This window comes from Lactuca sativa, chromosome 9 (assembly GCF_002870075.4).
Source record: "Lactuca sativa cultivar Salinas chromosome 9, Lsat_Salinas_v11, whole genome shotgun sequence".
NCBI classification, from domain to species: Eukaryota; Viridiplantae; Streptophyta; class Magnoliopsida; order Asterales; family Asteraceae; genus Lactuca; species Lactuca sativa.
Window position 1 is genome coordinate 220,802,894 of NC_056631.2, and position 72,089 is coordinate 220,874,982.

A 72,089-nucleotide genomic window follows, 5' to 3' on the forward strand; every position below is an offset into this window, starting at 1 on the left:
TTTTAGAATAATCAAATTATTCAAATGTTCCACAGTCATTCATACTTTAGGAATAGCTATGAAAGAAGATTGTCGTGAATTGGCGTGAAGCTTGTTTAAAGTGTATTAAACATGGCAAAGGTTTGCTGCAACGTTCATGAGTGCTTAAGAATATGATTTGAGCATTGGATTAAACCCAAACTCATTTGGATCACTTCATGGATTTCATCACAAGCGATTGGTGAGACGATAATATCTTATATTCTTGAAACCGAGATGTGTGAGTTGTATCTTGCAAATCGGTTGCACATTGATAATATGTAAACGCACTAGTAACTTGGTGTTATAAAACATATTGTTGTGTGTGATTTGGTAAGTGAGTGCAAGTGAGCATTGAGTCGAAGTTTATCCGTTCCTTTTACCCAAAGTGGGATAAAAGCGATATCTGTGGGCCCCTCGATGATTTAATGATGACAAATGTAAATGCTCGGTCGGGCTAGGGCTAGTTTCATTTGTTCAATTAGTCAGTCGTCGTAAATCGGAAATCGGGAAACAACACATAGACTGAGAGAATGAATTCAATCCATGTCTCACGTCTATACGATATCTAGAATGGAGGAATATATGATCCCTTATCTAAAGGATAGGTTACTGATAAGATCAGAGTTCGACAGCGTCTTTGAAAAGACCTTAGATCAATCAATTTATCAAACAATGACAGTGAACAAGAACAAATAAGGATTCACAAAGAAAAACTTTCACTAAGAAAGATAATCTCACAAAGAGATTATCGTGTGCACAAAGCGGCTATTAGGGTTTGTGAAAGGTGTTACTTTCACAAACTGATACAAAAGATTATATACCACTATTCTAGACAATCCCTATAAATCAGGGATATGCCAGCTAACTAATTTACGCTAACTATGGAAACAAGATAAATACAAAATATGTTACAATGCACTGAATGAATCTAAATACACGGAGCTGCTGAAATGCTGATGCTGATGCTGAGATATGCACTGATGCTGAAAGATTTATTTCAAACATCATCATATTTCAAGGTTTGACCTTACAATATCCCCCAATATGATGATGTTCAAAACCAACTAAATTAGAACACCTCTGGACAAGAACTCTTCATACTCAGCTTCAGCTTCTATTTTTACTGGCCAGTAAGGACTATCCAGCAACTCCTGTCTTCTATTCAGCAGCTCCATAGTAATAAGGATGTGAAACTATCCGGAGAGATCTTGATGACTCATGCACGTTTGCCTTAATCCAACAAGATGAGTGGTTGGAGCCCTTGGAATCTCAGCAGTTCGCTGAAAACACATTTTTCTGTTTTTGTCGAGATAGAACATCCCGTGTTCAGGAACTGAGATAAATTTATGTTGAACTGGATCAACACCGATAGGAAGAGAGTTTTTTATTCCACTAGCACCAAAGTTTAGAACCAACACATATTCACTGTCAACTTGAAATCTGGTTCTTCGAATACTAGGAACAGATGAACTTTGGCCTTGATGTTGTGGTCGTTCTTTAGGAACAAGATCCAAACGCTGAACTTTCTTGATCAGCAGATGAAGAGCACATGTCAGTTCAGAGGAGTGAGTTGAGGTTTGCTTGGATGCTAATTCAAGTAATTCCATCCATTCAGAATATCCATATTTGATCAGCTCATCCCTCTTGACAACTTCAGTGTATGAATGTTGTGGACCTTGACGAGTAATCAGCAACGTAAGAATTTTCTCATTGCGTGGTTTGGAAGCTTTAACTTTGATGATTTTATCACTACACACTCGTCGTCTAAGAACATCTTCAAACCTCTTTCGATCAATCCTGTCTAGAACACTATCAGTCTTAGGCTTACTGCTGCTAGGAGGAGGCTGAGAAGATTGAGATTTGGACTGAAATTCCAAGAATTTCTGCATCTGAGCTTCAAAAGATCCTTTGGCCTGAAGTTTATGCTGAATGAGTGATTCATCAGCTTGAGCAATGTTCTTTAGAAGTTGAGCTTGATTGGCTTCATCAAGAATTTGTTTAACTTGATCAGGAGACATGTTCCATTCAGCCGCCAAGTTTGATATACTGACAATGGACTTGGGTTTCTTGCAAGACAAAGTATCAGTGTGTGAAGGAGCCAAGTCAGTATCTGCTGCCTTGCGCTTGCGAGATAGCGGATGAGAATCTTCACTAGCAACGTCTGAATCTTCTCCTTGGACCGGAATAATGGAATCAACAATGGGATCAACGAATTTCATGTCTGGCCTTTGAGATTCATTATCAAAATCATCTGAATCTTCTTCTTGGACTGGAATAAAGGGATCAATGAAATTCATATCTAGTATTTGACATTCATCATCTTGTTCATCATCATGCTCACTATCTTCAACAAGCTTTTCAGTAGCTGCTGGACTATTAGGCTCCGTAGAGTCAGACTCATGCATCGGCTTTGGTGATTCAGTCTGAACAAAGGTGTTGTCAACATGTTCGGTGTCTCTCTCTTTTGGATCATCATCAACATTATCATCATCATCAGCATTATCATCAGTATCAGTATCTCCCCCTTTTTGAGCATCATCAGTTTGGGGGCTAGAGGAAGGAGTATGCAAGAGAACTTCCTTTAGCTGATGAACATCAGCCTCAATGCGTAGAAGACGCTGACTCATGTCCCGAGTCAGTGTCAGAAGTTTATTAAATACTGAGGCCGGAATTTGAAGGAATGAAGTACTTAGAGCTGCTTGTGAGTGTGGTTGCATCCCCTGAGAAGGTTGGTCCCCCTTGGGTAGATTCTCCCCCTGGGAGGGATGCTCCCCCTGAAATGGTTGCTCCCCCTGAATCAGTGGTTCCTCTTGAGCGGAGTGAACTTTCTCAGTGGCAGAGACTGTATGATTAGAAAGTTGAGGGGAGAAATTACCACCATCATGCGGTTCAGCCTCTTGACTGGCATGATCTGCATGGTTACCATTAGCTCCTTCATCAGTATCAGCGGTGAGTGAAGGAACAGTGTATGGATTTGCAATCCATTCTCTCATCCTATCAGAGATGCCGATGTCAGTATCCAATGGATCATCTTGATACATTCGAATTGACATGCGAGGGCATTGGATGGGATTTCCAGGGTGTGAGAAGTAATCTGCAGCAAAGAATTTATCGAGCACAAGAGCAATCCAGTGTGGAAAGGGAACGTGATCAGCACGTACATTTGCACGAAGAAGTTGAACAAGTTGATCAAAGAATAAACCCCCATAATCAAGTCTTTTATTGAGAAGAAGTGAGCAAACGACTTGTTGCTCATAAGTGCTCAGTTGATCACCACTTCGAGACTTATGACCCACACATTTGCACAGAGCACCAGTGAAGAATTTCCATCCTGGGGTCATACATTGACGCAGAATAAGAGCTGATCGAGCACCAGCCTTTGAGTGATCATATCCCAGTTGATCGAATAGACGTCGACATCGTTCAATAGGAGGAAGTTTAGAGAAGGGTTCAAAGATTGGTAACCTGAGTGCAGCACTGAGGAGTTCAGCGGTAATAAAGACAGAGTGTCTTCCACGGCCAATGGTCCCGGTGATGACATTGTTTTCATCATTGACAGTTGTGGTGTAGTAGAACTCACAAACTTGTTCAGGGAAGAACTCTGATGGAATATCACTGATGGCGTATCGGAGGCGGCAGGAGGCTAAGAAATTAACGAAATCATCGAGTCCAAGACCTCGATGAACATCTAGAATATCAGGGTTGAATACAACGTTGGTGGCTTTGATGTATATTGGAAGAGGAGGAGAGTTTGGGGCAGGGATTACCCTTCGTGAAGTAGAGGAGAAAGTGAATAGAGATGCCGCCATTAAGGAGTTTTAGGATTCTAGGGTTTTGAATATAAGCGAACGAACTTTAAATTGTGGAAGGAAGGTTTAAAATAGGGGTGGAAAGAGGTTTAAATATGGAACTAAACGGGCTTTTAAAAGGCAATGATTATCTTCTTCAAAAATAACTGCGTATGGTAACAACCTGTCAAATCAAAAAATAGCCGTTGGGTACAGAAAAAGAGCTGTTGGACAGAAGATGAAACAACAATCAGTGTTTGCGGAAGCGCTGAGATCAGTGTCTCAAAAGTTACATGCTGAGGATGGGTCTCCGTCAATTCAAAGTACAACTTGCTTGATTAAAGCTAGCAAGTAGGTTGGTGCGTGTGATAGATACTAGTTGTATTATCTAACCATCGGCACAGAGTGTCGTGTCTTTATCAGTGAGTGGTTTATCTTACTGAATCATTAGATACTGAATGAGAAGAAGGTAAAGAGAGGATTGTTGCGTGTGATAAACCTTGGTGTTTTGGTCTAACCATCGGCAAAGATTGTTAAATTCTCATCAGTGTGTGTTTTGTCACACTGAATCACGGAATCAGTGTAAGATTGGTAAGAAGAGATAGTTGCATGTGATAGATCTTGGTGTTTTGATCTAACCATCGGCAAAGATTGTTAGATTCTCATCAGCATGTGTTTTGTCACACTGAATCACGGAATCAGTGTAAGATTGATAAGAAGAGATAGTTACCTGTGATAGATCTTGGTGTTTTTGATCTAACCATCGGCAAAGAGTTTCAAGCTGTTATCAGTGTATGGTTTAATACAGTGAATCTTTCGACTTTAGTTTAGAAGAGTTGAAGAAGAGAGAAAGATAGGAGATCAAACCAAGTACTCAGTATGCAAATATCACCAGCATGTCATCATCAGCACAATGTACATCAGCTTATAAGACAATACCAAACATTAGCAAAAATTAATCAGCAAAATTGATTACAAAGTAATCATTCCAAGTTCTCCAATAATGTAAGCAGTTGTTTGAGAATCCAGTGTCTTGGTGAAGATATCAGCTAATTGTTCTGAAGTCTTGACATGTTCAAGAACAACCTTGCCCTTCTCAACATTATCTCTGATGAAGTGATGTCTGATTTCGATATGCTTCGTCTTTGAGTGTTGAACAGGGTTTTGTGTGATTTGAATGGCACTGGTGTTATCACAATATATGGGAGTCTTTGAGAACTTGATCCCATAGTCTAGAAGCTGATTTTGAATCCATAAGAGCTGAGCACAACATCTCCCAGCTACAACATATTCAGCTTCTGCAGTCGAGATGGCTACTGATGTTTGCTTCTTGCTAGACCAGCTGATGAGAAGATTTCCAAGGAAATGACATCCACCTGACGTACTCTTTTTGTCTAAGTTGCATCCTGCATAGTCTGAATCAGTGTATCCAAAAAGTTCAAATGTTGAGTCGCGAGGATACCACAGTGCTAAGTTCTGAGTCCCTTTCAAGTATCGAAAAATACGTTTGACGGCCATGAGATGAGATTCCTTGGGATTAGCTTGGAATCGAGCACAGAGAATGGTTCCAAACATGATATCAGGACGACTTGTCGTGAGATACAAAAGAGATCCAATCATTCCTCAATACAGAGAGTGATTGACATCAGTGCCAGTTGGATCAGCGTGCATCTTATCAGTCTTGGACACTGGAATAGAGGCTGGTTTGCAGTCACTGAGAGAATACTTAACTAGCAGGTTAGAAAAATATTTACTTTGGCAGATAGAAATACCTGATCTTTGTTGCTGAACTTCAAGACCTAAGAAAAAGGTCATCTTCCCCATCATGCTCATTTCGAACCTTTGAGACATGATCTCTGCAAATTCCTTGCTCAGTTTCTCATTTGGAGAACCAAAAATGATGTCATCGACATAGATTTGAACAAGAATCATGTCTGAGCCTTTGTTTTTTATGAAGAGAGTATTGTCGATTGCTCATCGTCTGTATCCATTTTCAAGAAGATACGTTGTCAGCGTCTCATACCAAGCCCTGGGTGCTTGCTTCAGTCCATAAACAGCTTTGTCTAATCGGTACATATAATCCGGATGATCTTTGTCAACGAAGCCAGGGGGCTGATTAAGGAATACTTCTTCTTCTAACACACCATGAAGAAATGTTGTTTTCACATCCATCTGATAAACAATGAAATTCATGTAGGATGCGTATGCGAGAAACAGTCTGATTGCTTCAATGCGAGCAACTGGAGCAAAGGTTTCCCCGTAGTCGATGGATTCAATTTGAGTAAACCCTTGAGCGACAAGCCTTGCCTTGTTGCGAGTAATGATTCCATCTTTATCAACCTTGTTGCGATAGACCCAGCGAGTTCCGGTGATGGTCTTTCCTGATAGTCTTGGAACAAGAGTCCAAACCTTGTGCCTTTCAAACTCATTCAGTTCTTCTTGCATGGCTTTAATCCAGTCAGCATCTTGAAGAGCTGAGTGTATCTTGTCAGGTAAGATCATTGAAACGAAATTAACATACATGAAAAAATTATTAGATACACGAGATCTGGTTCGGACACCATCATGAATGTTCCCAATAATTTGATCAACAGGGTGATATCGATGTTCAGAAACTGATGTTGATTCCAATGAATTTGACACTGATGAGTTATCAGTTGCAGGAGAATCTTCATCTTCAAGGGTTTCATCAACACCTAACGAATTAATTGATGATCTGGTTGCAGTATCTTGATTCAAGGAACTTGGAACTGAAACGATAGAATCAGAAATAGTAACTTCATCTTCAGCATGAGGAACTTCATCATATGGGCAAGAGAGAAGCTCTTGAAAGATAGAGGAAGAATGGGTGACTTTTTCATCAGTATATGATTCCTCATCAAACTTCACATGAATGGATTCTTCAATGCACTGCCTGTTCATATGAAAAACACGGAAAGCCTTTGAAATAGATGAGTACCCAACAAAAATACCTTTGTCAGCCTTAGGTTCAAATTTTGATCTTGGGTCACACTGATTAAGAATATAGCAAATACATCCGAACATGTGAAAAAAGGATACATCTGGCTTTCGACCTTTCAGCATTTCATATGGTGTCTTCTTGTGCATCCTGTGAATTAGAGATCGATTCTGAGTAAAGCACGCTGTATTGACAGCTTCAGCCCAAAACGACATAGGAAGACCATCATGAATCATTAAGGTCCTTCCTGCCTCAATCAGTATTCTATTTCTTTGTTCAGCAACTCCATTTTGTTGAGGAGTACGAGGAATTGAGAAGTTTTGCCCAATCCCTTTATGATCACAAAATTCTTCAAGAGTTGAATTCCGGAACTCAGTGCCATGATCACTTCTTAGCTGCTTAACTTTGAGACCTGTCAGTGTCTCATTTTTACGAATCAGTGAGATAATTTCTTGTGCAGCATGACTCTTCTTCTTTAGGAAAATCACCCATGTAAATCGAGTGAACTCATCCACAACCACTAGGGTATACTTGTTTCCACCTAGAGAACGGACAGGAATAGGTCCGAACAAGTCCATGTGGAGTAAATGAAGAGGAACAGATATACTGGAACATGACTTGGGTTTGAAAGATGACTTGGTTTGTTTTCCTTGTTCACAAGCTGAGCACATCTTGTCTTTAACAACGCTGAATTTTGGGAGACCTCTAACTAGATCTTGATTGGATACTTTGGATAGATTCTTGAAGTTCAGATGAGAAAACCTTTTGTGCCAAATCCAGCTGAGATTGGTTTGAGACTTTGTAAAGAAGCATTGCATCAGCGCCTTGTCACATGAGAACATATCAAGAACATATATATCATCTTTTCTACTTGCTGAAAGTACGATGTTCTTGTCAGTGTTGACAACTTTTCCTTCCTTTGTAAAGTGAACTTCATAGTCAGCATCACACAATTGACTGATTGAGATTAGATTGTGTTTGAGACCCTTTACATATGAAACGTTTTGAAAAACTATGTTATTGCACTTGATATTTCCATATCCTTTAGTGAACCCCTTTCCATTGTCTCCGTATGTAACTGCAGGACCAGTTTTCTTGACATAGTCTTCCAGGAGAGACTTGGATCCTGTCATATGTCTTGAGCAACCACTATCTAAGTACCAAAGATGCTCCTGACCCTGATACATTGAAGGAGAGTCAGAGTTGTGCTTCCTGGAGTTTTCAACTGCATCAGACATATCAGCATCAAATGTACTTGTGCCTTTTTCAGAAACATCAGTGTCTTCTATCTTTACCATCAGACACTTGACTTCATCATCTGATGACTCCTCATCACTCTTCCATTTTCTTCTTCAGCAACAAGAACTTTATGTTCCAAGTTCTCTGCTTTCAGTTTCTCAATCAGCTTGTTGTACTTCTGCTTCCAGTATTCATCCGAGCTTTGGGTTCTTTGTTTATATTCTTTTGCAAAATGATCAGTGCTTCCATAGTTAAAGCACTGAGCTTTCCCTTTCTTATCAGTACCATGCTTTTTATCAGCTTCTGATATTTTTGAAAACTTTCCACCCATCTTCTTCTGAAACTTTGAGAAGTTTCGGCCTGATTTCTCAAAAGTCTTTACAATCAAAGCTGCACTAGCCACAACCTTTTCAAGATCATCAGTGTCAGTTTTAGAGGAATCAGTGTCTGAATGGCTTTCAGTGTCTGAATCTGACACCAGCTTTTTGTTTGAGAACAAAGCTACAGATGATTCAAGCTGAGAATCCTTCATCAGCTCCTTTCTCTGAAGCTTGGAATCCTCATAGTATCGAAGGTTTCCATAGAGACTTTGTAAGTCCATAGTGTTGATCTTCTCACTATTTTTCAGCACATCAACATGGTTCTCCCAACCTGCACCCAGAGAATCCAAAAACTTCTGCACTAGAACAGTTCTATGCTTCAACTGATCTAATCTCCGCAGATCATTAACAAGAGTATTGAACCTGTTAAAGGTTTGAGTCAAAGTTTCACCTTTCTTTGCAAAAAAGTGTTCATACCTTCTGTTAAGATCATTTATTTGAGTAGCCTTGACTTCTTCAGTGCCTTCAAAAGATACAGTCAGAGTATCCATCATCTCTTTTGCTGAGATGCAATTTTGAACCAGCCCGAAAATATTGTATGGCAAAGCATAGCTGATTGCAGCACGAGCATGAACATCTAGACCATTTTTTCTTTTGTCATCTGCCGTCCAGTTTTCTCTAGGCGTTTTCTTCATAGCACCATCAGGAACGTTGTTTTTCAGAGGCTGATACATCGGGACGAATGGACCCTTTTCGACGATGTCCAACATGTCTTCATCTACTGACTCTAAAGCATATAGAGCCTTTATTTTCCACATGGCAAAATTTGTTTCATCAAAAGGAGGAATTTTAGCGGAAGGATGATTTGATGAGTTTGACGAAGAAGAAGATGAAGCCATTTGTTTGATAAAAGAAACCTGCTCTGATACCAATTGAAAAGACCTTAGATCAATCAATTTATCAAACAATGACAGTGAACAAGAACAAATAAGGATTCACAAAGAAAAACTTTCACTAAGAAAGATAATCTCACAAAGAGATTATCGTGTGCACAAAGCAGCTATTAGGTTTTGTGAAAGGTGTTACTTTCACAAACTGATACAAAAGATTATATACCACTATTCTAGACAATCCCTATAAATCAGGGATATGCCAGCTAACTAATTTACGCTAACTATGGAAACAAGATAAATACAAAATCTGTTACAATGCACTGAATGAATCTAAATACACTGAGCTGCTGAAATGTTGATGCTGATGCTGAGATATGCGCTGATGCTGAAAGATTTATTTCAAACATCATCATATTTCAAGGTTTGACCTTACAGTCTTTGAGAGCTATAATTGCTAATCAGACTGTACTTGCATTTATGATTACTAGATTTATCCAAGTGGGAGACTGTTGGATTAGTGTCTAAGCCTGTAACCATATTTGGTAAGTACTTGACCCGGTTGTGCATGGTCCTTTTGGGTTGCCTTCACCAAAGCAACTTAACTGGAGAAATAATGGAGAAAGAGGTTATTATGGTTTATTAATATATTATATGAATAATATATTAAAGGAGAAATCATATTTATTTAGTTAACATTGGTCAAGAATTAATGAATAATTAATTTTGTGATTAAAAGAAGTTAACTAAAGTAGGGGGCTTAACTGTAATTATGTGATAATTGCAAAATAGGGCAATGGATGCCCTATGGGATAGGGTGGACAAATTCAAGGGGATAAGGCCTTAGAATTCGTCCAAGATAAGGTTTCTAGGGTTATCCTTTGGACTGCTTGGTGGGCAAGTAATCAGATAAGGATAAGGACTGAAACCCTAATCCTTGCACCTATATAAACACCCTTTGGCATATGAAATTCGTCCATGACTTGATCCCTAGGGTTCCTAGAGCCGAATTTCATACCTCCTCTCTCTCTCTTGCCTCTCTATTTGCTCTTGGTGTTTGTGAGCCATTAGAGGTACTACACTTGTGGTACTTGCTTTCAAAGACAAGTAGATTCAAGATTCAAGTTGTTATTACAATATAACAACAAGAGGTATGTATTTCATCCTTCTTTGTGATTTTCGAAATTGCTAGAAGCATACTAGGTTTCTTTATGTGTTCATAATATTGTATAACTAATAGTGATAACATAGATCCAACTCTAGGGCTGCATGCACACATAGGATTGTTTGTATAAAACTCATCAACAATTTTGCAAGGTTATTTCTCAATCTATTTAATGTGAATCTTATGTTATCCATAAAAGTTGCACATTCTCTTTATAACTTGTTGATGGAGCTTGCGTGTTTAACCGGCACATCAATTTGAGAGTATATGTAGAGAATGATGTGGAACTCGCGAATCTCAAGCGTAACTTGAGCCGGGGACCATGCGATTTTGTATGGTCGATTCACCATCTGTTCAGTGATCCGTGGCGACCCCGTCATTGAATTTGAGATGAACATAATCCGAGATTAACATGCCATTGATAATCAATGAATCTCAAAGATCTAGGAGTTTCGTAGTGATCGAAATTGGCAAAGGGATTTGCCTACCTAAATAACTTTATGGTGTGTTTACGGCTTTCCTTTACACATCATGGAGCCAAATATGGATCCTAGCCTTCTAAAATAATTTAGGGTGATTATTTTCTAAGGATAAGTAAAACAAACTAAAATGGAATTTGTCATTGAATGATGTCGAAAACCTTATACACTAAAATCTACTGCTATAAAACCTTTGAAAGGATTAGCTATGAGGATGATCAGTCTTGTCAATTTCGTAGTTTGGGAATAGTTCTCATAAATGAAAGGAAAGATCACGCCTTTGTTAAAGCGCTTCCTAGGTTACTTCAAACATTACATTCTAAATTGTTAGAAATAGCATTTATAAAATGTACGTTGTAAATTGACATATTGAAGTAAAATGGTATTTCCTTGAGTTAGGAGTTGACTATGGTTATTCGGCTAGCTAACATGTACATATGATCAGTTCATTCTGATTTTGATATGAACAACTTGGAATGTCCATTAAGGAGTTATGTAGCATGTTGAGGTTTCCTTTTGGAACTAGCATGGCCAAACATAGAAACGCATACTTCAAAACACTCACATATTTTACTATCATGAATAGAAGTGTCAAGAAGAAGAAATCCAATTGCCCATGGTTTAAAAGGCGATTTGTATACCTAATCTAGGCCCTAATACCTAGGACAAAGGAAGGCTCATTCTAAGACATGTTCTGATAGCTGCTTGTTTCCATAACAAGCAAAGGACTAAGAAATCAAACTTGCCTAAATGTATATTTAAGGTGAAAGGACTGGAACATGAAGAAGTTAAATTTGATCATGGATCACGAGCCCGTGCTACTTTCCATTGGATCAAAATATAACTAGTTCTCCCATGTTTGGTGTTCAATCAAGTATATGGATTTATAATGCCATCAAAACATTACTTCTAAACCTTGAGTGTTTTGCTAAGGATTAGTGTTGACATTTGCAAGAATGTGCAGTCACTAAAATGAAGTAAGAAGACTAAAACATGGAGAAGATAATTTGATCATGAATGCCAAGCCCTTGCTACATTCATAGGATCAAAAGACAACTTTTTTCAAAATGTTTAACTATGGTATTATAATTGAAATTGTTTATACTATGATTCATGAGATAGTTCTGACTTATTTAAATGTGGAGCATTCTAACATGTTAAAAGAAAGTCATGAAATCTATGAAGCTGGTATAGTAGCAATAGCTCAAAATTGATTCAAACATTTGAATAAGGTGTATTATTGTGAATATAAGTTGATGTTAGTTAAACTAATGGATCGTTCAGATTGACCATAATAAGTACTTATTCAAACTCATCTAAATGTTTGGGTGAAATGTATTTGTGGAATCATAGTATTAGATACATAAATGAGAAATGCATTACCAAGTATCCAGTTGGATCAGATTTTGGATATCATTAGACCTCGAGTCTTATGATAAATGCAAATCTTGTTTATCAAGATAGATGATGAATGCGTCACTAGGTGATGTGAGTATCTGTTGGAATTAGTTCACACTAATGGACCGTTCAGATTAACCACGATACATAGTGAGACCAACTTCGTATGAATGTGATCCTGGAACCTCTCAGGTGTTCAGAGCCCTCATATAGCGAAGTTAAGAATCAATTGGGCAATAGGATAAGACACTCATAGTGAGAATCTCAGTCCAAACTTTATCAATCATCTAAGTGATCGTGAAAGAGTTTCATGATCTATCTCGGCCCAAAACACTACCACTAGGAAGTGTTAGTTGGATAGAGAAACAAATCGTTCAATGATTTTGTACTAGATGAGTTGCACTGTGTTTGCTAACAATTCGTGGATTATACCATGAATAGTGTTACAAGAAGTCCTTTGGTCTTGTGCCAACTAAGTAGGTTCCTGAAACACTCTATGATATGTGAAGTGGGATTATATCCTCATTGCCATATATATAAGTCTACGATTATGAGGCTTACGCTTGTCGTGAAGCGCTCGACAATCTAGGACTTTGATTAAAGATGTGTTATCTCGTTGGAGAGCCCATCAAGCATTTTGGATACTTGTTTAACAACCTTCCGAGAACAAAGTGTATGTTACTCAAAGGGTAGTCTTCCAAGAGAGGGAGTTGATTTCCAAAGGGCTAGTGGGAGCCACATTGATCTTGATAAGATTCAAAAGTCAACCAACGAAGAGCCTAAAGTTGGACATAGCATTCAATTTGGAATACTTTTCATTATAATTAGGTAAATGGACCTTAAAAAATAATAAAAGAACCTTACAAAAGCTATTGTGAACTTAATTTCCGATTGACACATTGATACAAATTTTATATGCTTGTTTTCACTTTATATAACCTACCAAATCTAAATCAGCTTAAAACACAATTAGGCATGTACCTAGTCATGAAATAATATAATTTTCGGTCAGAACGGTTTGTCGAGCATTTGGGAAACGAGAATGATTTCAGATTAAAAAGATTTACTAAAAGTCACCTAGTTAAGAAAATAAGAAAAAGTGGGGTGTTGTTATGATTTTGCAAGTTCAGAAAACTTAATAATAGTCAACTTTTGAATACCACAGTAATACCGTACCAACAAATTCATTATATATATATATATATATATATATATATATATATATATATATATATATATATATATATATATATATATATATATATATATATATATAAAATGAATTTGTTGGTACGGTATTACTGTGGTATTCAAAAGTTAACTATTATTAAGTTTTTAGAACTTGCAAAATCATATATTTCAATTGTCAATTGTGTTTAGTGTTTACAGTTTTAAGAACATGATATATATATATATATATATATATATATATATATATATATATATATATATATATATATATATATAATTTAGCCGAATTAGTCAATAGTTACTACCAAGTTAAATTAAAAAAAAATGTTACTTTAATGTTATTTCTATAGAATTATTTAGTAAATTAAAGAACAACATAATAAATTCATTTACTAAATGCCAGAATCACTTGATACATGTCTTTGCTTGTCTTTATATCTTACAATAGAAAATTAAAGGAAGTTGGTATATACCATTATCAAATTGTACCAATCAAACTCATTGGTAGCCAAACATGTTGGTACCAATAAGCCCCTGGGATTTTAGAGGCCTTGTGGAAAAATTAAATCAAGGCATCATACATTTCTTGTAAAATTAAGAAAATTTCTTACAACTAAAGACAGAAAGAGTCCACTACTTGATCACAAATCAAAATTCTATCAAAAAATGATAACACATTCATTACATTTTTTTTAAAAGATTGAACATTATCATTATCGAATTTTATAGTATTATTTTCAAATACATTTTACTCCACTCAACGGACTCTTCGTTATGATGACATTTTGGTGCTTTTTTCTATAATTTGACTATTGTTGCATCCCTCAAAACTAAAATTGTGATCCTTTTTATATACTTAAATTGACATTATAGCCAAATATACTTTCAAATTTTGAGTTAGTAATATAATATTAATGAAATTTCTCAATCGGATGCCCCATAAGATTGGAGGTCTCGTACGACGGCACCACCCTAGGGCCGCCATTGGGTACCAATTATATTTGGTATGTATTTGTAGGAAAAAATTTGTACTAATTATAGTTAGTACGGTATACTGTTTAGAAAAAAAATAGCATCGTACCATGTCCATCCCAGTAGATTACAAGTGATTATAACAAAGATCCTCAGCTTTAAAAAGGTGTGTTGAATACTTAACAGACAATGTACTTTTATTTATATGTTTATTAAAATTTATTAAAATATAAGATTTTGAAAAAAATATATTAAATTATAGCAATATAATAAACATATAAAAAAGTGACTAATTTAAATTATAATGTCATAACAGATAAAAAAACAGAACAACACATTGATTATGGTAAAAAAGAAATTAAAATGTATCATAAGGGAAGAAATATATTTTATTGTTACAGAAAAAATGAAAATAAAATGTATAATACACAAATAAGTTAAAACTAAAAACAATTTTTATCTTTTTGTTAGACATGACAAAATTTGACACGATACGATAACTCAGTTAGCAGGTTTGAGTAAGATTTTTCAATACGTTTAAGTAACGGGTTAACACGATACAATACGTAAATTAAATTGGTTGAATTAAGGTCAAAACATTCAACTCAAATATGACCAGTTTAATTATATTTCATTTATTTATAAATTTTTTATTTTTATAAATATTTTTTATATTATAAACATGCTGTTGGTCAAACTTAAAAATTAAAATTAAAACTTTCAAAGTGATTTAATTTTATTCCTCATCACATATTACTTTTGCTCTCCATCTCTAACATTTTTCATTTTGTCTTCCAAACTTTGTCAAGTCCGCCTGGTAGACGAAAGGAAGTTGATTATGGAACGTCTAATTAGGCATTGGGTCGATGCCCGAGTGGTTAATGGGGACGGACTGTAAATTCGTTGACAATATGTCTACGCTGGTTCAAATCCAGCTCGGCCCAAAAATTCGCCAATATACTATCAAATGGTAGAACCCTCTTGTTCTTAAGAAATACCTGATAAGAGAGAATAAAAAATAAGCCAAATTTTCTGTTAGATCTCTTCTTATTTCCCTGGGATTGTAGTTCAATAGGCAAGAGCACCGCCCTGTCAAGGCGGACGTTGCGGGTTCGAGCCCCGTCAGTCCCGACGGATCCAATAAGTACATCAATTCACCTCTCCATTTTATGTGAAATGAAAGAAGGGACAGAGATCATAATTTAATTCCGAAGGGGTTTCCCCTCTTTTTTTCAGGATTCTGTCGAAGAAAGAACAAACACTAAACTAAAATAAAATGAAAATAACTAAAATAGTGAAGTTGATAGAATATTCCATCTTTTCTCCCGCGACTCCTCTTTCTCATACTTCTTTGTCTTCCAAATAAAATTGGATCATTCAAATTTACAACCTAATTCCTCTCTTTTTCCACTTCGCTTGTATTTTTTGTTGGCGTTTTGTAGTTAATGGAAATGGAAACGGACGAGGATACTTCATTTGATGGTTCTATACGGAAGACCTAAGGTAGGTTATAGAAAAGAAAGAACAGAAAAGAAGGATAAATAAAGGAATTTTTGATTGGTCCGGGAATCCAATCTTGGATTCGGTATGGTGAATTGTTCGTGAGGGTTTACTAATAATTTTTTATTAACATGTGAATTGAAATAAACTAACTAATATAAATGTGTTTTAAAAAAAATACCAATTTTTTCAGTTTTTGACAAATGTTCATTTACTACCGAATGCCTCATTTCAGATTTGATCATCAAATTTCAGAGTTTTTTTTTTAATCTTTTTTTTTTTAACCAAAGAAATATTTATATTTATGTCTGAAATGTCTGGTTTGAAGTTTTTGACGGCACCATTTTTCCATCAGATGTTTGATTTTCGTAAATTAAATTTTATTTGTCGGGCATTAGATAGTTTTCATTTAACGGATAATTCCCTTTAGACGAATAGCTTTGTTTTAGAAACATGTCATATTACAAAAAATATGTAGTGTATAAGTTAATTATTTTTTAGGGTATAAGGTTTCGTGTTTCACATTTATGATTTAGTGCTTAGGATTTGAAGTTTAAAATTTAGCATTTAGTAAAAACTAGTGAAGAAACCCGCGTTGCGGGATTGGAACTTTTTACTTGCACGATCACAATCTATTATGGTAGTTGAAAATACATGACGATACATGTAGTTTACAGTTAAGATGTTGTTTACATTACATATCTTCATTGTTGATTATACATTTGTAAAGTTGTATTCGTTTATGGAGACTGGCAAGCATGAAGTCCAGATTGTCTTCAATTGATTGGTCGTCAACAGCTGCATCGTGAAGTAATTTTTTCAGGAAAGCAAACCGGTGGTGTTGTTCATCTTTAGAGATGGTGCTGTAGGATTTCTTTATGAATTTTGTTATTCCACCTCCCAACGCCAGTGTTTTACTTTTTTTCTTTTCTATTTCTCGTGTCCTACTTTTCAACCTTTAGAATGCTTCAACTCAACACGACATAATATATTTATAACTTTACAAGGTCTAAACCTTAACCCAAAACCCGATACAAAATCAATACGAAAATTAATAGGTTGAAACGATACGATAACTAAACGGGTGATCAAACCCTATCAACCCATTTAATGTCTTTACAGTGACACATTTGCCTGATGTATATATTCCTAAAAGAGTAAGGGGCGAAATCTACATGTAGTTATGTAGTTACTAGTTGGAAGATCATTTCTATAATTTAGTCTACCAAAACAAATCCCCTTAAAAGTCAGTCCTGATAGCGTCTTCCTGGAACTTGCCGGGAGGAGTGCAAGCGTAAAGGACGATAAAAAATTGGTAGAATAAAGTTTGTTAGGAAAATGACTAATAAAACCCAAAAGTATTTACATATTGTCAAATTTAATCCAGAAGTTCAATGGTTGGGGTTTTGGACCTTGAACTACCAACTCATGTCAGAGGTTTACCATTCGTTAAAAAGTGTCAAGCATCACCCTCTTTCGTTTCTATTTAATGTCTAAGTTTAGTTCATGGTACAGTGACTAGGACTGCCGAATTCAAAGAGTTATTATAATACATAAGATATGATTTACCGTTCAAAATGTGCATTTTTGTGAAACACTTCATATTCAAAAATAGACTATAATATAATTGTTTCTTTGAATATTTATTTGTGAAAAGCAATCATATATGACGTGATTCAATTGCCATAAAGTCAAAAGGTTATAACAATTTAAGGCAACGGAAAATTGTAACCATATTGAGAGGCCTACATAAAGAAAAAATATATCACAAGAATCTTTTTTCGAGAAAACCTAAAAGATAGTAATTACCTTTTTTCTTAAAAAAAAAAAGATAAAACGTTTAAAATGCATATTTATAGGGCATGTTGACTTGTCATTGTACGTGCAAACCATGAATCATCATGTTGTTGCGAATCTCGGTTACACTTCACCCATCAAACCTTTGTGAATTTACTAATATATCCGTTTGATTTTTTACAAGTGTATTTTAAAACTACTAACCATTTCTAGCAACTCTCGTTCCTAATTCTTACATTTATTGTAGTTGGAGTTTGGATGCCATAAAAGCATTTCGAGAGGTTGGTTAGTGTATAACTCAAATTGTTTAGAACAATCATTTGAATTGTAGCATGTACATGTGAATTGCTTTCCACAACATTCTACAACGTCTACATGGTTGATGAGATATGATTACACAAGAAAGTTACAATTTTAAATCATATTTACCAAAACAATCTTATTTGATATGTTAAAATAGCTAAGTATTAATTGTAAACCATATTGGCTCTTTTTTTTATCCTAAACACTTGAACCGATCTCATTTCATCTTGTTACCATTTAGTGCTTTATTGAAACATTTCAACAACTTATATTATTTTGATTCCTACATTTTAAATGCAAGGTTAAAAGCGTTACATAAATGAAGAATTTTAAGAATTCTAAAAAGAACATAAAATTCTTTCAGATGTTTATTAAGTAAAAACAAAGATATATAAATGGAGTCTCAAACTTTTCAAGATTAAAGTCTCTATAGTGTAAGTTATCAATAAAATTAATTTTTTATTGTAAAACCTAACGAGATTTGATATTTCTTATCTTCTCATGTTGTTAAACCTGAAAAACAATACTATTAAATTATAAAAGACAAAACAAATTTTTATGTCCCAATATACAACCAACGGTCGTTTGATCATGAAAATCATATTGTTTAATTGTTAGACTTAACAAATCTAGCCATCAAGACCTCTAGGATTTTTGCCGAATACTGGCAAGATGCTTCAAGAAATGTTTTTATAGTTCGGTAAACTTCCATGCACACAATTAAATAGTAATGATGAAAAGAAAACCCAGTCATTATGCTTATTTAAAATTTATGAAAACTACAAGGTCTAATCAAAACAATTGTTGAAGATGAAGGGGGCAAATGTTCATTTGAGAGTATATAGTGGATCTTGGATTGGTGCCCCGTTTATGAGAAGACGAGCAAATGCAAAAGTCAAAATGTCAACTTTTTGACCTAGCTCCAGAGATATTTCTTGGATCTTCTTGAATCTAATCAATCATCTTCACTTCGATTGTTAGGATCAGATCTCAACCGCGTTTGGTGCTACCAGGTGAGAAATTTCTATCTATATATACATATATTGTTCTTATTGTTTTTGATTCTGATCTTATAAATTTCCGATCTTTTTTTTTTTTCAGATTCACTCTTGATTAATCAACGAACGAAGTTGCGTGATCTCAGAATTGGTAATTTCTGAAGTTTTATCCGTAATCTTAAGCTCGTTCGTTGAATTTGCATACTAAGTCGGTTTATAGAAACAAAATCTGTCGTATCGTTGTCGATATGTTGTTACGAGGAGCTTTAATTATCTTGAATACATCCAAAAACCTAATTTTGACCAAGAGTCAAAATTTTGATCCAAATCGTGTTTATCATTTTCATGTTTCATCATCAATCTTAGATACTCCTCTTTTTCAAAGTATAAAAATTAATCATAAGATGCCCTTTGGTTGACTTATGATTTCATATCCTGTTCTTCCAGAAATGCAAACATAATACGCGGTTTGATCTTAACATCTTTTTGGTTTATATTCTTAGCGTTTGATCAAATTTCAAGGTCAAAATTTAGATCATTCGATGTAGAATTCATTTTCTTTCGGTTGTTCCTATTTAATTCACTACCAATTTGGGGATTGGAAATACTTGCAGAAATAGTCAATTTTTATAGTGTATGAGTTTCAGTTAATGTGGATTGAGCTTTCTCTGGACACTTTACTTGTATTTGATTTATATCTAACACGATGCTTTTATGACAGTGTAGACTAGTCTCGGGGTTGCTGAAAGAATAAACAGTTTGCAGCAACTACATAAATGTATTAACTCGATTTTATTTTGCATCTCTTTTATAGGAAATTTGATTTGAAACTCAACATGGGATACCTCAATTCATCCGTATCATCCGCCATCGCGGGTCAACCCAACGGTGAGTCACCGGTGAGTGGTGGCGGTCTAAGCCAAGACTCAAAATTCAGCTACGGATTCGCCAGCTCACCCGGAAAGCGCTCATCAATGGAAGATTTCTACGAGGCAAGAATCGACGGTGTTGACGGTGAAACCGTCGGTCTCTTCGGCGTCTTCGACGGCCATGGCGGCGCACGGGCGGCAGAATACGTGAAACAACACCTCTTCACCAACCTAATCAAACACCCGAAATTCATCTCCGACACCAAAGCCGCCATAGCAGAAGCCTACTCCCACACGGATACCGAGTTTCTCAAATCCGAAAACAACCAGAACCGTGACGCAGGATCCACCGCGTCCACGGCCATCCTCGTTGGCGACCGGTTACTGGTCGCCAACGTGGGCGATTCCCGCGCGGTTATTTCCCGCGGCGGGAAGGCGTTCGCGGTTTCTCGGGACCACAAGCCCGACCAAACCGATGAACGCCAGCGCATCGAGGATGCGGGCGGGTTCGTGATGTGGGCGGGGACATGGCGGGTGGGTGGGGTGCTCGCAGTGTCGCGGGCGTTTGGTGATAAACTCTTAAAACAATACGTGGTGGCGGATCCGGAGATTCAAGAGGAGAAAGTTGACAATTCGCTTGAGTTTTTGATTTTGGCGAGTGATGGACTTTGGGATGTTGTGACAAATGATGAAGCTGTGGCTATGGTGAAACCGATTGAGAGCCCTGAAGAGGCAGCGAATAGGTTGATGATGGAGGCTTCACAGAGGGGTAGTGCTGATAATATTACGATAGTTGTGGTTCGTTTTTTGGATAATAATAATAATAATCATGGTGGGTGTTCGACTTCTGAGAGAACATAGAAAGAGAGATGGATAGATCTCTTTGGGTTTAATTTATAGATTTGGTGTTTTATGTTTCTAGTGTTTGAACTTTCGACTGTGTTTTGTGTTGTTTTAAGTTCTTTTTTTCTTCTTTTCTTTAAGGTGTGCGTTGGAAAAGTAATAAATGTATAAGTACTGTTTATTTTATATGTCTATTTATGTAATTTCAAAGTGTGCAAAGTACCTTTTGACTCTAATTTGTGTACTGTTGAATGTACGACTATATTTATGCAACATATGTGAAATTTGAAATCTTTAATCTTTATGAATAATACGTTGTGATGTTTCAATTATTGATGATCGATGATTGCATACTCAGACAAATGATATTATATTTTATTACTTGTTGGCTTTCAGTATTTTAGTTCATTAAAAGAGCCTTATTTATTAAATGTGACGTTTATTTATTTATGTATAGAGGAGTTTGGTGAGTCGGCAAGTTGGTTGGTGGCTATAGATAAAAATTTGTTTTCTAATTTTATTTAATACATTAGCTGTCTATAAACGAAAAAAAAAAATGTCAATAGTTTAATAGTTCTGATTGATTAAAATTTGATTGAGTATCAAACATAGTCTTAATCTACTGAAAGTCAACGTCTGACTACATCAAACATAGCCTTTAATCTAATCGATCTAACCGAGACTGCGAGACATATGAACAACCCATAACCCAATATAATAAATAAAGAAATGTTTGCACTGCTTCTTCTTGGGAGAAATCTGTTTCAAGTTTCTATTCTTTAATGTCCACTGGCATACTAAAATCGCCGATTTCCCTCTTCAAACAATTTCCAACGCCTATAACTTCCACTTTCCACTATTTATCACTCCCAACTAACCCTTCCCTCCACCAAATCAAACAACTCCATGCCCGCCTTATCGCCGCCGGGTATGACGGTGACAGCCATTTCACAGGCCAACTCCTTGCCGCTTTAGCTCAGTCGCAATCAACCCCATTTCAGTATTCTCTTTCGATTCTCAATTCAACTCAAAACCCGTCTCTTTTTGCTGTCAATAACCTAATCCGATGCTTCGCCAAGAGCGAATCTCCTCACCAAGCTCTCTCCCTCTACTCCTTCATGCGTAAAAATGCGCATTTTCAGCCTAACAACTATACATTTCCCTTTTTATTTCAAGCTTGTAGTAAGTTTATGGGAATTATCGAAGGGACTCAGATCCAAGCTCATGTCATAAAGCTTGGGTTTTTTGTTAACGTGTATATTAGAAACGCACTGATTCATTTGTATTTCACTTCTCATGAGACTAAACACGCGAAAGATTTGTTTGATGAGAGCCCAGCCTGTCGAGATCTTGTTACATGGAACGTAATGATGGCAGGGTATGCAAAGGCTGGACAGATAGACAATGTAGAGAAGATGTTCGATGAAATGCCTGAGAGAGACGTTATATCATGGAGCTCATTGATAACAGGTTACGTGCAGAATGGATACTTAGAACAAGCATTAGACTCTTTCAAAAGAATGATGGATCTTCAATTGTCACCTAATGAATCCATTCTAGTGATGGTTCTTTCAGCATGCGCTCAATTGGGATTGATTGAAAAAGGTAGAATGATTCATTCAACTATAGATTCATTAAATTTCCCAATGACAATGCACATTCAGACTGGCCTCATTGACATGTATGCTAAATGTGGGTACATCGATAAAGCTAGAAACTTGTTCAACAAAATGCCAATAAAAGATGTTTCATCATGGAATGTCATGATATGTGGATTAGCCATACATGGACTAGCCATGGAAGCCATTGATCTTTTTGAAAAGTTTTTAACCAAAGGACTTACACCTGTTAATGTGACCTTCATAGGAGTATTAAGTGCATGTAGTAAAGCAGGATTAGTCGACAAAGGTTGTCATTATTTCAAACTAATGATGGAAAAGTACAACATTGACCCTGAAATGGAGCATTACGGGTGCATGGTTGATCTTTTAAGTCGTAAAGGTTTAGTACTTGAAGCCATTGAATTAGTTGAAAAGATGTCAATCCCACCAGACCCTGTTTTGTGGGTAACAGTTCTTGGAGCTTGTAGAACACATGGATTAATAAAACTTGGTGAAGAAACTGGTAAAAAGTTAATCCAATTAGACCCAAATCACTATGGAAACTACGTACAATTATCTGGAATTTATGCAAAGTCGTATAAATGGGAAGAAGTTGTAAGAACACGAGGTATGATAAATGGTCGAAATAGTAAAAAGATTCCTGGATGGAGTTTGATAGAAGCACAAGGGAAAATCCATCAATTTGTTGCGGGAGATAGAGAACATGATATGAGTATGGAGATTTACAAAATGCTTGATAGGATAAACACTAGGGTTTTAGAGGCTGGTTATTTGCCTAATGTTGTACAAGTTTTGCATGATTTGGAAGAGGAAGAAAAGATCAATGTGATAAAAGAGCATAGTGAGAGGTTAGCAATTGCATTTGGTTTGTTGGTAATTGGGAGTGGAAAATGCATTCGGATAGTGAAGAATTTAAGGGTTTGTGGAGATTGTCATGAGATAACCAAAGTTATATCCAAAGTGTTTGAGAGGGAGATTGTGGTGAGGGATGGAAGTAGGTTTCATCATTTTAAGGGAGGTGAATGTTCTTGCCAAGATTATTGGTAGAGAGATCCTTACAACAATTTTTAGGGGACTGATTGTTGTTGACTAACTTATAATTGTATGTATCAACTTTATTTTAGAGTGCTTCATATCAAATGATCACAAGTAAGCCACCTTGAGAGTGGTTCAGTGTTTTAACATTTCTCTACTCTAATAAATAAATATTTTTGTCATATGTTAAATACTCATTCATTTTGTCATATCTCATTTTATAATTATTTTAAATTAATTTTTTTTTCTACGTGTCATTTTATGGATTTTTTTCTATTTTATTAAATTTCATATAATACTTAAATGTAATAATAAATTAATATCAATTTCATTAATACAATTTTATTCTAATTTCAAAATTGCTAAATTGAAGCCCAATTATTTCTTTTGTTTATTTGTTTAAATTTAAATGATAAATGAGCACTTCAATTTCTATAATTCAATATATTTCTTATTTTTCTTACAAATTCAAAGTTTCTAAATATTTAGACCTTAATACTTTTTTTTTAATAAACTTGTATACAGATTTCACTACTGGTTAAAACATGAAGCACTTTAAATATTTCAAGTGTGTTAGGTTTTGAACCCTCAACATTCCATAAGAAATGTTGGCACCTAAACCGTTAAGCTCACAATGTGGACTGTGGTAACAAAAATAAAACACGGTTATTATTTAGTAAAATTGTTTTAATAATTAATGTGTCAAACAAATTGAGTTGAATCAACAAATAAAAAATACAAAATTTCATAAACTCTAACCAAAAAAAAAAAAATACAAAGCTCTAAAATAATCAACGTTACCTTCACTGCTCAGTGCTCACTATGGTATAAACTAGAGAATCAATGTTACCACTTACCACCAACCACCTATACAACAATCTCCACCAAGACTTTTGAGCCCACCAATGGACCTCATCAAGCATATGTTCCCCCATAAACAAGACAGTTTATTTATTTATTTCATTTTTATTTCTTTGAATTTGGATTTTGGCTGGTAGCAAATACTATATTTCTCTCTCCCACTTTTAATAAATATGAGTTATGATGATGTAAAATGTTTCGTGAATTCAGTGGTGATTCCATTATTTTTCTTTTGTTGGGGGTATTTTTGCATATTTTTAAAAACATAAAGGGCAAATTTAAAATACTTGAAATATTCATATTCATACGTAATTTTTTTTTCCCATTGGGGGCATCTGCCCCCACTCTCAAAGCCTTAGATCCACCAATGCGTGAGTTTATAGGGTTGATTTTCGACAACCTCATCCATATTACCCCAAACCAAAATCTCAAGCAGTATCATGTGACAAATAAAGTGGTATTTACATTGGAAACTAACTGGTCAGCAAGAATTTCACTAGGGGTATTATTCGTTCGATTTATTCACTCCGGTTCAACCAGTTTTGACTTCTTAAACATTAACCAAAACGAAACAAATAAAGTTCGGTTTATTTGGTTTTGCGGTTTAGTTGGTTAGGTTTTGGTTAAATCTGAATAACAAAAGTTAGGATGTAAAGTGTATATTTTATAACAAACATGGATAAAAGTGTAAAACCTAGCATTTTTATATTATTTGGTTATTAGACGGTTTTTGTGAAATTTAATTTCACGAGTGATGACAAGTTTTAATAAGTTTAAATGCTGTATATTGATGTAGTGTAAGTTATAACTAAGATGCAAGACAAAATATATAAAGTGAATGAGTGAGTAATATGTTTGATTTACTCTCATGTTAGACCTATGAGAATAAAGGTCTAGAAAAGGATACAAGAAGTTTAACAACATTAGCATGATCCAAATACAGGTGTAATAATCCTCTATTCGTATTTATTGTTACGTTTTCTTTTTACAAAACCAACCAACCAATAAAAATGTCCAATAATGTATTGGATAGAAAGCTATTAATTGGAATATGAAAACATATTTTGGGATATGAATATTGAAAGTTAGAAAGTTATATATATATATATATATATATATATATATATATATATATATATATATATATATATATATATATATATATATATATATATATATATATATATATATAATGTTAGTCCGTTTATTCGGCTTAACGGAATGGTTGAAATAGCGAAAATTAAACCAAATAAGATTTCAGATATTCGGTTTAACCGAAAACCAAACCAAAAACCGAATAATCCGAACCAATTGAACCAGACATAGTTAGGTTTTGTCTAGTTATTCGGTTTCATTTATTTTCAATACCCCTAGATTCTACACCTGGGGAGTGAGACCACAACTGAATGAAACCCTAACATTGCCATTACTTGACTTGAACATAAGTGCATCATTTGTTCAAATCCAAAATACCATCGTGGTGTCTTTTAGTTGAGATTGATAGGTTTTTTAGTTTTTTATAGCTTATATGATTGTGGATAAAATGAAAAATAATATAATGAGTATATGTAGGTGAAGTGGAAAAAGAATGATTGTGGATAAAATGAAAAAGAATATAATGAGTATATGCAGGTGAAGTGGAAAAAGAAGATAATGAGTATAAAATTGACAAAATTACAAAAATGGTCCTTATTGTTAGCAAAATTTATTTGGTTTTGGTCCAAAAAGGTTTGTTGGTGCATTAATGGTCCATTTTTGAATATGGTGTGTGGTTCTGATCTCTATAATTGGTATCTTTTATGGTTTTGATCCAAACCCAACCTTAAATGACAAAAATACCCTTAAATAATTTCGTTTTAATATTTTAATTAGTTTTTATTATTTTCAATAAAAAAATAGAAAAAAAAATATCCCCTAGCCTACCCCACCCCACCCCTAACCCCCTCTCTCTCTCTCTCCTATTATATTAATGATATTTCTTTTTCTCATTTGAAGGGGAGAACTACATTGTTTTTCTCATTTGAAGGGGAGAATTCAATTGAAGTCCAAGAAAAGAAGAGTACTAGAATAATACTACATTATTTGGATTATTTATGTGTTTTTACCATGATTAGGGGCTAAACCCCTTATACTTTTGTTAGTGATGATAAACCCTTTGAACTATGTGTTGATTTCAATTTTATGATTAATTATTGTTGGTTTTTCTAGTGTTGATAAATCAAAACCTTACATGTTTTAGTTCTAGTCTTTACTGCCTTATATAAGTTTTGTGTAGTAGATGATAATTCTCTATGCATGAACTTGATTAACTTTTGGTTTATGATCATTAAATTGCTAGAGCTAGGGTTGAACAAATCTTAGATTGGGTAATTAAAGCAAATAACTTTAACAGTTTTAGAGAGCATAATTTATCCATAATTTGTGATTGGTTGCTTGACTTGATCATAGGAAACTAACTATTAGATTTATCTTGCATAGCCAAATTCATATTTATATCAATTTCGTGTTTACTTGTGTCTGATCATAACATTGTAAGTCATAAATTGATAACAACTACGAATTTGATCATAATAACTAGTTACTTAATAATTTGGTAACCAACAATAGTAATTTAATAAGAAATCAACCATAGGGAAAATGGGGGATTCATATCTAATGAAAGTACTATTTAATATTTAATTTGAATTGTTTTATTTGCTTAGTTTAATAGTGATAATTGGTAGTTGTTTGATTTAAGCCCTTCTGATCTTGAAAAATCAATACCCCCCCCCCCCCCCCCCCCAATTTAATGTAATATCCCAAAAATTATGACCCAAAAATTTCATTTTTGAATTAAGTAAAAACAGTATTCCAAAACATTGTTCATACAACCCAATAAAATAGGTACGTCAACATCATAAAACTCAGAGTATGTCCCATAAACAGAATCCATATGGTGTGTGTGATGTAGTCAACCCGAGCTCTTCCCCTTGGAACCGGAAGTACCTGAAACATAAACTAAAAATAGTAAGCACAAAGTTTAGTAAGTTCCCCAATATACCGCATACCATACATATCATATAACGGGCCCCGCCCAATGAGATATGGGTCTCACCCACACTCGCATAACGGGGCCCACCCACACTCACATAACGGGCTCCGCCCAATAAACATACATATACAAGCATATACAAGTATCACACAGAAAACAAGTATATCAACATCACCAATCAAGGTTTGGATTTGCTGCCTTAGACCCACTAAACTGAGTTAGGAAACTCACCTCGAATGTTGAGTCTCACTTAAATAAATCCCTAGTTGCTGTACTAACGACTCCTCGAGCTAACAGTTCACAATACCACCCAATTAACACTTGGGTTCCATTATATATTCAATAATCCATTCTTGGGGTAATATGACCATTTTAGCCCTGACCTAATATGATCCAAGACCAAGGCCCAAAACCACTTGTTCCTCCAACGCCCATTTATGGCCCAATTTTCCAAATTGGGCCCAAACCCTTAATATGGGCCTTACCCCTAGACCCAATAAACATCCTTAGTCCAAAGGCTCGATTTCAGATGGCCCACTAAGGCCCAAAACAACAATGTCCAAAGAAGTAGCCCAACCGAGGACCAAAAGACGCAAAGCCCAATCACTGAGTACGCATGGCTTACTCAACTATACGCTAAGCGTACACGCTACATGGATTGTACGTTGTGCGTACGAGCTTGTACGCCCAGCGTACTCACTCATTAATCCATTTCTCTAATAAGCTCTTAAATACTTAAGTCTAAGGGTTCCAATCACAGATGTGAGTCATATGCAACATCTTAAACCAAAAATTCATAAACTTGGTGGCTTTGCATGCCCCAAATGAACCCAAACCCGAAATACAATATTCTACTTCCATAAAATGAACTCAAACTCAAGCATCGATGGTTATAAGCTTCAAAGATGGAAACTTTATGACTTTATGACCAAAAGAACACCAAGAGTAGCAACTCTATGCTTCAGATATGACAATAATCCACAAGATCTCATCTATGGGACCAATAAGGGTCCAAAAACTCAAACAAAGGAGATCTAAGCTATAAAACAACAAGTTCTGAGCTTTATACCTAAAATAAGTGCCAAAAGATGATGGTAACCCGGATCTTTAAGATTAAGCTCCAACAACTCTTCTTCACCAACTTCTTATCCTTCCTTCCAAGGCACCAAACTACCAAAAATACACTCCACAAGGTCAAGAACACACCAAGATGTTGTAGGGTTCAATATTAGGAGTTTTGGACAATAGAGGTTGATAAGGAGGGTAACACTTGGGACTTAATGAAATTATATAAGGCTTGAACCCTAGAAATTAGGGTTTTGAGTCTGACCATGTACGTTGCGCATACGTGCATACCTCCGCGTTCCATATGATCCATCTACGCCTAGCGTACACCAGGCTTACGCCCAACGTATGGCCTCGGCTAAGCCCACTTATAAAGGCCCAATCCACTAAGCCCAACACAACTTACATGATTTAGACAATTAAATAAATAGTTAAATTAAATAATAACTTAGAATATTGTCAACCAATAAAAAGATCCAATTTTGGACATCCGTGCACCACCAAAACTTTTTGGTCCAAAACTACAAAAATTTTCCAACCATAGGGACCAACTTTGTAATTTTGTCAAAACAAAAATTAGAGTAAGGACATGTCATCTGCAATTAAAGTAAAAGCTACGATTAGACATGCCTTAACAACCATTAATTCAAATGACTCTGCAACAACGAAAGTATAGTGATTTATAGGCAAAATATTCCATAAAAAGGTTAAATAATCAAACATTGGACTAAAATATTGTCAATGTTTTACGATTCACCCCCATGTGATCCAGTGTAACACCTAGTTCTAGGTAAACACTTTTTTGAATCTTTGATCGAAATCTTTAGATTTTAACCCTAGTCACGATGTGAGCACTTATGTGTCACGACATGACCACGCTGGAAGAAACATAAATATCTTTAGGAGTCACGATGCGGCCACTTATGGGTCACGACATGAGATCTGTTGTGAGCCAAACCCTAGTTTTTGGGATTTTCCCATATTTAAAGGAAGTGAGGGCTAGGGTTATCCCACCCTCAGCCTCCATCACCTCCTAACACCCCCCCCCCCCTGAAACCCCAATCCTCTATAGTTGATTTTGAGCTCCATTTGGGTGTTTTCTAGCAAATAAGAAGAAGAGATAGATATTTGTGCATCAACTCAGCATTCAAGCTTCACCGTCATCCATTTTCACACCTTTTAGACCCTTATGAGTTTCCAAGTAGAATGCTTTATGATTTTGTAAGCTTAGATCTAGGTTTTTATGCACCATATTTCATGTATAGGATTGATATAGTGACGGGGGTCCATAAAGTTGTCAACTTTATGGATCACCGACGTCCCTTTGATGAGATAAGTGTTGGATCTAAAGTATGGTTAGGTTTTGGGACCCTTGCATAAGATCCTAACCCATTCTTTTCTTGTTTTTCCCTAGCTTGTGTGTGGGACATGCATGCCCAAAAATCTACAATTTTTATGGTGTTCTAAGATAGAGAAAGACTTATGGAAGGTCTGAATTTAAGGGCTTAATGGATTAAGAGCTTATACCTTATTTCTGTCCAAAGTGTCGTCACGACGTAACAACTTGGGTGTCACGATGTAACAATGGAAGAAGTATAACTATTATATTTTATTAGGTCACGACATGACCAATAGATGATCACGACGTGACGACTGACTGAGTGACCTTGGAATGTTGACTTTTACCATTAACCATTGATTATTGACTTTAACTGTTGACAAAGTTTTAATTTAGGTCAAATGGAGTAATTTGAGTAGTTGATTGAGGCTTGGTCCATGTTTGTTGTATAGGTGGCATGTAGATCCGGTATTTGGAGCAGTGATCAGTTGAACTATCTTCTGTACTTTGAGGTGAGTTTTCCTCATTGTACTCGTGGGTTAAAGGCACCAATGTCAGCCCACTAGGTTATGCTATGTATCTTGGTATATAGGATGTTGTTATGTTGTAGTGACCTATTACATTGGTAGATATGTTTGATTACTTGTAATTGCTGAGTATTGTTTATCTGTTGCATATGACGACATATTGGTGGTTGGGTTGAGGCGGGAGGCCAACAAAACCTGGATGGTTGGGTTGAAGTGGTATTGCTTCATGCGGTAGACCAAAAAACCTGGGATGGTTGGGTTGAGGCGATATAACAACAAACCCTGGATGGTTGGGTTGAGGCGGTATGCCAACAAACCCTGGATGGTTGGATTGAGGTCATGGGTTAACAAACCATATATGCATGTATGGTAATTATTATTGTATTATTATGTGGAGTATTATGGGGAACTCGCTAAGCTTTGGCTTACAGTTATGGATTTAAATGTTTCAAGCGGGGGTGGAAAAGGTTTGAACGTTTACATCACCCTACAGATTTTCATGATTTGAGAGATGTTTTGATACTCTGATTTGTTATGATATTTTGGGAAACCAATGGTTGATTGTTACATGGTTTTATGAAAATGAATTCGAAAAAAAATCACTATGGTTTTTGGGATGTTACAAGTTGGTATCAGAGCCCTAGTTTGAGAGAATTAGATGAACACTCGTGTGGTTCCAGGCTCAAATTGAGGATCTGCAAAATATTTTTAAATTTTAACTCTAAAATGATAAACAAAGAGGATGCAATGTGTACAATCAGCCAGAGCCAAGGAAAGTATTCCCCAAAATACGCATACTTGTTCTTTGAATTGAGGATATGATAGAATTGCATGCTAGTTGCAGGATATGGATCTTCAGAAATTGCATGATATAATTGCTTGATTTATGACGCTTGATATCTGTCACGACTAGCAATCTTAGCTAGGGAATTCTATTCTCATGAAAACATCATATATTGTAAGGCTTATACTTTAAGTGAATATCATACCCTATGTTCAATCAACGTCGTCCATTTGAATCCAAACTCTTGAATGAATGTCAAAACCTAATACAATACATCTCATATGTTCATCTATGAGTTGAAAACCCTAGACATCCTGGCTCAAGTTCACTATGGACTAGGATTCTCTTATTGGGCCTAATGGACCAATAAATCTTCAACTTGAACTATTTTGGGCTTAAAAACCCTAATTGGGTTCTAAATGGACCCACACTCATAAAACCCAAACTTTTGGGCCATATGGGCCTAAAATAGTTCATTTTACCCTTAATGGACCTAAAATGGACTAGTTATCTCTAACGGGCCTTGTTAGGCCATAAATGAATTAATTAGCCTTAATGGACCACAAACCCATTCCTTTGTACCATCTTGGGCCGTGAACCACCTTAAGAGCCTAATGGGCCAAAGAATAATTATTGGGCCTTATAGTTTCGGACCAAGGCTACAAATGGGCCAAATTAATCCATTGCCCCTTTTTCCAAACCCAATTTCGGCCCATATGAAAAAAAGGAAAGAAACTAGGGGGTAAATGAGAGTAAGCCACCTCATTTTTGTTTAGTGGTTATCCAAGCCTATTGCACATCAAATAACAAAGCATGAACTCATGTTTCCATGCATTCTTTCTTTCCCCTTTTCCTTTTTCTCCTTGGGCGAGAATCACAAACACACACACATACACACTTCATTTGAAATCCTTTCCAACACTCTCAAGAAAACTACTCTCTTTTCCTCTCAAAATTTTCGAGAATTATAATCCTTTCAAAGAGGTTCTTCCATAAGAATCATTATCTTTGAACCATCTAAGTTCAATATCTACTCAAGAAAGTTGCTAGGATTAAAAATCTTCTTCCACTTCTTCATCAAAACTGATCCATCACCCCAAGGTGAGTTCATACCCCATATTTTCAGTTTTTACTTGGTTTTTAGGGGAGAATACAAGTCTTATGTGTAGATCTATGTGTATATGCATGATTATGTGTGTTTTCTTGAACCATTTGGTGATTTTGTGTTGTTTACTTCATAAAACTAAAAATATGCTAAGAACATTAAGTTTGTCCCTTGGATATTCATAAAAACCTTGAGAAAAATATGTGTTATCACATATAATACATGTAAACTAGTAGATCTGGTATTTATACACTTTAAATAGCAAAAATGAGTGTTGTGTTCTAAGATCTATAAATTAAACTCATAAAACAGCCCTTGACAGAAAAGTTTTGGTCCAATCTCGGAATGTTTTGACCCCCTTAATGATAATATTTTTCAAAATTGTTTTACATGCAAAACGTTCAGGTTTATAACTTTAAAATGACTACTCTCAAGTTTTCATACGATTTTTCTACAATTTTTGGCGAATTTTACAAAACTGCCTATCAGATTTGAAATAATTTCGGACCAGGCCGTGAAGGTGAGCAATTTAACACTTGTTAGAAGCCATTAAAAATTATGAGAAAAATTTTGAACAAAGTAGACAAAATTTCCAAAATTCTAGAATTTACGGATCCAAATTTTGACTTACGATGATTTTTCTACAAATTTTCCAAAACATAGGTCGGAAAAGCCCAAAACCAGAAAAATGTGTATTTCGACAAAAATCAAGCCAAAAATGACATTTTTGACAAAAATGGGTTTAAAATGTTATTTTTACCACAAACTAGTCATCAACACAAGTTTTGAACAAAATGGAGACTAAAGTGTTATTCTTACGAAAATGGGGCTTTAATTGTAAATTTTTGGCTTATTGGGCCAAGAAAGTCACTTTTACAAAAAGTGGGCTTTTATGCTATTTTAGTGAATACTTGAACCAAAACCAATGATAAACTAACAAACGGATTAATTTGATCATTTTCTAGGTTATTGGGCCTTAGTGACCCATTTTTATGTGTGATAGGTTCTGTATACTATTTACATGTTTATTGGGCCTCATTGACCCATTAACATGTGCGACGAACCTTGGATACTATTTGTGTGCTGTTTGGGCCTGTAAATACCTTACATGTGAAATGGGCCTTAGTTGTCCTTTCATATATATATATATATATATATATATATATATATATATATATATATATATATATATATATATATATATATATATATATATATATATATATATATATTTCGGGCCCATGTTATATAATTTCATTCCAATTTGGGCATTTAAATGATTTACATGTTTAGCGATGCCTTAGTGGTTCACTTACATGGTTCATTGGGCCTGGAATGAGATTATACCTTTCTTCGCGTAAATTCGATTAAGGATCCAATGAGTTTTGTCGGTTAACACCTATTAAGTGTACGATCGTAGCCTGTAGTTATAACCAGAGTCTCTTGGAGGGAGAGGTGGGATTTGTGTATAGATCTATACGTTGATGACACCCCACACCTGAGTTGTTCGCTACAGTTAGACTAACCCAGTCTAGGGTGACGAAAACCTTATAATCAAAAATCAAAACCGGCGTCCAACAACGCCAAGACAGGCGAAATTTTCATTATTTAGTATGGTTATGACGACTCACTTAGAGGAATTAACGTTATGAAGTTTACAGAAGACCATTCTCTTTTCTCTTGGATTACTCGGAAACATTCTCGTACTGATACTCAACCTTGGGGGTTGGTATGACAACTTTCTCTTTTACAGACAACATCGGGTTGTCTGGGAACATTCTCTTTACATGCTCTTTGCATTCTCTCTACATTTTCTTTACCCTTTTAGTCAAATAAACAATAACATACATGCATTAATACAAGATCTGACACAAAAACACTAAACAGATTGCAAAAAATATAGGATTTTCTGGTGGTTTTCAAAGTTATACAAATCATTTTCACAAACATGCTTATGAACTCACCAACATTTTTATGTTGACCGTTTTTCAAGATAACTTGTATTCTCAGGAAACCGTTGAAGCAGGATGAACGAAACAAACTCATGGATATTGTATTATATTTTGTTTCATCATACTCTTACTATTTTGGCATGTAATATTCAAATACAATACTCGATGTAAACAATGAATGTTGTTATATTACATGTGTGATGATGATAATGTTATGTTTCAATTATATTCACTGTAATGATATTTCAAGATGAAGTCATGCATAAGCCCCCGGACGTATCCGCCATCTCGTTCGGGGGTGTGACAATAGCTTAGGAGAATTTCTTGATATGCTATATAGAACTGACATTATTATTGAGGTTGTTTAGTGTATGCATCATAGTTGTACATAAATAAGATTTTATAACTTGAGAATGTTTGACTTAGCCTTATTTTTTGTTCCTTGTCTGGTTGTGGACTTAGGGTAGAGTCAAGTATTCGTTTGTCTATCGAATCCAATATTATGTATGATTAGCATACATGAGAGGTTGTAGGGCTAGTGGAAGTTTCATGAATGAACATGGTTCATAGTAGGTCAACTTGAGGAATGATTAGCTACTCTTGAGAAAGTAAGTATAGGATGTATGCGTATCCTAGTTTTTTGGGTTTATGGTTGGGTGGTTCGTGAAGATCCTTCTTGGAAATTATAGGTAGGTGTGGAAGGTAGTATGAGCCCGTATTACTGGAAGCATAGGAACTGTACGACCATCAAGGAAGTCATGAAACCTGAGGGTTTAGTTATCCCGTAATGATGTAATAGTATGAATTGTGACTTTTCTTATGTATTTTGGTTTGTTTTTCAGTATGTCGATCACTAGAGGTTCTAGATCAGGAGTTGGCGACCCAAAGAGGCTAGGATTGACTGATGATGAGATTCATGAGATGATCACCAATCAGGTGACCATGGCTGTTAGGGAGGCGATATTGGAGATGTTTCATTCTGTCAAGACCGCGATAACTGTGTTTTTTGATTAGATATATGTTGTTGTCATGGAGGCTGCTGCTACTGCAGCCATTGCAGTTGTTACTGCTGCAAGACTCCAGGAGAAAGGGTTGGTTCAGTATCGGGACTTCATGTTATGAAACGATTCGAAACAGGGTGTTACATGTATGGTATGGGAGCTCTACCTTTCAATCATGCTTTCCTTCCTTGTATTGAAAATAAACTGTCAAACGGTGTCATGCTGAGGAACGTATTTCAATTAATGGCTTCACTTGGAATTGGAAAGCAGAACCACATGATGCCGAACCTCTTCATGAGTTGCTACAACTGTACACAAGTATTGGGAACTTGGAGAATATCCCCAAATCAAAATTCGGATTCCATTTTAATTTGAACCCTGATGGTAGCTTCTCTATCAAGCATCTCCAAGGCTTAATAGACTCAAAACTAATTCATTACAGGGATAAAGGAATATACTGGTCAAAAATGGTACCACTCAATGTTCGTTGTTGGGTATGGCGTGCCTCTATGGGAAGAATTTCGGTGGTTTCCACTCTAAAGGCTAGGATTAAGATTAACAATTTGATTTGTCATTATGCGGAAATAATCAGGAAACAGTCGATCACCTACTCGTACAATGTGAATTCACCAAATTAGCCTAATAATCAATTTTCAAATGGATCAGGTTGACGGACATGCAGTTTAATAATGTGACGAAATTGTCGGACCACATTGCTTCATGGGGGAATTGCCCAAGGAAAAAGCAAAACTCAACTCTATCTTCTTCTGCTTCCTTTGGAACATATGGCTAGCTCGTAATGAGACAATCTTCAAGAACATAAAGAACTCGGCTGCAAAAGTTGCTGACAAAGTAATTACCCTCTCATACTTATGGTGCAAACACATAAGTGTTAAGGGGTTGCGGTTCCTGGGCGGATTGGAGCTACGCTCCTATCCCAGTTTTATAATCTTTAAAATGAGAAAATTACAAAGATAGCAAATTTCCTTAATTTCTTTGTATAAAATAGCTAAAAAAAAACCCAACACTACAAAAATAACCATCAAAATCACAGATGGATTAAGGTCATATGCGATTTCCTCATTTGATATCCGAATGTACAAGTTGGTAAAGCACATACGTGCATTATGAGTTGTATGTTCACAAATGTTTTTTTTATATTTTTTTCCTATAAATACACCTGACTAAAATTGCACATGAACTTAGTCAATCTGTGATTTCCTCTGAAGTTCATCTGCGACTTTGAGGTTTTTCGTTTTTTAACGAAAATACAAGTGTTTAAAGCACGGATAAAAAGATAAAGAGAAAATTACCCCATTTGAACTATTATGTATCCGTGCTTTATACACTCGTACTTTCATTAAAAAAACGAAAAACCCCAAAATCACAGATGGACTAAGTTCATCTGCGATTTTAGTCAGGTTTGAGGGTATTTATACCGGAAAATATAAAAAACTAAAAAAAAGGATCTGCAAACGTATAACTCATAATGCATGCTCATGCTTTACCGACTTGTATATTCGTAGATCAAATGACGAAATTGTAGATGAACTTAATCCATCTGCGATTTTGATGGTTGCTTTTGTAATGTTGGATTTTTTTGACTATTTTCTATAAAGCAATTAAGAAAATTGGCTATTTTTTTTAATTTTCTTCTTTAAAATTTAGTTTTGTATTTACTCATGTATTACTACTCTCTTTGTTTACTATCCTTAGCTCCTTGCAAAGTGTTTCTTTGCCTCTTTATATTTAATCTATTTTCTTTATAAAAAAAACTATAAATATCAAAAAAAGAAAATCTCAAATAAATTATACTTTCAATAGTCATGACTATATAATAATCAAATTAAGAAAACGTGAAAGAAATTACACTTTCAAGACAATTTTGGGAAAAAAAAATGGGCATCATTTTCTATGTTATCACCCAATCCCTATACCACTGTCCCAACAACCCCACATTTATTGTCATTTTACTATATAAAGTAGATGCCCTAAAGTAAAAAATAAGTCCTGTTAAAACTATACTTTTTTCTCTTGCAAACAAATTCAATTTATTTAAAAATATACAAAAATCCTTGATCAAATTTCAGTATTTCTATTTTATTAAAAGTATATATAGAATATCGTTAACATTGATTTCAGATTATAAGCTTTTTTTTACCAACAAAAGTTCGATTTAAAATTCTTATAAATTAATTAAATTATATACTTAATGTCATTTATTGGAAAACAAAAAAAATATTCCCTTCAAGATATATGCAAATAAGCCTTGAAATTTCGCGTACTTTTGTCAATAAATCGCACGAATTAAAACCATATAAATATCTTTCCTAAAACCCACTCACCAAAACCCTGAAAAATCTCTCTCTCTCTCTTGCTTTTCAGCAAAACTTTCGAGCTATGATCATCCGTTACTTTGACTAGTATTTTGTTTGATCATCACCGAATAACCCCAAATCACTCGATTTTCAGCTGGATTCACGTGCATTTTCTCCAAAACGTTTGTTATGGTAATCGTCTTTCACAAGTGATTGCATTCGAGTTGCGATTTTAGGGATAAAGAGAAGGGTTTTACAGAGCACTAGAGCAGGGTTTCTTCGAAAAAGATATCGGAACACACATTGCGTTGCAGACATGAAAAAGAAAGCGAATAAAGCTTACAAAAAGGAAGATTATTCGGAAGAATGGTGCTTCGTCTGCAAAGATGGTGGCGATTTAATTATTTGTGACCACAAGTGAGTTTCCGAATTCTATTTCAAGTGGGTTTCACACATTTGGTCCAAGAAAGTTAATGATTTGACAGGTTTTCGTTTACAAGAAGTTGACCCTTGTTTGGATGTATATTTTCTAAACTCAAGGGTATATCGGTCTTTTAGGTTTGATAAACAGTTGAATGCTTGAAGTCCCCAAATCAATTCTTCTAGACGATGTTGATCTGTCATCAATTTCTCCATCATAATATAATTTTAGGGATTTAGTCACCTCTTTTCTGAATGAAATTCAATAAAGGAAGTTACTTTCACTTGTTTCAGGGACTGTTTGAAGTCGTATCATCCCGAATGCGCACAATCATCTGCAAATTCCAAACGTCGATTTATATGTGGTAAGCCACTCGCATTAACTTCAATTATGCATAGATTTATAAAATAATCATATCATGCTAAAATATATGTTCGGATTCTATTTTCAGATCTGCATAAATGTGATATTTGTGATAGAACTTCCGATCTAGTCCATTGTTATTGTTGTCCAAAAGGTGTATGCAGACGTTGTATCAAATCTGCTGATTTTGTTCATGTGAAAGGGAAGAAAGGATTCTGCAATCATTGCTTGAAGCTTGCACTACTTGTAGAAGAAAAGAAGGATGTTGACTCTGATGGGGTATGAATATGATCACAAGTTTAAACCTTTTCATACAAAATTTTTAAAAACCTTTCTAAATTCTTTCTTTAAATCGATGTTTGTGGTGTGTTTTTCAGGAAACTATCGACTTCAATAATCGTAACACTTATGAGACTTTGTATAAGGAATATTGGGAGATTATTAATAATACCGAAAAGTTAACTCTTGATGTTCTAATAGCTGCAAAAGGGCAGTTAAAATCCGGAAAGAATTATGATTCAGATAAGTATGATGATCATAGTGATGACAACCAGTGTTCGGATTATGAAGAAAAAGGTGATGACATGGAATTACATGAATCAGCAAAAAAAACAAAAAGATCAAAGCCCGAATCATCATCCAAAACAAAAGGGAAGTCAAAAGCGAAAGAGAAAGAGAAAATGAAACCAAACAAGGAAGAATTCATGGGATGGGGATCAACACGTTTAATCCAGTTTCTTGAAAACATAGGGAAAGATACAACGAATGCTTTATCACAAAGGGAGCTTGAAAAGATTGTAAAGGGATATGGTAAGGAGAAAGACCTTATTCAGAAAAACAAGATAATTGAATGTGATGTATGGTTACGTTCTATTTTCAAGAGGAAAACAATCAAACTCAACCGAATTTATGATTCTTTGGAAACCCATTTGGCGGAAAATCAAGTGTCATCAGACGACGACGATGATGATGAATTAGGGTTGGATGATGATGATATGGATTGTAAGGAAGAGGAAGTGGTGGCAAGTAAAAGGAAGAAAAAGAACAATGGAGATAAGTTAATAGAGAAGGAAGAGCCAGCGGTTGATATTACATGTTTTCGTTTTGCATCTATTGTTCCTGAAAACATTAGGCTTGTGTATTTGAGAAGAAGTTTAGTGCAGAAACTTGAAAAAGAACCTGAGAGCTTTGAAAGTAAGGTAATAGGTAGTTTTGTGAGAGTTAAAGAAGATGCGAATGGTTTCTTTCTAAGGAATGCTTATCGTCTTATGCAAGTAACCGGTAGGTTTGTCCTTTTAAATACATGATATCACATATTTGTATGTATCATGCGCCCTATGCATACTTGTATGTGTGCCATTAGGCGCCATTTGTATGACTGTATGCGGCCAAGCGCCTGAAACATATGTATGCGGTCATGCATATTTGTATGTGTGTCAATCAGGCGCCTAACGCATACTTCTAGTATGTAATTAGGTGTGATAAATATTTATCACACCTGATATCTACCGGTTGATAGATATATCAACCGGTAGATCAGGCGCCTGGTGCATACATATGTGTATGTATTAAGCACCTGGTGCATCCATACTTGTATAGTTGTATGCATTAGATGCCTGATATGCAACGTATATAACATGCACATTGTGCCTGATGACAAATGCATCATATTGTGTTGTGAGTTTATTTATTGATTCTTACTTGCGTATTTATTTACAAGATTTATGTTTGCTTTAATGTATATGCAGGCGTAAAAAAATGTTTGGTTGGTGAAAGTGAGCAGACTTTTATGCTGCAATCTTTAGAAACGGATATATGCATTAATTTGCTGTCAGATGATGAGTTCACTGAGGTAAGGGAGTAGATAATTTCTCTATGTACATGATCATTTTAATATGTTATTTCTGAAAGCCATTAATAATCAACTAACAAATATAAATTGCAATCCAACTAAAATTCAACGGTTTTGGACTTTACTAATTTCAGGAGGAATGTCAAGATTTGAAAAACAAAGTGAAATCCGGCTTACTGAAAAAGCTTGAAGTGGTAAGCTTACGCATTAACTCAATCGAGTGTTGTTTTATTGTTTATCTTATTTATTTCATTACCTATGATTAATCTTTCGTAGGTCATTTACTCATGATTGAAAAAAAGAAATCTTTTAAATGTTATAATAAATAAGTATATGAAGTATGAGAGAGGGTAGTAAATGCGCTTCTAATTTACTATTGTTGCCAATAAAATAGCTAAAAGAAGTAAGGATATATATAATTAAATACTTTCGTACATGCTAAATATTATTGAGACCTACTTTCAGGAGATAAAAAATTTAACCAAATTTACTTATATGACAGGTTGAAGTTGAAGAGAAGGCTAGGAGTCTTCACAAGGACATTGTAACACATGTAAGTCTTGAAACACGCATTTTTATTTTACAATTCGCTACATAACTACTTGATAATATAAATATAATGCACCATATATTATTTCTTGTTTAATAAATGGTGCTTAATTAGGCAATACAAAGATTTCAAACATGGATTCTCCTTATTGTTTTTAGTTTATTAATGCATAATATCAACATCTAATGATGCTTGCTATAATCATAGTGGATTCCCCGAGAGCTGGCTTTATTGAAACACCGTATTGATCAAGCAAATGAAAAAGGATGGAGAAAAGAATATCCTTTTTTAGTAGTCAATAATTAATTTCTGTATATGCTCCCATTTGAATGATATATTTAAGGGCTAAATGCAAGAAATAGCAACGTGTTTCCATTTATATCTATATTTTTATAACCTCTTACTTTCATTTTTTTAATCTTGTTAGGAAATTATACTTTCAAAAATATTTGCATTTTGATGACAATGCTATAATTGAAAATGAAAGTGTGATGTTATAAATTATAATAAACATATCAATGAAAGTAGATTGTTATTTAACCCTATGTGACTATTCTACACTATTTGGTCCTTAACCTATGTGAGTATTTTACGCTGCATGAGTATTTGGAAAGAAGGCAATTCCTACAAACTCCAGAAAATCAGACAAAATTACTTGAAAAGATCCCCACTGTGATTCCAGATATTGAAGAAGCTGAACCTCTTGAAGATGATAAGAAAGATAACAAAGACTCACCAAAATCTATTCTAATACATTCATCATCTGGAAAATTTAAAGACATTGGCATTACTTCAGGTATGATAAATATTTTCTTCTCAGGTAATTTACATTTTTGGTCCCTTCACTATAGTTGTTTTTTCAATTTTGCTCCTTATTTAAAAATGACTACTTTTGGTCTATGAGTATAGCTTCTTTTTTCAATTTTTGCCCCAAATAGTCATATTAACCTGGAACACCTTAAAAAAATGTTATGAAAACCTCAAATAAACTTTTTGGGACCAACCAGAATTGCAGGTTTTGCTGTAAGAATAATCTTTTCTTTTTTGTTTTCAAAAAATTGATTTACAATTTAAATTTTGCAGAAGATAGTAAACAAGAAATGCCAGCATCTGAAAAATACGCAATGGCAGTAAAACTCCAAAAGTTTTTTGAAAACAAGCCAAAAAAACCATTTATTGTCAAAAAACCTACTCAATTGTTTGACTCAAGTGATGAAAAGTCAACCGTTGATATACGCAAGGAGGATCTTGAAGACATTAAAAGCTCACAATGGTATGTTATGAGCCCATGTGGCGATAAGGTGGGGCCCGTCTCGTTGTCAGTGCTTAAAAACTGGAGTCAAACCCGAGTTGCATTGGAGTCAAAGATTTACAACTCAAGTCAAACTGAAGACCAGGCGAAACCGTTGACCGATGTGCTTCATCTTGCTTTTGATGGAAAATAATGTTTTTAAGGATTCTTTTGAAACTTGTTATTTGGGTATTTTAGTACTCTAATTCGTATATGCAGTTTATAAGTAAGTCTATTAGTGGTTTACTATTGAAGGCCTCATAAAGGACCAGAGGTTTTGGGACATGGGTGTTTATAAGGGTTTGACTGGTTTTTTAATATGTTTAAACTAATGCTGTTTATGTTAACTGAGTGTGCTTTAAGTATAGCCTTTTGGTCTTTGGGTTCTTTCCATTATACTAAAATGGGATATGCTAAGAAAGAAAATATATAACGTATAAAAAACATTTTCGACATGTCAAAAGATCATTTTATCGTATGCATCACTAGCTTAGGAGCTATTTCTTTTTTGCAATAAGAATAAAATGGTCGTTTAGGAGTTATTTGTTTTTTGTCTGCAAATTTGTGTGATTATTTTTGTCTGCGCTGCGCAGACATAAGTCCTTGTAGAGTGTTTTTTTTGAAGTGCGCAGACTTAAAAACATCTGCACAGGCCTTCTTGGCACAGCCACAATGTTTTAAAAACCGGTTTTTTAGTTGAACAGGTATGGTTTCCGGTTTAACTGGTTCAACCGCCAAGTGAACCGGTTTTTATATTCTTCATGTTTTTTCCTATTTTTCTACACATACATATATAAATCATTAATTTGATGTTTAACCGTTCAAACATTAAAAATACATATAAAAATAAGTTGTAGATAAATCCAAATACATTAAAATAACACATAACCATAAGTTTTAGTGTTTTACATCAATCCATATACGTCAACAAGAAAATAAAGTTTAATACCGAAACTAAATATGGTTTTGGATAAAAACATATCAAAAAACTTTATAACATCTACCAAATATTTTTATTTTGAGAACTAAATAGATAGAAAAAAAATCACCAACGTTTATTATGTAAATATTTATTTTTCATGTTTTTTTATTAACCGATTTATTTAGACCGGTTCAACCGGGTTTTTCTAAAAGCCGACCGGTATAATCTGGTTTAGAAATCAATGTAAAACCGGTGATAGTTAAACCGCTCCCTTCCCGATTCCCGGTTCAACCGGTTTGACTGACCGATTCAAACCGGTTTTTAAAACATTGCAAAGACATTGACTGGTGTCTAGTCTTCACAACTTATTATGTTCCCTCCAAATCTTTTTATATTTTCAATTCTCTAATCTATACAAATTTAATACGATACACTTATTTCAAAGAACCAAACATGTCTTTTTTCCCTTTTAATTTTATGTGAATAAGTTCATTTAAAGTAATATTTTATAACCGTCGTTGATTTAATAATCTTATTTAATATAAAAACATCATAAATATGCATCATCGTAATTAGTCATAACAATGTAATTTGTTTTTTAAATTATTATAACAATATGTGGAAAATTTACCAAGTAATATAGAGATGTTATATTTTTATTTATGTTTTTATTAATATATTTAAAATAAATTTTTTTATTTTTAATTTTATACTGTTTATTTTAATTGAATAGAAAATCATGATGAAAGATATAAAAATCAAAACATATCTCTCTACAAATGTGTTCATCAAAATTAGTTGTTTGTATATGATTGTTTTAAAAAATAGTTTGAGAACTTTTGAAATGCATAAAATTACTAAAACAACATTTGTATAGATATTAAAATTAAAATATAATAATGAAAAGACAAATTGACTAAATTATAATTTTAAAATTTCTATATATTCTACAATTATTTTAATTTGTTTAGAGGCTGGTTTGGTATTATTTTTATGTATAGTGATATAGAAATATTGGTTCCTCATACTGATTTTATTTTATATAAAAGAAACAATCTTTTAGTGTTGAAAAACTATTTTAAGTTTGTAAAATCAGTTTATTTAAATTTTAAGTTTATCGTTAAAATAACAGAGTTCTTATTACAGATTGCAAATGTTTGATTCACTTGTTCTGTTGCAGAGGATTGCAGATATGATTTGCAGACTACATACGTTTTGGCTTCGAAAACACAAAGAGCACCTTAGTCTCCTTAAAACGGTTGGTTTATTTATTTTATTTAGAAAAGAAACATATACCTTATGCTGTTATTACATTCTCACAAAATCCATAGAAACAAGCTACAAATTCTAGTTATATATGATTTGCAACATCTCAAAAAATATATGAAAATCAATTTTGTTATTTAATGAATTGTATTTGTATCATTCCATGCTCCACTTTTGAAAAATTTATCTAGGGTTTTATCTTATTACATGATGTTCTCAGTTCCAGCAGCTTCTTTCCTATAAGCTTGTAGCCTCTCTTTCAGTTTCTTACTCTCTTCAAAATTTGCCTTCCTCTTCACAGCTTTCTGTCACCATGAAAACAAAAGAAATGAGAAACAAATACACAGCTTACACCAGATTACGACATGTCCTCATTTTAACAAAGTTTTGAGTTTGTTTTAACTGATTTTCCCATGTTTGTAAGGTTGTTGATTTCAAGTATTAAAAAAAGGAAAAAGAAAAAAATAAGATAACACCGAGTTATTAAAGAAAGCTTACTTCCTGTCTGAAACACTTGTCGAGCTTTATCTTGAGATCTGTGCACTCACCAAAGAATTTTGCATAAGGGTGGTCCAGGTGGCACTTCTGAAACTGTTCAATTATCTACACAAGACCAATGCCATTTAACATTTAACATAATCAATAAATGTATGAACAATAAATATGAGCAAAATGACTTAATAGGTTAAGCCAAAAAATTTGGCCCCACCTCTCAACTCCTCTGAGACATTATATTGAATATTGTGAACTTTGTCTTTCGGAATATAAAGATAATGTCTCGATATTCATAAATCACTCGATTGTCTTAACTTTGAGTAAGAGCTATGGAATTTAAATTAAGATCTAATGCGTAATAATGCTTTTATTATGGTTATATGATTGTTTAACATAGAAGAACAGAAAACTTACTTCAGCACACATTGGGTGCCTATGTAACGTCAAAGGAGGGTGCATTTTGTGTCTTCCAAACAAATATTCTGAAAACTGCACAAAATAAAACATTTCATGAATTTAATTTCATATTATCATAAAATATATAAGTTTCGATCAATTTTTATTTTCTAATAACCTACCATTAAAATTGATAAGTTCATATAGGATGTTTAGCCACTTTAATTACCACAGCAGATCAACAAAAAAAAGTTTAGCAACTCGAATTATGTTCTCAGTAGCATAATAGCTCAAATGATGAAACAACTATAGATACAGCATCAAACTTTCAGAAAATCGACATACACACAGTGTGATTGAAATATTTAAAAAAAAACAAAAATTATCAGACAAACAAAGTACTCAATCATCAAGAAAATACTCAATCAGTCTTCATACAAAAGAAAGCTACATATACTTCTGAAATCACATATTTTATGCTCATATATAGAGCCAGAAAAAATTGAATCAAAATCCATTTGATTCAAAATCAAATTCTTTTTCTACCAAATGAACTCATACGTCTAACAACACCTAAACCCTTGGTTGTTCATCATTGCCGTTTTATTCCTAATATTACCAGCATATGAAATAAATAAATAAAAAAAACCTAGATCAAATATGACGAAAAGTACAAGAACCCAGATGGGGATTGAAGCAAAAAAGGTAAATTAAGTACCTTTATAACGTGGAAAATAAACCCTAATTTCTTGGAAGAAGTAAAGTGCGATTTGGTATAACGGTTGTTCTTTGAGAAGGAAACAAGAGCAGATCCTGAAAATGAAAGCTATCTATCGTGGTGGTGTTCAACTCTAAAGAGAAAGGAAGACTATGGTGGAGGCGTCGAGGTTCAAGGAAGAAAATCGCCGGCGCTTGCGGTTGTTAATGAGAGGAGATCAACGGAGGCAAGGAGGAGGACGGCGGTGGGAGACGTCGAGGTTGAAGGCAGCGACGGTAGTGGACTGGAGAAGCAAGGAGAAGAAAAAAAATGGGAGCTTGTAATGGTTGTGATGCGAGAATGCGATGGAAGGGTATTTGGGTAAAAGGGCAATGTTATCAAAATTTCCATTCAGAGTCGTTCAGACTTACCCTCGTATCTTGACCAGATGATCCCCACTCCATTAAGAGGTGCGAAAAAATGGTGAACCAAAGGCTCCTAATCAGACCGATTCAGAACCTCCTCTTAATCCAGTAATCCATCAAACAGATTAAAATTTCCAGATACTTATGTGAAGATCTTATAGAGGGTGTGTGGAGAGGAACCTAATCTACCGCAGAAACCTAATAATTTAATCGTGTTTGGACTTAGAGTACATATATCCTTTGAATTAAATCCTCCAAGCTCCATATAGCAAAGCATTAAAAAATTCAACTGATTGGAAGCATATATAAAAACAGAGAGGGAGATGAGATCTTGCCTCAAATGGGATCCGGAAGTAGCAGGAGGATTTAGCAAAAGAATAAAAAAAAACTTGCAAACTGAATCGGCCGCAGTGATTTACCTGGAGTGAGGGACCAGTAGGCTGACGAGGCGGAGGTGCCGATCAGCAAGGGCAGACGACGGACGGCGGAGTCTAAATCAGATTGAGTATTTTCTCAAAGAAGTAAAGCGCTCCTGCCTAAAATAACAGAAATGTAGAACTTAAGTAAAACCCGTCATCAGGTTCATCACAATTCAACTCATAGAACCCTAATTTTATAGAGAACAACCAAATAGATGAAGAAACAGTATACAGGGGAAGAAAAGGAACCTTAACGGACCAACAATGAAAGATGAAGCTGATTAGACTGTTGAGCGAAATAATCAAACGAGCATACGTATCCTACTCGAGTGCCATTCAGAACTGGTGTATGTGTACATGGACTTAGAGATGCACAGCTAAACAAGATTCAGTCAGTCCAGGTTGATAGTTGATGTCTGCTGTCCGGGAAAAGTTTTCCGGACCGGAAACAAACATGTTGTTTGACTGTACATCTGATTGACTCTGCTAAATGATGAAAAAAAGTATTAATTCAATAAAAATAAATTTTAAAAAAGTTATTTAAAAAAAATAATAATTTAATAAAGAAAGAAAGAGGCGGAGTTTGGTGTATAATTGTCTTTCTAGCCCATTCAGCCAGAAAGACATGATTTTGGGGTTTTTTGGGAAAAACATATCTTACCGGAAAATACCCTTTCTTTTGTACAAATCAAACCGTCTTTCCAGTCTATTCAGCCAGAAAGATCTGTTTGGACCTGAAAAGATGCGTATCAAACGGGGCCTCACTTTTTGGATCCTATACAATCCTAAACCGAATTATGTGGAAACTGGTTTTGACCAAAACGGATCTGATTTAATCCGGTGACTGGATTCAACCTGGTTTAGCGTTTTGGACTATCGGATTTACCCATGGATCGAAAAACGGTTTCTCGTTAAAATTTATTTTTTTCTTAACCGTTAAATAATGTGGATGTCTTTAATGGTTCACACTAAAAACCCTAGAACCCTTAGGATTGAAATACAAGATGTCTCTAATGGTTCACACCAAAAACCCTAGAACCCTTAATTGAAATACATGGGAGAGAGGAAGGGAGAAAAACAAACTTCCCTATGTGTGTATGTAGGGATTGATTTCTGCTAGGGATATGGGGTATCTTTATAGCGACTAGAAACCATGATTTGAATATTAAAATAGTAGTATTTTAATCTACTTCAAATATGTTTCCTTATTAGCTACAGAAGGTTTCAAGAACCTTTACGGTTCCTTGTCAAAACCGTCCGAGGCATGGAGGTTTTAGAACTGCATCATTTGCTCAACTTTTGAACAATTATAATTCAACTTGTGTACCTTCAATTAATTATAATTAATTTCCAATTAGTTCCGATTAATTATTAATTAAATATTAACTATTTCTAATTAATATATTAATCATATAATATATTATCAAAATATATATCTCTCTCTTAATATCAATTCTAGCTATTTCTTACCTAAAAATGAGACTATGAATCGATGAAGATCTCAGACACATTGTACAACAATAATAACGTTGGAGAATCTGCTTTCAGCTATGGTACCAACTTAACAAAATATAAACTTAAATTTTCAATGTTAATACTTTTACGGAGGAAATATGTAACATTCCAAAATTAATAACCAAAAATTTCATTTTTAATTAAGTAATTTATAAAAACGATATTCTGAAAACATCGACAATGTCATCCCATATCATAATCAAAACCAATATGTCAAATATCCCAAAACATGTCATAGAAAATTAATATTAGAGTACAACTCCCAAAGATCTCATGTGCGAAAAAACCATAGTGTGATGCGTTGCGATCATGCTGACTCCTTTCCTTTCGAAGAAGAAGTACCTGAAACCAAAATTGAAAACTGTAAGCACGATGCTTAGTGATTTCCCTCATCATACCACATACCATACAACAAATACACTGCCAATCATATCTGGATGTTGGCCTCCCCTTCGTTCTGTTTCAACTGGATACTGTCGAGCATATCTGGGTGCTGGCCTCCCCTTCGGTCTATTCCAACCAGATACTGTCAAGCATATCTGGGTGTTGGCCTCTCCTTCGGTCTATTTCAACCGGATACTGTCGAGCATATTTGGGTGCTATCATCCCCTTCGGTCTATTCCATCCGGATACTGTCGAGCATATATGGGTGTGGGCCTTCCCTTCGGTCTATTTCAACCGGATACTGGGTCTATCCCACCGCTACCATTACCACATAATAACATAACAAATAAGCACATAAATCATAACAGATAGTGGCATACCAGACAATTATCACAAACACAATCATCTCTACTATAAACCATTACTAGTGGGCCGGCATTGGTGCCTTCGACCCATTCATATAGGGAATGTAACTCACCTCGATCCGCTGCAATCTGATAACACTCGGCTGCTAAACTGGAAATCCCACACTAACAACAAATAAATCCCAATTAATAATCATGCCATAACCCGTTAATCGCGACCTCAACTCATAAGTCCCGACTCCTAGGGTAAAAGTCCATTTTACCCTTTCCTTAATGGGTCCAACTTAGGGGTGACAATTTATGATACAACACGACAAAAATACACGACACGAAACGAAATTGGGACGAAATTGAAATTTGAATTCGTGTCGTGTTCGTGTTGACTATAAAAAACACGATGTCGTGTCGTGTTGTGTCCGTGTTCAAAATTCGACACGAAATTAACACGATTTAGCAGTTTTTTATCGTGTTTGTCATGTTATATTTGATACAATATTCATTAAATAAACTAGTTTTTAGTATATGTTATATTTGTCGTGTCGTGTCGTGTTTGTCGTTTTTTAATTCGTTCGTTTTCGTGTTAGTTAAAAAAACACGACATCGTGTCGTGTTGTGTTCGTGTTACATAAAACTTTGTCGTGTTGTGTCGTGTCAGATAGAAACACGAAACGATAGCACGATTTGCCACCTCTAACCCAAACTTAGCCCAAGGCCCACTAAAGGCCTAACAACACAACTCGAGGCCCAAACCAAACCTAAGGCCCATACAAAGTCCTGAGACCCAACCACAACCCAAACAGATAATTCATTGCCCAAATAAACAAGCCCGAACCCCAAGACAAGTCCATGACCAAAAGTCCATAAAACCCACTGATGAACCGAACGTGCTCCCTGGTGGAGCGTAGGGCGTTCGTTGCCAGACCACTGATCGAGACCCTTTGCCTGAACGCGTCGCATTCCCGAGATGAACGCACGGCGTTCCTAGCCATTGTCCAAAATTACCCTAAACGTCTTAATACCTTAAGTCCAACGTTCAAATCCTCAAAATAGTTTCATATCAGTGACTTAATCCATAAAGTTGTCAACTTGGAACCTTTGCATGGTCCGAAAGGACCCAATCATTATTTTAAGCCTTCTAACTCCATAAAGAGGCCAAGACGCAAGCTTTTACCCATGGGCGTCTCAACCTGTTTGTGGGCTCTAAGCGAACCAAAAATTTGGCGCACTTTGGCCTTTACTGTACCTAACGTTATAAACTTTCATTTTATCCGGACTTGAGACCAACAAACATAATCTTCAGAAAGATTAACCAAAATAAATTCCAAGATATGATTTTTTTTTTTGAAACGACAAATCTAACGTACCCCTAAACTACACCTTAAGTCCACATATGTCCACGACGGGACTTAAACCCTCAACCTCAGGAAGGGAGGACAACACCAGATACTGCTGAGCTATAAACCCTTTGGTTCCAAGATATGATTTAACATAACCAAATCATTAATACGTCTAAAAAGATGCAATTTATCATCAACCATTCATCTTGATTTAACGTATTTCTCATACACCAAGAGTAACCATTCTTTTTGTTGAATATTTAAATGTACAAAATTAGGCACTAGATCAACACAAAGCAGCTAGTTCATTTTAAATATAATAAAATTTAGATACGTGTTTTCATCTACTTGGAGGACATTATGATCCAAATATAATATATATTCAGTTATTAGTTATATGTTACAAATATCATTTATTGGCATCTTTGTAAATAACTATGAATTTTTTTTATAGCATTTTGAATCCCTTTTGCCATGTTACACCTGGTTCGACAATCTTCACATTACATACTCACACTAGTACATGAGAACTGTTTCAGTAGTATTAAGATGTGGATATATATATTGATAAGAACTAGTCCTCTCTTAGAAAAAATTAAATTTTTGATAACTAAACTATATATAAGAGTTGTTTCAGTAGCAGACTTTTGGGATGAAACTGTAGTGCCAATATATGTTTTAAGTTTGTAACGTTAAGTTTTATAATGGGAGAGAAGCATTACTTAATTGTATTTTGGCTTATCACTCTCCCTACATAGAGTACCATTAAAGTTTAATTTAAACAACTTCATATCATTTTTTTCATTATCTAGTATTCCAAGAGAGTGATCATTGCACATTTCTAGCCTAGTGTAGATACAAAAGTTCTTGCCTGTTGGTGTAAATACTAACTACAACTTTTTTTGTCAATATTCCTACCATCTTCTTGCATACCTTAAAAAGAAAGTCTATTGAGTATTGAATGAATTTTTAAAGGCAATTAACAGACGCCTTGAAGTCACACTAACTAATCTACAAAATACATGGAATTTTAAAATCCAAAGGCACCATATATAGAGCAGTAAAAAGATATCAGAAAAAAATATGTAGAGACAAAATTATTGATTATTTGATTAACAATGCCAATCACCATGACTAGAAGATAATGGAAAACTCAAAAACTGGAAAAATGAAAACACACATCGTTTCAATTAAGCTTGAGACGCCGCCCTTGATTTGAACAATCGAGAGATGAAAGAATAAAAGAAGGAAGAAAAATAGAAGGTTGCGTTGTTTTTTCGAAATCAAATCGTCGTTGTTTTGTGGAATTGTTGATTGTGGCATGTGTTTTCTATACCGGAAATCTAGCATTGGGGCCCTTTGGAATTGGAGGCCCTAATCCCTTGCTTAGTTTGGCACAAGGTAAGGTCGGACCTGCTTTTACCTTAAGACCTTAGTCCAAACTTCCAGATCTAATTCAAATGGACTTCTCAAGTCATAAAGTTTCCAACTTTATGACTTAGCATAACTCAATGAGACCCAAATCAAAACCCTAAGTCCCCAAACTTCATCAAATAACTACCAAATCATGCATGGAAGGTCTACACCCATTAAGATCCAAACTTTATGACTCCATAATCTCAACAAGGACCAAATATGAAGCTCAAAGGTTCTGGAGTAACTTCTACTCACAAAAATCACCTCAAAAGGACCAAAACTATAACAAAATACCACTTAGCTAGATCTACATGAAAGAGTTGTTAAGGTTGAGACTTTATACCTCTAGAAGATAGATATAGGTGCACAAAGCCTGGATCCAAAAGCTCCAACTCAAGCAATGACTCTTTAAGAAGTTCCTTCTTCCTCCTCAAGCACCAAAATACCCATAAATAACTTTAATGCTCAGCATTACTCAAATAGAGCCTAGGGTTTCGTTCTTAGGATTAGAGAGGATGGAGGCTGAAGAATGGAAGAGGTTTGGGTCCATAATGATGCTTAGAAAGGGACCAAACCCTAAAAACGATCTTTTGAATCTACCCAAAAAACGCACTACGTTCCTTCCCAGACTCGCGACCATTTTCCTTAAATGCCATGCGTTCCCATCGGGTACGCCCCGCGTACCTGGTTCGGCCTAAAACCCTTCTAACTTTAAATGGTCATAAATTTTGCGTCCTTTATCCATTTTTGGCGTTCTTTATATCCACGAAAAGGTAACGAGAAGCCCTACACTTTTATCAACTTTATTTAGCCTGAAAACCAATCGAACTTTAATCTAAAATTCAAAAAAGGCCCGAACCAACGCCTTTACTGATACCCTTGTGCTCCAAAACACAAACCAAATACCCGGATCATCCAAAATACATTATCCACATACAAATGAGCCTAAACTCAATTCTTCAAGGGTTCTATGTCTGCTAATACCCACTCCTTGCTCACCACCCTGCAATTGGAACGATTTGAAACAGGGTGTTACAAAATATCTCACTACAAACACACTTACAATACTCAAACATGTGAATTCTAAGATTTAGTACAAACAAACTCACAAATTACGAAAAACAAACCTTAAAGAAGGAAAAACCTATAATTTGGATACAAACAGAGAGAAAATAAGAGATATCACTTGTGTGTGTATGTGTGAAAAATATATGTTATGAGAAATAACATTGATATGAACATATTTATTATACCACCCTGTTTTGGATCATTTTATGATTTAGGACTCGTAGGCCGTAAATCGATTATCTGAAGAATTTGGGGCTTTGAGAAAGTAAAGTTTAGGCCTTATTGAATGCTAACAAGTTTGATTATGAGACCTAAGCCCTTTAATCGGGAGTGGGAACCAAGGGTGAACTGGGGAATGATAGGTATCAGATTGCTTGCAAGGGTTATGATTTTGAATTCGACTTGTTTTAAGCCAAATTTAACAAGATAGGGTTGTAAAGCTCTTCAAGACCTTTTTGTGGGTATAGAAAAATGCCAGAATCGGAGTTGGAAGAAGTTATGGTCATTTGAAGTTTAGATGGGAATGAGAAATTAGCAGTACGCTGGGCGTACATGGGAAGTACGCATGGTGTACTTCATTAAATGAAACACGAGACTTTACCCATTATGTTGGGCGTAATTATACAGGGTGCAAACCCTAATTTTTAGGGTTTAAGACTTATTTAAGCAACTTAACTTCTGGAAAATCTCTCCAAACTCATCCTCCAGCTCTCCAAAGCATCATCTCAAAATCCTAGCCCCATTTGTGAAGATTTTGAGCCTCTTGAGTGTTTATGGTTATTTTTGGTACATCTTGAAGAAGAAGAAGTCCACCATTGAAGCTTGGTGAAGCTCAAGCTCTTGGATCTTGAACTCATTTGTCATTACTCAACCTTAGAAGGTATAAAGCTTGAATCTTTATCACTCATTTCACTAGAACTACAATTAGCTCATGTTTTGGTCCCATTACTTGCATCTTGTGAGTAGAAGTTACTCTAGAACCTTTTAGCATCATTTTTGGTCATCTTGAGGTTATTAAGTCATAAAAATCAGATCTTGGGGGTTGTAGTTCACCCATGCATGAGTTTGTTGACCTTTTTATGAAGTTATGGACTTAGGGCTTGGTTTTGGGCTCCATTAAGCCATGCAAAAGCTTAAACTTGTCAACTTTTTCAATTAAGACCTTTTTAGAAGTTCGATCTGAGTTTTGGACGAATTTTATTAAAGGATTAAGCACTCAAAAGTGGAGATTGGACATCAGTGAGTTACGCGGGGCATACCATCTTGGTATGCAACACATAATGGGATTGCCCCGAATTCCTTTTCTGTTGAGGCTGTGTGCACGGGGCGTAATTAGTGGGGTACACATGACGTACTCACCAGAAAGCCTTTTGGGGCATTTTGGTATAGGCCATGGTTAGATGGCTCAAGTAAAGGAATGGTAAAATAGTCTTCTACCCCTTAGCATGATGGAATATGATTGGACCTTGGATTATGGGTGATTACGCTAAATATTGATTACGATGGTTTTGGTTATGTTTAGTGTGAAGAGCCCTATAGCAGCAGTGCATGTGTGTTTCGGTTATCTTCATATTGAGGTGAGTCTCTTCACTGTACTCATGGATCGAAGGCACCAATATCGTCCCATTGGATTATATTTGTAGGATGATGGTTGTCTTTGTGACACTTGTTGATATGCTTGTATGTGCTTGTTGTCTTTATGAATCATGTGTATATGTCTATATGCTTATGTATGTGGAGTAAAACAGACCCGAGGGTTGATATGAACCCGACAAATTGACAAGCTGTTATATAGAGTCATTATGGACTCAGGGTTGATACAGAATAGGGGGTTGATACAGACCCAACATAACTACAAGTTGTTACATAAAGTCATTATGGACTTAGGGTTGATACAGACCCGACATAGCCACACGTTATTATATTTGTGTACATGTTATATGTGGTAGTTTGGGGAACTCATTAATTTTGTGCTTACAGTTTTATGGTTATTGTTTTCAGGTACTTCTAGTTCGAAAGGGAATGGGTCGGCGTGACTGCATAACATCCCCCAGAGTTTTGTTGTGTAGTAGCTGTTTATGACTTTTTCTCTGATGTTTAAATACAAATTTTCACCTTGAATGATTTTGGGAATGAATTGTTGTATGGATTAATGTTTAAAAAATGAAAATTTTTCCATGGATTTTTGGAACGTTTCAAGTTGGTATTAGAGCCTTGGTTTGAGGGATTCGGGCACACTCTCGGGTGTGATTGAACCCAAACTGAGGAATTGGTAATCTTCTAAAAGAAACAAATTTCTAAAAAGATCTTGTAAAGGAAAAAGGGGATGTGATGTGTGCAATCAACCGAGCTCAAGTAATGGATTTCTAGAATACCCATACATGTTGATATGCTATATGATATGAATGCTTGGATGCTAGAATAAGGCTAAGGATACCTTTAGGAATTACATGATAGATTGGCCTGATATGTGATGCCTTGTAGCCTAGAAGGGTTGGATGTTATGCAAGATTTGGAATCTATATTGGTAGAAGTGATTACTAAGTGTATGCTTTAAAAATTATATACGATTAGGATCATATAGCTCTAGAATGACTGGTTTAGCCTTATTTCCTGCTCCTCGTCTGGTTGTGGTTTTAGAGTAGAGTTATTTATTGACAGTCTATTTGATCTTGTATTGTGTATAATTAGCATGCATAAGGCAACCGATAGTGAGAGTAGATGTTCCAACATGGTAGTAGAAAGTGTGCTTGGAATGTCCTATGATTGGTAATGGCTTGGAGTGTTACTGCTCGAATGTTGTTTGCTTTGTGCTTTGTGGGGCTCTTGTTGATGAGAGTTAATCATTAAGTGAATACATTAAGTGACATGCTTTAAAGGTTGACTAATCTCAGAGTGATGGAGTTAGCCCTATTGTGTAACTCTTTTCTAAGTCCAACCGTAGTAGGATTGAGTTTGTTAGTCGAAATATTATTTGATCTTTGTTTCATGTAATTGTATTCATGAAGTGGCTAACTGACATAAGTGGGATTCTTTCAGCAGCTGATGGCAGGGTGAGGTCGGAAACCTAAGAGAACCTAAGAAGTGCTTAGTGGGTTTGCTTACGTTGTTTAGTGAGTATTTATGATACATGTTTGAGAAGGTGACTTAGAGGATTCAAGATAATTCTTGAGGAAAGTATGGATAGGTGTGGAAGGTAGTATTGGGCCCGTACTATTGAAAGCATAAGATCCATACTTGAATCAAAGAGTGTCACGAAGATTCTAGGAAGCCTGTAGCATAAGGAATTTCATGAGTATGATCTGATTTTTGTATGGTTGCTTTTCAGAATGGTGATGAGAAATTGTGGCAGAGGATCTGGTTTAGGATCATGTGCTGGCACTAAGCCGATAGATGAGCAGATGCCGGAGATCACCCACGAGATTTTGGAACAAACTCTTGTGATCTTCAGTACGATTAAGGAGGGGATCATGGAGATTATGGAGGGGCGTCAGGACGCATACTGCTCTGGGATTATGGGGATTTTAGATGAGAAACACGGGGTTTTTCGGAGCGAGATCACATCAGGACAGTTAGGAGCGCAAACTCTCTCCTTTTGGGAGTTCAAGGCCTGTGGCGCTTTGGAGTTCTTTGGGTTAAGGGCCCCATTGCTAGTCGTTGATGGATCGCTAACATGGAGAATGCTCAACGAACGAGCTTCTTCCCTGAGGGGGCGAAGGTGGGATTTGCATCATGTCTTTTGATGGACCAAGCCCTTGTTTGGTGGGAGGAGGTTGAAGGTGCATTAGGATATGTGGTTGTGGTGGCCATGACTTGGGAGGAGTTTGTCATGAGATTCCAGGATGAGTTTGCACCAACGATTGAGGTGCAACTATTGGAGAGGGAGTTTCAGGACCCTCGTCAAACTACTAAGACTGTTGCAGAGATCACTGCCAAGTTTCGAGAGAGGGGTTTGTTGGTTCCACATTATGCGACAGATAAGGATATGAAGAAGGTGAGGTATCATGATATGTTGAGGGATGACATCAGGGAGTTTGTGAGCTTGTTGGGGTTCAAGACCCTGAATGATATGATTGCTAGAGCCCGCAAGTAGGAGATTTATTTGGAGCACCTCAGGAAGAGGAAGTCAGAGCAGATTCAGATCGCAGTGATCCAGGAGAAGAGTTACAGGACTCAGGATTCACGTTTCGAGGCCATCAGGTTCGGGGGACGTTGTGCCAAGTGTGGGAGGACCCACGATAGAAGTTGTCGTGAGAAGGGAATGGGTTGCTTTAGTTGTTGTCAGACTGGTCATTTTAGCAGGGAGTGTCCTCGAGGCACGATTCTGATGTGTTTTAACTACATTTAGGTGGGACACAAGAAGGCCAACTGCCCAAGGTTACTAGGTGGAGCAAAGAGTGCACCTGATCCAGTTACTTTGTGGGTCACTAATGGTCGTCAAGGCATGTAACTTCCGATTTCCTGCCATTTCTGAGCCATGGACCGGAAGTCGATTGTGTAAGGTTTTGGGCCTTAAGAAGGCAAAGTTTAGTCCTTGTGGAAGGAAGTAATGATAGTTAAGATATTTTACCCTTGAATTGTGTTATGGGCCGAAGGATAGAAAGTGAAAAGTCATAGGCTGGATCCTTGCTATGTTGTAGTGATCTGTTAAATTTGTATCCTGGTATATGGGATGTTGTTATGATGTAGTGATTTGTTAGATCTGTATCCTGGTATATAGTATGTTGCAATTTTTTAGTGATCTGTTAGATCTGTATCATGGTATATGGGATTTTATGTTGTAGTGATCTATTAGATCTGTATGACTGCCTATATCTACTAGCTATTTACTGTTATGGTGTATGTTGACATGTTATGGTTGGTTGGGTTGAAGTGGTCCTGCTTTGTGTGGAAGGCCAAGATACCCAGGGTGGTCTGTATAGACTGTAGGCCCTACGAGGCGGTCCAGTCTCACCGAATGCCCGACGAGCAGTCTGGATAGGCTGTAGGCCCTGCGAGGTAGTCCAGTCAAGCTGAAGGCTTGGGAACGGTCCAAATAGGTTGTAGGCCCTACAAGGTGGTCTAGTCAGGCTGAAGGCTCATTCATGCATGTTGTTGTTTGTTATGTTATGTAGGGGTACTTTGGGGGAAACTCACTAAGCTTTGGCTTACAGTTTTAGTTTATTGTGTCAGGTACTCCAAAGGATTGTGGGAAAGCGAAGGCGTGATCGTGCACATCTTCCTATTTTTATGACACTGGATCTTGAGAAACTCTGATTTTAAATAATGTTTTCGAAACAATGGTTTTGTAAACACTTTTTTTAGTAAATGGATTGTTTCGAAAAGTTTAAATTTCTTGTGATTTTTGAGATGTTACAAGTTGGTATCAGAGCCTTGGTTTGAGAGAATTGGATGAGCATTCGTATGAATCCAGATTCAAATTAGGGAACTGCAAAAGTTTTTAAACTATTTTTCAAAACTGTTTTCAAAAACAACCAAGGAGGGATGCGATGTTTATGATCATTCGGAGAAAGAAAGTATACCCCAAGTTACCCACACCATTATTGATATTATGTTTATGCTAGAACAGCATGCTAGTTGTAGGGTAGGGATCTTCAGGAATTACATAACAGAATTTCCTGATACATGATGTCGTATTTCCTATAGAGTTTTCTTGATGATTGTTGTATGACTCTTTTGGGCGTGTACTAACTATTACTTGAGTACGTCAAGTCACATGCTGCATGGGTTAAATAATTTTAGGGTAAAGGATTTGGTCGTACTACGCAACTCTTGTCTGAGTCCAACCGTTTTAGGGTTGTATCTTTTAATCTTAGATTATTTAAGTTATGTTGCATGTGATTGTACCCATGCAGTAGTTAACTAGCACCAATGGGGGTCATTTGGAAGTTGAAGGTAGGGTGAGGTGTGGATCCTAGGAGATCCTAGGAAGTATTTTAGTGTGGTTGCTACACTGTTGAGCAGGTATTGGGAGTATTATTATGAGAGGTGTTGGGTCAAAAATTTGGTTTATACTTTTCTTTTCTAAGAATTTATTGTTTTTATTATTTGGGCCAAAAATAGTATTGGATTATTTGTAGCTTGGACCGAAAACCCATGTGTTTTTGGTCTAGCATTGGGTTTGGGCCTTGAGTTTGCAGCCCATATATATATATATATATATATATATATATATATATATATATATATAAGAAGAGTGTGTGAGAGAATCTTATGTGTATGGAGCATCACTCATATCTTTGAATACATCATAGATTCAAGTTATTATTATTCTTCTTCTTCTCTTCTATTTTGATCTGGAATTATTCGTTTGATTGGGATTCCACACCATCAAACGGATCTGATTGATACACAAGCAGATTTGGGGACTTAAAAGAGGTGACTTAGAGGTCCTTGGATGATTCTTGAGGAGAGTATGGATAGGCGTGGAAGGTAGTCTTGGACCCGTACTACTGGAAGCATAGGATCTATACTCGAATCAAGAATATTTTTGGGGATTCTAAGGAGCTAGTTGAGGGTAGATAGCCTCATGGCAGTGTTTCTGTATTTGTCAATCTTTTGGTTATGGTTTTTCAGGCTGAGGATTAGTCTGGTGATTGTTGGGATTTAGTGGTCATGTCAGTTTCGGGTTTAAATGGTGCAGACCTAAGTGAGTTAGCTGATTTTGAGGTCTCAGTAGCCGTGCTCTAGTAGTGCTAGTGGGGCCGCTGGATTCAAGAAGGAAGCGATTGTCAGGAGCGGATCGAGAATTCGGCCGGAGTATAAGTGATTGGTAGATGGATTGGAATGTCACTATCTATGGCGAAGGATATGTCCTTCCAGTTTTCCGAGTTTGGATAAAGCATGGGCATGCTTGTGACTTTCAGAGTTGGGATGTAATGTGACATCCCCATTTTCACGGCCAGAAAAGACCGATTTTGTTTATGCTTTATGAAAATCAGAGTACCTCTTTTAATAAAAATGTTGCGGAATTCATTACCAGAAAAACACGATAAATACGTTATCAAAGCATTTCCGAATAAACTTATTTTATTCATTTTAAAACATTTGGGATGTCATCGTCAATACAAAAACATAAGCATAAACATAACTTACATTCATTTACACTAATGATATATATCTCCTTAATCTCTCAGTGTAATGTCACTTCATATCGACACCTGTGATATAAATAAACTGAGTGGGTCAGGTTGGGAGACCTGGTGAGTACATAAGGTTTTCAACCCACAATAATATACTTATTATGTTTAAACAATCAAACAATCAACCCAATTACCCATCCCCGTTATCTTCTTTAGTCTTAAGGATCTACCCTAAGAATCAGCTATTCCTCGTTCATTCATTCCTAAGGATCATCCTAAGGAATCGACACGAAGTCCATCGTTGCCACGGTTTACACAACGGGCACTAAGTCTGCATAGTCGTCAGGGCTTAGGCACTAAGTCTACATAGTCGCCAGGGTTTAGGCACTAAGTCTGCATAGTCACCAGGGTTTAGGCATCAAGTTTGCATGATCACCAAGGTTTAGGCATCAAGTCTGCATGATCACCAAGGTTTAGGCACCAAGTATGCATGGACGCGAGGGTTTAGAGTACATCGGGTGAACACATCGTTCACAACACCTATAGGTTGCGAGCCTGCTAGTGTTCCACTGGACTGTCTAGAATAGTCCGTGGTTGTCATCCATACTTTGCTGAATGACGAGGCAATCATTTGGAAAAGGCTTCTCACATCGTCCACCTCTCACCCTCACCTCGTGGTCTATAACACCTCTCAACTCATCATCCAACTCATATTCCATCTATTACATCTACCCATGTTTTACCCCAACATTATCGTAGATATAAAATACATATATAGTTTAAATAATTTAAAACATGTATAAAATCGTTCATCTAGCATAGATATGCACACATAGCACGTAATTTATATAAAATATTTCATATCTATGTATAAGATGAAAGTAACTATGCACTCACTTGTTAATGTGATGATTCCAAACTCGGACAACGCTTCGCTTCTTAACAATATAATTTCCTCCGACGAAACCTAGTATTATTACCACTATATTTTAGTCTACTATTTACCGTGACTAATTATTAGTCTTATTATTATTATTATTATTATTATTATTATTATTATTATTATTATTATTATTATTATTATTATTATTATTATTATATAAGCGTTTAAATAATATTTTCCAACCACTATGTACAGATAGGGGCCAAACATAAAACACCGGACGGCAGGACTATTTTGGCATATAGCACTTCTGAAATCCAACAACCCCATGCGGCCCTTTAAACAAGATTCCCCGTACCGCGAGTAGTTAAAAAGATATTATAATGACACTTATACAAGTCATAATAATAGCTCAAATATTTATTATAAGTTCATAATAACAATATTAATTTTAAATATAAACTATATTTAAAATAGGGTAAGCATAACTTATTTACAAGGGGGTTTTAGCTAGGAGCCGGGCTCTGCAGGGGCAGAACTTCATCGCTGAATCTTTCTAAGAAAGATTCGTGCAGCGCTTCAATGCTCACTTTACTAAACTAAAACTACAGAAAGAGAAGTCGAATCACAAGGGACCGAAATGCTCAGGGGATAAGAAGAGAAAAACTCTTGAATCAAGAGAATGGTGTAAGAAATATGAGAGCCCAAGGCTCTTATTTATAGTTATTGAATTTACAAAAACTACCCTCCATAATTACTTAATGACCTTATAGTTATATAAACGACTAAATACCCCTTCATAATACTATTTTAAATAGATTTAACGATATGTGAACTAAACTAATGTATAAATTACTCAACACTAGTCTTATAATGTAACGTCCCAAAATACGAGCCAAAAATTTCATTTTTAAAACATATACTTAGTAAAGCATTTAGAAATAAAAGCGTTCACCGATCATAACATTTCATAAAAGATATCACATGTATGGAAAACATTTTCATAAACATAATAATGTCAGAGTACAAATCCCCAAGAAGATCTCATAGTGCGGAATACGAGGCATGTGTGTGATGGGCCACTACCACACCAGCTCCTTCCCCTTCGAAGAAGAGGTACCTGAAACCAAAACTGAAAACTGTAAGCACGAAGCTTAGTGAGTTCCCCCATAATACCTCATATCATACAAACATACAATGAATAGCTAGGAGATACGGGCCTCGCCCACACTCATGAAGATACGAGCGTCGCCCACACTCCGCTAGCTGGGAGATACGGGCCTCGCCTACACTCCCTTATCTGAGAGATACGGGCCTCGCCCACACTCCACTATCAGAGAGATACGGGTCTCGCCCACACTCCACTATCAGAGAGATACGGGCCTCGCCCACACTCAGCTGCTAATCCATAACATACAAGTATCACACAGACAACGAGTATAAACAAATCTATCATACTGACATATATCGTCATCAAACTCAACCATGAGATACGGGCTCTGCCCACACTCCAACACTAGCACATCGTCTATACGGGCCGACCTTGGTGCCTTAGACCCGTTACTACTAGAAGGAAACTCACCTCGAAGAGTAGCTATCGAAAGTCTGACTGCTCGACGTCTGGCTGCTGCACCGGTAATCCTCCGGCTACAAACCCATAAACATAGATTAGCCACTCATAAATACCCTTAGGTTAATTGACTGACCCATCCTTGGTCCAAGGTCAACTCCTTGGTCAAAGTCAACTTCCAGTTGACTGGACTCGCCGACTCCTCCTCCTACTAACACGGTCCTACTCGCCAAGTCCCTCTTTCCACTCACTGAGTCACCCTTGACTCACTACTCGGGACTATGGAACCGAATCGTGATCTGACTCGTCGAGTCCGAGAGCAACTCGCCGAGTTCCACGAGCAGATCTCCTACTCGCTTCCAATCCTCACCAGAACAACCCGCAAGAGGATTTGGGGTTTTGGGACTACGTTACACTGCTAATCCCGCATGCAGATACGAAGGGTTAGACCTTCGACACTTAAACCCCTCTTACTCAGTGAAAGTTCATATGACTCGCCGAGTTTGAAGAACAACTCGGCGAGCTCCAGGAAATCTTCATAGGACTCGCCGAGTTGTTCATCCAACTCGCCGAGTCTAAGACCATCTTCATAGAACTCGCCGAGTTCCACTTTGAGACTCGCCGAGTCCCTTCGACCCACTTCCCATACAGACCAAAACTGAGACATGCAACGCTTCTAACCCATATATCTATGCTCCTGGGCATGCTTATCACGTAAAGTTGCGAACTTTACGTGCATGCATGGCCCTAAGAGCTCAAGAAGGCAAATTCAAGCTCTTTAAGGGGTCATACACTCAATAGGGACCTCAATAACCCCAACCATAGAGACTTTATATTTCTAGGATGTCCATAAGATCCCAATCTGAGGTCCTTTCAGAACTTGAAGCATAAATACATGGAATTTGAGGTTTTAGGGCTTGAAACCACCAATTTGGGACAAAAAGGGGATCTAATGAACTAATGATCAAGGTAAGAACTTTTCTACCTGAATGGAAGCTTCTCACAGTGTAGATTCCGGATCTACCTCCCCTCCTTGCACACTTCAACCTCCTCTTCCTTCCTCTAAGCTCCAAACCTTCTCCACAAAGCCAAAAATCACTCTCAAGAACAATATGGGGGCTAGAGTTTCTTTCTACAGTTCTCTGGAAGTGTTAGGGACTAAGGAGGCCAAGTTAGAGCGTTTAAATAGGGTGCAAACGCCCGGATTAGGGTTTTTGTCCAAACAGGGTCTACTCGCCGAGTCCAGGGACCGACTCGCCAAGTACAAAGTTCAAACCCCGTGCCTTATCCCGCTCCTACTCGGCGAGTTGGTCCTTCAACTCGCTGAGTCCAAGGCAAAAATGCATAAAATTAAAATATTAATCACAAGGAGTACGTACCAGGAACTAGGTGCTACAAATCTCCGCCACTTATTTCAGACTTCGTCCTCGAAGTCTGCTACTCGATCTTGAAACGGCTCAGGGTAATGCTCCATCATCTCTTCCACCGGCTCCCAAGTCCACTCCGATCCCTTTCGGTGCTACCATTGCACCTCACGAATTCCACCCTCTTGTTCCTTAGATCCTTTGACTTCCTGTCGAGGATCGCCACAGGCCGCTCGATTTAATTTAGGCTGCCATCGACCTGAATATCCTCCAAAGGCACCACTGCCGAGTCGTCTACCAAACACTTCCGCAATTGAGAGATGTGGAAAGTGTTGTGGATCTGGCTGAGTTCGGCTGGCAGATCCAACCTATACGCCACCTTGCCCACCCGGGCTACAATCCTGAATGGCCCGATGAACCTTCAGCCCAACTTGCCTTGCTTCCTGAATCGGATGACGCCTTTCCACGATGACACCTTCAGGAGAACCATATCCCCGACTCAGAATTCCAAGTCTGAACGACGCTTGTCGGCATAACTTTTCTGCCGACTCTGGGCAGTCTGGAGCCTACTCCGGACCTGCTGGATCTTCTATGTCATCTGGAGCACCACTTAGGTGCTTTCCATGACTCTCTGGCCAACCTCTCCCCAACATATCGGGGTCCTGCACTTTCTTCCATACAACATCTCGAAGGGAGGACGGTCGATGCTGGCATGATAGCTATTATTATATGAGAACTCCGCTAACGGGAGGTAGGTATCCCAACTACCTCCGAAATCCAGAACACATGCCCGCAACATATCCTCCAACGTTTGGATGGTCCGCTCGCTCTGTCCATCCGTCTACGGGTGAAAAGCGGTTCTGAAATGCAGACGAGTACCCAACTCGTCAGGGAACTTCTTCCAAAACCTGGAAGTAAATCGCACGTCTCTGTCTGAAATCACAGATACGGGCACCCCGTGCCGTGCTACTACCTCTTTGATATAGATATTGGCCAACTTCTCAGCCGAGATGCTCTCTTGAATTGGGATAAAATGGCCGCTCTTGGTTAACCGGTCCACGATGACCCATATAGAATCCACTCCCCGTGCGGTCCTGGGTAGCTTCGTGATAAAGTCCGTCGTAATATCTTCCCATTTCCACAACGGTTTATCCAACGGCTACATCTTATCATGCGGTCTCTGATGCTCAGCCTTGACCTTCCTGCAGGTCAAGCACTGATCGACGTACCAAGCCACATCCCTCTTCATGCAGGGCCACCAATAGTCCAGACGAAGATCCCTATACATCTTCGTCGCCCCAGGATGAATGAAGAATCGAGATTTGTGCGCCTCCTCCATCAAGACCTGGTGCACGCCCGCGAGGTACGACACCCATACCCTGCGGTGTAAAGACAATAATCCCCTGCTATCATAGTCCAAGGAGGAAACCTGACCCACTATGCGCTCACTCTTCCGATGTTCCTCCTTCATGGCCTCCTGCTGGGCCTCCCGAATCCACTCCAAAAGCGGGGTCACCACTGTCATCCACATGCAAACATCCCTGATCGGCGCCGCCTTGCGGCTAAGCGCATTGGCCACCACATTGGCCTTCCCCGGGTGGTAAATGATCTCATAATCATAATCCTTCACCACATCGATCCACCGACGCTGCCTCATGTTCAGATTCGGCTGATCCATGAGGTACCTCAAACTCTTGTGGTCCGTGTAAATGGTACTCCGAACCCCATAGAGGTAATGTCACCAAATTTTGAGGGCGAAGAGCTGAAGACCACCGCCCCCAACTCTAAATCGTGCGTCGGGTAGTTCGCCTCGTGAGGCTTCAGCTGCCTCAAAGCGTAGGCAATGACATGACCTCTCTGCATCAGTACCGCGCCCAACCCCGAAATGGACGCATCACAATATACCACAAAATCCTCTACGCCCTCTGGCAGGGCTAAGATTGGCGCCTCACACAATTTCTGTCTCAGAACCTCGAATGCTGCCTGTTGCTCAGGCCCCCATCGAAAGACCACGACTTTCTTAGTCAGCCGCATCAGGGGTACGACTATCTTGGAGAAGTCCTGAATGAATCTCCGATAATAGCCCGCTAATCCTAGGAAACTCCGAATCTCAGATGGACACTTCGGAACCTCCCATCTCATCACGGCCTCCACCTTGGTCGGGTCTACTGAAATCCCGTTCTGGTTGACGAGGTGCCCGAGAAACTGCACCTCGCGCAACTAAAACTCACATTTGGAGAACTTGGCGTACAAGGTCTCCCTCCTCAAGCTCTCCAAAACCTCTCTCAGATGCTCCTCGTGCTCCTCCTGCGTCTTGGAATAAACCAAGATGTCATCAATGAAAACTATCACAGACCGATCCAGCATCGGTCTACATACGCGGTTCATGAGGTCCATGAACACGGCAGGAGCATTGGTGAGCCCAAACGACATCACCACGAACTCATAATGGCTGTAACGCATCCGAAACGCGGTCTTCTGTACATCCTCCTCTCAGACCCTCATCTGATGATACCCCGAATGCAAATCGATCTTGGAGAACCAAGATGCTCCCTGCAACTGATCAAAGAGGTCATCAATCCTCGGGAGTGGGTAACGGTTCTTCACTGTTACCTTATTCAGGTCCCGGTAATCAATACACATACGATGCGACCCATCCTTCTTTTTCACAAACAGGATCGGGGCTCCCCAGGGTGAACTGCTCGGTCGAATAAATCCCTTGTCTAGCAACTCCTGCAACTGCGTAGACAACTCCTGCATTTCAGGAGGAGCCAACCGATAGGGTGCCTTGGCTATCGGAGCCGCACCTAGAACTAGGTCGATCCTGAACTCTACCTGATGCTCCGAAGGTATTCAAGGAAGCTCCTCCGGGAACACATCAGCGTAGTCTCGCACCACCGGAACCTCGCTCACCGTCGCCTTACCCGCCTCCCGGGTGTCCATAACGTACGCAACATATCCCGCGCAACCTTGTTGAAGGTAGCGCCCAGCCCTTGCTGAAGGTAGCGCCCAGCCCTTGCTGCTGAACATACTGTGGGTCCATGCTGTGGCCTCTCGCTGTGGATCACCAACTCTCCCCCACTCGGGGTCCTGATCCGCACCAGCTGCTGTGCGCAATCTATCACCGCCCCATTAGGGCTCAACCAATCCGTGCCTATAATCACCTTGTTCCCATGCAACAGAATGGGAACCAAATCCACCAAGTAGCGCTCCTCAAACAACCTTAGAACACAATCCCCGAACACTACTGATGCTCGTACTGATCGATCATCGGCAATCTCCACCTCTAAAGGGCAATCCAATGTGCTCGAAGACTCAGGAAACTTCTTGCTAAGCACAAGAGAAACAAATGATCGGGTAGCCCCCGAATCAAACAACACCTGAACTGGAATACCGTTCACATGGAATGATCCTAAACAGGGCACATATCAATATCATAACATCATAGAAAAATAAGATAGAGGGAAAGAATCATACCCGTCACCACATCGGGTGCGGCGCGTGCCTCCTCTATCGTTAGCTGAAACGCCCGACTCCTCACCACTGGAGCCTCTGCCTTGCCCTGCCGGCCATCTGTGATCCTCAGAGTCGCTGGAGCTGGCGCCTTCACTGGCGCTGATGCTGCCGTCAACTGGGGGCAATTGGCCCTCTTGTGGCCCCTCTGGTTGCAGTGGAAACACAGCAACTCAGATGTCTGAACAACCGAGACAGGGGCAGTACAATCCCTGCTAAAGTGCCCCGCCTTGCCGCACTTGTAGCAGCCTGATGATCCCAACCTACATGCTCCCTCATGCGACCTGTCGCATTTTCCGCAGCGGCCCGGCCCCCCTTGGCCTTTCGGCCTACCATCTGATCCCTTGGGCTTCTTCCCCGAAGCCCCAACCACCTGCCCTGTCTCTGCCTTTCTCTTTCGAATGTGCTCGAAATCAATCTCCCTTTCCCTCGCCTTGGAAATCATGGACTCCAGGGAAGGGCAAGATGAAAAGCTAACATGCTCCCGGATGTCAGCCCGTAGCATGTCATGATAGCGGGTCCTCCTCATATCCTCATCTCCCGCATACTGGGGCACCAGTAATGCTCTCTCCCGAAACTTGGCGGTGATCTCCGCCACAGTCTCCATAGTCTGCCTCATGTCTAAAAAATCTATGGCCAGCTGTTGAAGCTTGACAGCCGGTGCAAACTCTGCCCTGAACCTGGTCACAAAGTCCGACCAGGTCATAGCCTCAACAGCCGAGGCTCCCAAGGAGTCACCCACGGACTCCCACCAATCCCTAGCTCGATCTCGTAAACACCCTATTGCGAACCTCACCTTTGAACCCTCAGGGTAGAAGCTAATCATCTGTGCAGACTCAATGTTTGCAATCCATCGTCTGGCAGCTATGGGGTCCTTTGCCCTGTGAAAATCCGGCGCACCATTGCCCAGGAAGTCCTTAAAGGACAGTGTGCGAGATCCTGACTGGCCAGATGTCATGTCGCTCCTGAACGCCCTGAGGCGGTCCTCCATCAGCTCAACTATCCCATCCTTAATCGACCCGAAAATGATGGTAGTCAACTCAAGGATGCCTCTGGTGATCTCTGACGCGATGAACTCGCGTAGCCTCTCATCTACTGGCTCGGAACCAGATCCCGAACCCGACCCCTCTCCGGAACTGCCACCCGCTGGCCTCTGGCGTAGTACCACCATTCTGCAATACACACAGACAACCATTAGTGATACTGATACCCCAAAGGGATCACATCTATTTCACGTTCCCTGGTCTTGTCTCAGCCTTCCTTAGTTCGGGTACGGATCCTCTGCTTTCAGTAGTACGGGCCCATACTACCTTCCACATCTATCCGTACCTTCTCCAAGGACTGCCTTGACTCCACCAGGTCCCTTTCACTACTGCTAATCACTGCTATACTCATCCTAGGCTTGCCCCAGGAAAATCTCTAACTCCACCCTACCCGGTCCTCAGCTGCTGAAGGCCTCCTTGTAATGTCAATTAGTCATTACCTGAATACCATCGCATGTGGTGAGGCTCAAATAATCCTTCGAGTAACAGACTCGGCCCTTCAACGGTTAGACTCAGACAAGAGCTACGCAATAGGGCCAAATCCAGCACTCTAAGATTATTCAACCCTGATCACATGTGACGTGACGTATTCACCTAATGTCTAACTCTCATCACTCGGAGTCCCACGAAGCACAAAGCAAGCAGCATTCAGACAAAAAGGGAACAATTTCAAACAAATCTGTCCCCATAGAGAAAAGCTGAACTAGCATACCATGCTAAACTCCTATTATCAGGCATAACCCCAACAGGCTACCCTACTGCTGTCTACTCAATTCTAGCATGTAATTTTCATACACTGAAACACATAAAGCAGGCACATAAGGCATCACTCCTAGATCCTTAGTCCTATTCTAGCATGCTGTTCTACTGAAACTGATAAACATAACATAAGTTGGTATGGGTACTTTGGGGAATACTTACTTGAGCTCGGCCGGTCGCGCACATTACACACTTTGTTCCTTCTTAAAACTCTTTACTTAGCTTTTTAGAAAATATTTTCTATTTTAAAATATTTTAATACCTCGATTTGAGTTCAGACACCCCTGAAGGTGTGTCCGAATCCCTAAAACAAGGGCTCTGATACCAACTTGTAACGTCCCAAAATACTAGCAAAAAATTTCATTTTTAAAACATATACTTAGTAAAGCATTTAGAAATAAAAGCGTTCACCGATCATAACATTTCATAAAAGATATCACACGTCTGGAAAACATTTTCATCAACATAATAATGTCAGAGTACAAATCCCCAGGAAGATCTCATGGTGCGGAATACGAGACATGTGTGTGATAGTCCGCTACCGCGCCAGCTCCTTCCCCTTCAAAGAAGAGGTACCTGAAACCAAAACTGAAAACTGTAAGCACGAAGCTTAGTGAGTTCCCCCATAATACCTCATATCATACAAACATAAAATGAATAGCTAGGAGATACGTGCCTCGCCCACACTCATGAAGATACGGGCCTCGCCCACACTCCGCTAGCTGGGAGATACAGGCCTCGCCCACACTCCCTTATCTGAGAGATACGGGCCTCACCCACACTCCACTATCAGAGAGATACGGGTCTCGCCTACACTCCACTATCAGAGAGATACGGGCCTCGCCCGCACTCAGCTGCTAATCCATAACATACAAGTATCACACAGACAACAAGTATAGACAAATCTATCATACTGGAATATATCATCATCAAACTCAACCATGAGATACGGTCTTTGCCCACACTCCAACACTAGCACATCGTCAATACGGGCCGACCTTGGGCCTTAGACCCGTTAATACTGGAAGGAAACTCACCTCGAAGAGTAGCTACCGAAAGTCTGACTGCTGCACCGGTAATCCTCCGGCTACAAACCCATAAACATAGATTAGCCACTCATAAATACCCTTAGGTCGATTGACTGACCCATCCCTGGTCCAAGGTCAACTCCTTGGTCAAAGTCAACTTCCAGTTGACTAGACTCGCCGAGTCCTCCTCCTACTAACACGGTCCTACTCGCCAAGTCCCTCTTTCCACTTACTGAGTCACCCTTGACTCACTACTCGGGACTATGGAACCGACTCGTGATCCGACTCAGCGAGTCCGAGAGCAACTCACCAAGTTCCACGAGCATATCTCTTACTCGCTTCCAATCCTCACCAGAACATCCCGCAAGAGGATTTGGAGTTTTGGGACTACATTACACTGCTAATCCCGCGTGCAGATACGAAGGGTTGGACCTTCGACACTTAAACCCCTCTTACTCAGTGAAAGTTCATATGACTCGCCGAGTTTGAAGAACAACTCGGCGAGCTCCAGGAAATCTTCATAGGACTCGCCGAGTTGTTCATCCAACTCGCCGAGTCTAAGACCATCTTCATAGAACTCGCCGAGTTCCACTTTGGGACTCGCCGAGTCCCTTCGACCCACTTCCCATACAGACCAAAACTGAGACATGCAATACTTCTAACCCATATATCTATGCTTCTAGGGCATGCTTATCACGTAAAGTTGCGAACTTTACGTGCATGCATGGCCCTAAGAGCTCAAGAAGGCAAATCCAAGCTCTTTAAGGGGTCATACACTCAATAGGGACCTCAATAACCCCAACCACAGAGACTTTATATTTCTAGGATGTCCATAAGATCCCAATCTGAGGTCCTTTCAGAACTTGAAGCATAAATACATGGAATTTGAGGTTTTAGGGCTTGAAACCACCAATTTGGGACAAAAAGGGGATCTAATGAACTAATGATCAAGGTAAGAACTTTTCTACCTGAATGGAAGCTTCTCACAGTGTAGATTCCGGATCTACCTCCCCTCCTTGCACACTTCAACCTCCTCTTCCTTCCTCTAAGCTCCAAACCTTCTCCACAAAGCCAAAAATCACTCTCAAGAACAATATGAGGGCTAGGGTTTCTTTCTACAGTTCTCTGGAAGTGTTAGGGACTAAGGAGGCCAAGTTAGAGCGTTTAAATAGGGTGCAAACGCCCAGATTAGGGTTTTTGTCCAAACAGGGTCTACTCGCCGAGTCCAGGGACCGACTCGCCGAGTACAAAGTTCAAACCCCGTGCCTTATCCCGCTCCTACTCGGCGAGTTGGTCCTTCAACTCGCTGAGTCCAAGGAAAAAATACATAAAATTAAAATATTAATCACAAGGAGTACGTACTAGGAACCAGGTGCTACATATAATGACCGCATCGTCGATACCTTTCTAATGATATATACATTTATATATATATATATATATATATATATATATATATATATATATATATATATATATGTGTATACGTATATATGATTTATACTTTATTTTAATACGTAAATATGCTATTATAATTTATAACTCATTCATACGAACTCCGTTTTCGACGTTCTTTATATCCACGCGTAGGCGGGACCGTACCCTACAACTTACGTTTAAACTCCGTCGGCTAATTTTGACTTTATTTTTAAAGTTATATTTTTAACAGGCCGGGACAGGATTGGTCCGTTAAAATCTTATAACTTCTTCATCCGATGTCCATTTTCGTCTGTCTTTTTATTGTTACGCTACTAATAACGAGATCGTCGATTCTCGTTTAGGTTGTGCCGGCTAAAAACCGCTCAATCTAATACTCGAACTTCGAGCTGTACACCGTTAAGCCGAAACTTCGAAAAATCATAACTTCCTCATACGAAGTCAGATTTGGGTGTTCTTTTTATCAATGCTCTCAGGTTAACATATTGTACGACTTTCATTTAGATTACTAAGGCTAAAAGTCGCTCTATCATAAATTCACTATTTACGTCTTCCCGGTGTCGTGTCGGTTCCGTCGCGAAACTTCGACGGGTCATAACTTCTTCGTTATAACTCGGATTTCGGCGCTCTTTATATGTACGAAACCCTTGAGACATATTCTAAGACTTGGTTAAGATTATTTATTCTTAAAAATCTTTTGTAGAAAAGTTGTTTTCGACCCCTATTATCTTTAAATTGACTAGCCCGGATCTACGAGCGTTACATGTAAACCCAACATGGGGATAGTTAGCTACAGTGTTTGGCGGCTGTATGACATTGTGGTAATGCATATGAGGATTTTTGTGGTATGGATTCC

General features: G+C 37.4%; 4 protein-coding genes and 1 non-coding gene across 9 annotated transcripts; 4 read left to right on the forward strand and 1 right to left on the reverse strand.

The window, feature by feature from the left end:
* The first annotated feature begins 15,282 nt into the window (after window positions 1-15,282).
* TRNAY-GUA (transfer RNA tyrosine (anticodon GUA)) lies at window positions 15,283-15,366 on the forward strand. Its single transcript has one exon. It is a non-coding gene; the product is annotated as a tRNA-Tyr (tRNA).
* Window positions 15,367-18,877: 3,511 nt separating this feature from the next.
* Window positions 18,878-20,968, forward strand: LOC111883963 (probable protein phosphatase 2C 59). Its single transcript, XM_023880289.3, has 3 exons — window positions 18,878-19,035; window positions 19,124-19,171; window positions 19,835-20,968. The coding sequence occupies exon 3, from the start codon at window positions 19,857-19,859 to the stop codon at window positions 20,748-20,750; it is 894 nt and encodes a 297-aa protein (XP_023736057.1). The 5' UTR covers window positions 18,878-19,035; window positions 19,124-19,171; window positions 19,835-19,856; the 3' UTR covers window positions 20,751-20,968.
* Window positions 20,969-21,352: 384 nt separating this feature from the next.
* LOC111883978 (pentatricopeptide repeat-containing protein At3g62890) lies at window positions 21,353-23,573 on the forward strand. Its single transcript, XM_023880310.3, has one exon. It carries the CDS (start codon window positions 21,515-21,517, stop codon window positions 23,399-23,401), a length of 1,887 nt encoding a protein of 628 aa, XP_023736078.1. The 5' UTR covers window positions 21,353-21,514; the 3' UTR covers window positions 23,402-23,573.
* A 13,803-nt stretch (window positions 23,574-37,376) lies between these two features.
* Window positions 37,377-42,196, forward strand: LOC111883968 (uncharacterized protein At5g08430). 2 transcript variants are annotated; one of them, XM_023880294.2, is made up of 10 exons: window positions 37,377-37,789; window positions 38,087-38,157; window positions 38,245-38,435; window positions 38,534-39,437; window positions 39,905-40,008; window positions 40,143-40,202; window positions 40,511-40,561; window positions 40,766-40,836; window positions 41,152-41,354; window positions 41,642-42,196. In XM_023880294.2, exons 1-10 carry the CDS (start codon window positions 37,689-37,691, stop codon window positions 42,001-42,003), a joined length of 2,118 nt encoding a protein of 705 aa, XP_023736062.1. In that variant the 5' UTR covers window positions 37,377-37,688; the 3' UTR covers window positions 42,004-42,196. The 2 variants fall into 2 exon arrangements, with proteins under 2 accessions (XP_023736062.1, XP_052623238.1); XM_052767278.1 differs by lacking the exon at window positions 37,377-37,789 and adding an exon at window positions 37,875-37,892.
* A 1,955-nt stretch (window positions 42,197-44,151) lies between these two features.
* Window positions 44,152-46,875, reverse strand: LOC111883973 (uncharacterized). Of its 4 annotated transcripts, none has more exons than XM_023880301.3 (5): window positions 46,719-46,875; window positions 46,470-46,586; window positions 44,947-45,021; window positions 44,536-44,640; window positions 44,152-44,342 (listed from the first exon to the last, which is right to left on the reverse strand). In XM_023880301.3, exons 3-5 carry the CDS (start codon window positions 44,989-44,991, stop codon window positions 44,241-44,243), a joined length of 252 nt encoding a protein of 83 aa, XP_023736069.1. In that variant the 5' UTR covers window positions 44,992-45,021; window positions 46,470-46,586; window positions 46,719-46,875; the 3' UTR covers window positions 44,152-44,240. The 4 variants fall into 4 exon arrangements, with proteins under 4 accessions (XP_023736069.1, XP_042754250.1, XP_023736071.1 ...); XM_042898316.2 differs by having other exon boundaries at window positions 46,729-46,837; XM_023880303.3 differs by lacking the exon at window positions 46,470-46,586 and having other exon boundaries at window positions 46,719-46,833.
* Between the last annotated feature and the right edge of the window lie 25,214 nt (window positions 46,876-72,089).

Bases quoted from the DNA above. Each gene is read 5' to 3' on its own strand.
- LOC111883963 (XM_023880289.3), top strand. From the start codon at position 19,857: ATGGGATACCTCAATTCATCCGTATCATCCGCCATCGCGGGTCAACCC.
- LOC111883978 (XM_023880310.3), top strand. From the start codon at position 21,515: ATGTCCACTGGCATACTAAAATCGCCGATTTCCCTCTTCAAACAATTT.
- LOC111883968 (XM_023880294.2), top strand. From the start codon at position 37,689: ATGAAAAAGAAAGCGAATAAAGCTTACAAAAAGGAAGATTATTCGGAA. The intron at 38,436-38,533 runs GTATGAATATGA...TGTGTTTTTCAG, and splicing joins AGGATGTTGACTCTGATGGG to GAAACTATCGACTTCAATAA. The intron at 40,837-41,151 runs ATATCCTTTTTT...TGAGTATTTTAC, and splicing joins GAAAAAGGATGGAGAAAAGA to GCTGCATGAGTATTTGGAAA.
- LOC111883973 (XM_023880301.3), bottom strand. From the start codon at position 44,991: ATGCACCCTCCTTTGACGTTACATAGGCACCCAATGTGTGCTGAA. The intron at 44,641-44,946 runs GTAAGTTTTCTG...GGTCTTGTGTAG, and splicing joins GGCACCCAATGTGTGCTGAA to ATAATTGAACAGTTTCAGAA. The intron at 44,343-44,535 runs GTAAGCTTTCTT...TCATGGTGACAG, and splicing joins ACAAGTGTTTCAGACAGGAA to AAAGCTGTGAAGAGGAAGGC.